This window comes from Pan paniscus, chromosome Y (genome assembly GCF_029289425.2).
Source record: "Pan paniscus chromosome Y, NHGRI_mPanPan1-v2.0_pri, whole genome shotgun sequence".
Lineage (NCBI taxonomy): Eukaryota > Metazoa > Chordata > Mammalia > Primates > Hominidae > Pan > Pan paniscus.
Genome location: NC_073273.2, coordinates 20,880,364 through 20,952,452, shown reverse-complemented (window position 1 = coordinate 20,952,452; position 72,089 = coordinate 20,880,364). Strand labels below are relative to the sequence as shown.

Sequence of the window (72,089 nt, the reverse complement as noted above, 5' to 3'; positions counted from 1 at the left end):
TTCATCTCCCTTTGGACCTGTATATGTGATTTCTGCAGTAATGCGCACTGTTATCTGACATATGGTTGCTGAAAGATACAAGCGTAAATAGAATTCTTAGTTTCAGTGAATCTTTAGGAACAGAGAAGTAAAAGTGAAAGATAATTATGGTATGAATGTAAGTAAGCAGTTTATCACAGAGGTACAATAAGGGTGAAAATAAATTTAAAAACACATGCCTCATCCAAAACATGAGGTAGTAAAAATGAAAAATTTAGGTTGGCATAAACAACAGTTTAAAAGTTATGATCATTTCTGATGACAGCAAGTAGCTCAGAAACCATGAGGAAGTCCTGCAAATCTACATGTTGGATTGGCAAGTCAGGATGGGAAGCCTGGGTCTGGAGGAGGGTGCTAAGGTCCTGGTCAGGTTGAGGTTCTCCTGGGGCTCAGCGGTGTCTCAGTGCGAGAGCTGGGAATTGGAAACGCATGCCTCACCCCAGCTACAAGGCCACATCAGCCCACCTAGATGAAATTATCCCTTGACTGTCCTCTTTCTCCCTCTTGGACAGGCAGGTGAAGGAACTCAACTATCCTGAGTACAAGTGTCAGGAAGAAGTTTGCCTTTCATCACAATGTTTACTTCCGCAATGAAGTGATCAGTAAGGAGTATTGCATTGGTATCCTCAATGAGGAGTGCCTCCCGGCATGTTAGAGGGGACAATATGCAGGAAGCTGTGCCTGGCATGAGCCTTGCTGACTCCTCTCTCTCCAGGATACAGGGCAACTGGCTCCACTGCAGTCCAGTGGTTCTAGGGTCATGCAGGTGAAGGCCCCACTTCCCCGCAGGTCACTGCCTAACTGAACTTCTTCAGCTGGTTGGCTGACTCTGACTGCCCAGTGTATGGCACGAGTGCTGAGGTGGGGCAGCTATGGGGCATCATGGCAAAGGACCTTGTTGGACATTCCTTGGCATCGGAGGAATTGGCTTTGAACCAGAACCTGACCTGTCATGACCAATTTGCCCAGTCCCCCAGATCATCAGCCAGGGCCTGTGGCTCAATATTCTGCAGCACTGCTCAAGGGAGTTAGGCCCTCAGAGAGGGAACAGAGAAGAGGCCAGGGAAGCAGCCCAGGGCCGGGGGTTGAGAGGCCTGTGGGTCCTGGAGGTAGGACACACATAGGGAAGCCAAGGCTTAAGGAGGAGACTGCAGTAAGCAAACTTAGGCCATCATGGGCTGGTGGAGAAAGGCCCATCAGGGAACTGTAGTACCCACATTTCAGGATGGGGGAACCATAATCTGCTTAATAGACATAAGTAGCTAAGGTAAATGGGTGAGAAGCCAGGATCAAGAGACAGCTGCCTCATCAGCCCTTGCTAGCTCCCTTCCTTGTCCTGAGACTTGCTACTTACTACCTGGGGTTCAGCTTGGACTCAACCAGGGCTCTCTCACCCTCCACACAGATGTCCACCTGAGGCCTCTCTAGGTCTGCATCCTCCCAGAATGACTCTCCCAGGGCTGCCAAATTCCATTTGGATGATGCCAGTCTCCTCTGACATGCTCGTTTCCCTCTGCCATCCTCATTCAGCCAGCAACTCCCTACCCCTAAAAAAGACAGGCCAAACTCAGCAACTCTTCACCCCCCAAAAAGACAGGGAATCTGGAGGACCACAGAGGGCTCACAGGGGAGGAAATGTGAAGAGACGGCAAAAAGGAAGGGGACCTTCCAAGTGCTTCCAGGAAGGCAATCTGGCTGGACATTAAGGCGCACCTCACTATTGGTGAGGACACCCAGTGTCTCTTGGCCCTGAGCATGTGCATACACACACATTGTCTAAATGGCACTGACATCAGTACTACCTAAGTGATCTTCAGATTCTATACAACCCCTGTAAAAATATCAATGACCCATTCTTAGAAAAACAATCTGAGAATCCTAAATTTGCTATGAAATGGCAGAAGATCCTGAAAACCCAGAGCAATCCAGTAAAAAGCACAAAGCTGGAGGCATCACACTGCCTAACTTCATGATATACTACAAAGCTTTACGTACCCAAATAGAATAGCACTGGCAGAAAAGGGAAGACTCGAGCTTATGAGAAACAATAGGAGCCCAGAACTAAGTCACTGCATTTGCAGCTCACAGCCTTTTCCCAAAGAAGCAAGAATACCCAGTGCAAAATCTAGTATCTTCTATAAACTAGGTTGGGGAAAACCTGAGTATCCACATAAAGGATTTTACAAGTGGATTATTTCTCACCAAACTCCAATATCAGACTTGAAATGATAAAAATACCAGGAGAAATCACAAGAAAGAAGCTCCACAGCAACCCTGTGGGCAATGATGGTCTCAAAGTGACTGCGAGAGCACAGTAAACACCATCAAAAATAGAGAACGGAATCATATCAAACTAAAGTGCTTCCACACACCACAGAAAACTAAACAGACAGGGACATCCTACAGGATGGGAGCAATGATTGGATCACCATGCATCTGCTAACTGGTGAATATTCACAATACATAAGGAACTCCCAACAAATCAATAGCATGAAAACCAATGGGCTAAGGCTGTGAATACTCATTTGTAAAACGAAGACATACAGTTGCCCAGAAGACACACTAAAAAGTCCTAATCCCTCAGGAAAATGCAAATCAAAAACAGAATGAGATTTCTTCTCATTTCAGTCAGAATGCCTATTATCCAAAAGACAAAACAAACAAACAAACAAACAAAAATGCTCATTTCCAGTGAGGATGCAGAGAAAAGGAAATCATTGCTCACTTTTGGTGAGAATGTAAATTAGTGCAGGCATTACAGGAAGCTTTATGGCTTTTATTTAAGTATAAACAGTATTCAGAAATGTACAAGTAGAACCACCCACTATATGATCCAGCAAATCAGAATTCCGGGGCACACCCACAAATACACATATCAGTATGTTGAAGCCGTGTGTGCACCCATGCAATTATTGCTGCACTCTTTACATTTATGCTATAGCCAAAATACAGAAGCAACCTGAGAGTCCCTTGATTGATGAGTGGATTAAAAAAATGGGGGCAAAAACACGTATGCACAATGGAAAAATGCACTGCCATAATAAAAAAGGAAATCCTGCCAGTTGTGACAATGTGTGTGAATATGCTGAATGTGTGCATGCCATTTTGTTAAGTGACATAAGCCATGTATCAGAAAGGCAAATAGCACATGACCTCATCCTTATATGAAATATAAAAAGCAGACCTCACAGAGGTAGTGACTCCAATGGTTGGGGTGAAGAGGGTGCACTGGGGAGATGCTGTATCAAAAATACATATTTCTAGTTAGAAAGGAGGAATAGGTTAAAAACATTTTCTTCAGCATGCTGACTATAACTAGTGATAATATATTATTTCTCTAAAAAATTCGAAGACAGTGCTTGTCACGTTTTTTCACAACAAAAATGACAAGTATGTGAGGTCATGCATATGTTGATTAGCTGAATGCATCCACTGCATAATGTATATGCCCTTTGGAACATCACCCCCGTAAGTTATAAATATGTATCTTTTCATATGCCATTTTAAAAAATTAACAATTTTTAAAATTCCTGAAGAGAATAAATGTCAATAAAGTATTTTATTATAAAGCAGTGCTTTTCTTTTCTATCAAAGTCTTTTTCATGATACAGGAAAGAATGCGACATCGTTTGGTAAGTTAAGAAAAAAATATACATGTGTACATGTATATACATATATATGAAAATCCCAGTGAAGGCCGATGATGAGTTGAAAGATAGAAATTACAGGCGCGGAGACCATAGTCCATGAATTGAAACCTTCACTGCATGTTTCAATACAAGACGTGAGGAGGAGGAATAAAAAGCAAAAAACACAAAGCGATGGCCGGGCCATGGGTCACACCTGTAATCCCAGCATTTTGAGAGGCTGAGGTGGGAGGATTGCCTGCACTCAGGAGTTCCAGACGAGCCTGGGGCAACATGGGCCCACATCCAAAAAGTAATTAATTAATTAATTAATTAATACATAGCTGAGAGGGGTGGCATGCACCTGTACTGCCAGGTGTGTGACAGTCTAAGTTGAGAGGATCACAAAGGTGTGTGGTGTCTGGGCTACAGTGGGCTGAGATCGTGGGGCTGCTCTTCAACCCAGGAGACAGAGTAAGACCCATTCTGAGGAAATGAACACAAAAAGCGTCACATTAGGTAAATTAAAACTATGTAGTGTGAGGAGAATCAAAATAAATGAAATATCATTAGACCTTATGCAATCCTAGGAAACAGCTTTCACATAATAAGAGCCCCAGATGGGGAGAATAATGAAAAAAGGTAGAGAGAACACTGTAAATAATAACACACCAAACTCCCCAAATGAGTTAAAAGACATAAATGTCAAAGAGTGCTTCTTTTGGATTCATAGCCCTTAATAACAAGTGCAAGTTTCTTTCTGAATCCCTGACATGCATTCATCTAGCCTGAACCTCTTGGTGAAGTTCTCAGACCATGATTTGTCCTTTCTATATGCTCTCATTTTGTTATTTCCTATCACTTATCTGTAGCAGGTCATAACGAATCATGATGCTTTGACATTCTTTGACACAATGAAGAACTCATGTATGAGTTAATTAAACAATAGTTTATGACATGTCATGAAGAAATTATGTATGTATAATATTTGTTAAAAAGATAAAATAACATTAAAACAGAGGGAGAAGAATATTTTATTGGTTTCATCATTGTGCTTGTGTTTACACAGCATGTATCTACGAACTACAGCTGCCTCCTGGAAAATGATCTGACACAATCACTTGAAAGTTCTCATTCTGCCTTGGAGACCACAGGAATCACCCACTTTTTCACTTTTCCACCTTTTGGATACACTGAGTGGGATGAGTGGAATCCGTGTGACTTTTGGCTTTCCTGTCATGCCCAGTATTTTTTTTTTAACAGTCATTGCTAGATCGGCCAGAAATAAACCCTTCATTATGGCTCAAAAAAAGAACTCATATCCTTCAGCTGAGAGTCTTTAAAAGAGGAATTTCATCCAGACATTAAAATGATAATCTGATGCCACTGATAACAGATTCAGAATTACAAACTGAATTTAGATAGAGAATAAAAAGACAGATGATACAGATGGAAAGCGTGTGGTGGGGAAGGAAGAAAGGAGGGGTGTAAAGGAAAGAAAGGAAAAAAAGGAAGGGACAGAGAGTGATCGATGTTCAAAGACGCAGATACAAAGTCCAGCATGGTTGTAGAGATAGACATGTAAAATTACTACAAGTGGTGTGGAAACCTGTTGGGTAGACAGAGACATAGGTGGAGTCAGAGAAAACATATAAACCCACACAGAAAAATAAACATACACAACTACAAACACACACGTGGTAGTTTAAACATGAAAAAACACCAAGACCCTGACACTAGAAATAACACAGGTGTTTCAGAGTTACTGAGGCAGAATACAAATTTGTCAGTGACCTTAGTATCTGCAGCCCATGTGCATGAATATGCAGTGGAAGAATCATTAGACAGCCTGTATAATTCAGCACGATCTCTGATAATACCAAAAGAAGGGCTCTCATGTGAAATCACTAGACTGAATTGTATGTAGGAATCGAGGAAGAAGCCCAGTCTGCTGCATTCACTCACTGGGGTGTCAATATGGCTGAGCCAGCAACCCATGGCACGCCCATCCATTGTAGACAGTTCCTGGTTTGCTGCCTGCCTTGGAAAAAGTGCTTCCCCTACCACTTTAAAACAGTCTACCTCCAAAACTAGCCCTGGCATCTATTTACAGTATTTTTCTTATCTATTTACTTCCTAGAAAAATCATTGCAAGACCCTTTCCTCAACTTTTTCCTATGCATTAAATTTGGGGCAAGACCTTTTCAGACGACCTCATTATAGGCAAGTCCCCAGACGTTTCCTAATCTGAGTTGCCCTGAGTGCACACACCAATCTGTTGCCCCATTCCACCATAGGGATACTGTACTGGACAACAGTGCCTTTGACCAGCACACAGTAAGATAAAGGGCAGCTTGCAGGGGCCAAAGGGTTCCAACTGTTTTCAGAATAATTTGCTGAGGAAACCTGTTTCTCCTGTGTTTGTGGGACATGGGGACAGTAGTCAGAGGAGGACAAGACTCCCGCTGGAGAGCCTCAGCTCTTTGCATAGGAGCAGGGGCAAAACTGGGCTATAGATTTTCAAAGCTCAACTGCTGATACCAAGCAGGAGATGTGGAATGCTTGTTGAAGGCAGTACAACAGATTCATGAACTTTGACTGTCAAACACCCTTCCCTGAAACAACACAGCTCTTCTCACAGGAGCTGTGCTGACCAGAGTCCATAGAGGACAGGAATGTTAGCACTCTATTAGTGTGTGGCCAACATGGATGCTCATGTTGGAACTGTTTTATCTGGGAACAGGGAAGAAAGTTCTGTGCCCAACAATGAAATCCTCCTCCCCCATCTATGATAGAGGCAACCCCTTATCTTGTGCATAGACACAGGTGTCCCTGGGAAGCAGCCACCCACTCGAGAATGAACACTGTATGTTTTGTCCTCCTGTGTGAGGCTTGCAACACATACTCTGCAACTATATTCTCTTTATATCATTAATCTTAGGCAAAGTATGCTGAAAAGGCCAAAGAAAATAAAAGGGCCCTGGGCTGTAGAAATAATCTGCAGTGCCCATCACTGGGGAGAATAGAGCCTCACTAGAGTGTGCAAGAGCACAAAATGCACTCATAATGTTGTTAGCTACATACATTATTGGCTCCTCACCTAACATAGAATCTTGGAGAAAAGCTTAAAACAACTAAAGATGTAAACATCAACAAGAGTGTCCATATCCTGGTCATCAAGTGACAAGAGAGTCCATGCGTGGATCCTCCAGCAATCTTATATTCCACAAATCCTCCCCCTTTTCCCTCACTTCTGTAAGTTTGAGTTTTCCCTTAGTCATCTATGCCAAAAAGCGTATTCTGAATGCCTTCCCACATGCCTCTGTCACCTTTCCCACAGTCCCTCCATACAGGTTACGTGCCCATTTCTTCTCAAGTTGATGTCTGAGAAGTCCTGAGAGGCTGATTGTCCCAGAAAAGGATTATGCATTCACCTTTAAAAGGAGAACATGTGAATTCAACACGAAATTGAACTTTAAGATTTCTATCATCCTGTGCTATCTATTGGGTATGATGATACCAAAATGAAGGATTTTGCAGGTCCCAGCAAACTGGGACCTGGAAACCTTAGTGCCTATTGACCCCTTTCCTTGAACTACCTCTGCTTCCATAGGACGAAGTAAGCCTCCAACTAAGCTGTCTTTTGCTTTTACCTCCCCAACTCTGTCCTGTAGGAAGAATCGCAACACATTCCACATCTATTCACTCTACAACTTTAGAGGCCCAGCTCCAACACAGACTGGTTATTTCCATGAAGAGAATAATGCACATGGATTGATCAATTCATTATGACACCCGAATCCAGGGGATAAATATACACACACATACACACACCCAAACAGAGAAACACACACAAACACAGAGTCACATATCTTTGAGAATGTTTATTCTTCATTCCATACAATCCAAGTTTACCCCCACTTCCTGTCTGATTTTCTGTGACTCGATCTGTTTTTCCTTTAGTTCCTGTGCATAAGACCATGCTGAATACTGACATCCTGCATACCGTAGTAACTTTTTAGGAGTTCTGCTGCTTTAGGTAAAGTGTGATGCTCCATCATACTCAACTCAACTCAACATCGGGGAGAGACTCAACTCAACATCTGGGAGTACCCTAGAGAAACACAAACGCATGTCAAAATGCATTTTCTCTGAGCCATACTTCGAAATGTTTCAATTGTAGGGCCCGCTGAGAAAAGGATATCTCTTCCCCATTTGTGATCCCTTAAACTTCCTTCTACCACGTGTTACAAACTGTTCTGTGCAATCCCTGCCCCATTCCCAGTATTCTCTGTGAGGGGAGTCAGCTAACAAGATGCACTGTACCCTAAAAGCACACAGAAATCTGATGAGGCAACAGCTTAAGGAAATCCATCAATCTAAACAGTCCTTTGTGGTTTGGGGCAAGGATGACCAGGACGCACATTCAGGGAGCCCAATCTTATGGGGTTGGTAGGATGACTGCCGGTGGGGTTGACGGCTATGGAATCAAGTGCCACAGACTGAAGTGAAGGATTTTTAGCTTTTCTTCTCAGTGATTCCGGAAATGGATGATGCTTCCCTGGGCTTAAGACTTCACAGCTATAACGTGCTTTGCAGTGCAGTCTCTAATGTGCCTTTTTCAGCCCAATGCCATGAATGTCCTGGATTCTGTCACACTCTGTCTTCCTCTCAAGGAATTTCTACATGTATGAAAGGAGGCTCAATTTATACATTTCTGAAATGAGCCTCCAGCCTCCCTAATAGGCAGGTGTGTCAACCCCCTTATCCTGGGCATCAAAAAGCTTCACTTCCAACTGAACAGCTCACCTGAAATCTCTGTTCCCTCTTCAGGTGGCTTCATCCTCTTGTAGTATTGCAGGGGATTGCGCCACAGGTCCTTACACAGGATCTGTCAGGGGAATCCATCGGGAAAGGCCTCATCAGGACTCAGAATGGTGACCCAAGCACCTGGGAACACACGGGGTCATTCCTCATGTTTCCCAGTGAGGACTTACCTCAGCAGTCCTGTTAGATCCTGCGAAGTTGTGGTCAGAGAACCAGTTGAAGAATTCAGGCTCCTGTTGTGGTGTCTGCAGTGATAGGCCTCCACTTCATAATCCGGATACCAATCAATTGGAGTGGAATGAGAAGCCTTGTATTCTACAGAGACAGGAATTTTTGCGGGAAGGGGGCTGGATCACATTGGCAATGATCCACCCACCATCTTCCTTCCACTACCCATCCTGGGAGCCACATGTCACCTGTGATGTTCACCAGATATTCCTTGGTAATCACTTTATTCTGGAAGTAAGGGTTACTCTGAAACAACAACATGATCTTGCACAGATGAACTGGATGCTTCACTTCTTCCACCTGTCAGGGCAAGGTGGAGAAAGCTTAAATACCTTTTCGGGTGAGATGCCTGCTGTTGCTTACAGGAATAAATTATTTCCCTTACCCTCCCCCGCTAAACCCTCTAGCCTCAGGCTTCCTGGCCTTACCTCCAGGTGGATCATGTAGCTCAGCATGTCTTCATCTTCGTCAGTGATCAGGGCTGACATCTGGGGGTGGTGTGCAATCTGATTTAGGTCAAAGAGACTTAACACACGATGGAAGGAAAAGCTAGGAGCAACAGGGAAGAAGGCCTAAGAGCACCCAGAGGCTGGGGTAGGGGATTTCTCAGATCTGCTTCCATGTATGACCTCCTTTCGCCTCCCCCTCCCCCTAAACTAAGGCCTCTTGCGTTCACAGAAGGTGTATAATTCTGAGGCTGACTGCACTGACATGGGGAGGCATGATGTGCGGAGAGTTGCTGGTGTCTGAGGAGTGGCAGAATCTGCTTATAGTCGAAGACGCCCAGTCGCAGATCGGACTAGCAATTGGCAGCAATCACACTCCCTTAAAAATAGCTTGATTCACTGAAAAACCTCTTCTGGTCTGAACTCGCTTCCGCTCTTCAAAAAGATGCCCCAAACGTCTGCTGCTCGGCATCACCAAGGGTTTCTCTGCCGCATGCAGGATAATAGTACCCACGCCTGCTCCGCCATTCCACAGCCACATTTGTCCGTGGCAACTCCCCTTTGTTCCCCAAAGAGTCACATCGAAGCCGAGCTGCCCATCAGTTACTTACACTTCCCCGAGGGCACCTCTCCACTAGAAAGGCCGAAGAAACACTGAGAAGGATACAACATTGGCCCAGAAGCCAGGGACGCTCTGGATGATGGCGCCTCTGTGGTCTAGGTGGGGCTTCCGCCTTCGCTCCATCTTTTCCCGCTGCCGAGAAAAGGCCTTCCTGACTTGGGCATTAACCGGCTCCAGCTCCACCTGAATGGCCAGCAGCTCCTCCAGTGCAGACTCTGGGGTCATTGGCCCAGGGCCAGACTGTGCCCGCTGGACCTCCACCTGCCCCTTCACGAGGGCCTCTTCCTGGGCCACCACCTCCACCTCCGCCATTCTGTCATCTGCCACCAGCACCGCCTCCTCCCCCAAAGCCGCCTGCTCACTCTCCACCCCGGCCGCCCGCTCCTGCACAGCTTCCACCCTGAAGGCAGTGCCCTCCTCGGCACTCGCACACACCAAGGCCTGTGCTGCCCGACCCACGCCATAGGAACCCTGTTGCAGCCTCTATGGCACCCGGTGGGTCAGCGGGCCCTCAGGGCGCATACGCCGGGTTTCCAGGAGACCCCCTAAGGGACTGCGCGCTAAGGGCCAAGGGGCCGCACCCAGGCCGACTTCCTTCCCTCGTGGCCAATCAATGGGAGGGCGGTGGGCGTTTCCCTGGGCTGCACAGCCTCTGGCGCGCCTGCATCTCCAGCCCCCTCACCCCCCGCCTTCCCTGCCCAAGCCTCCTCCGAGAAGCCCTTGGAGCTTGTGCCGGGTAGCTCAGAGTCCAGGACACGCGGGCTGCGTGGCCTTTGGAATTGTGGGCATGGCAGCCCTGTGCCCTGACATCCTCAGTGTGGCAAGCCATGAACATCTCTATGTGTCATGAACACACAAAACATCTCTCTTCGTTAGGTAGGCCAGGCAGATGGTAGGGAAGTAATACTGCGAATCCAGAGAACTCTGGTTGCTAGGGCTAGGGTGGCAGGGTTGGACTAGGGGAAGTGAGTCGGGGCGGGCATGTGGGAGGAAAGTCCCCTGCCTGTGCTGAGGTGGAATTGATCTGCTGTAGAGGCCAGAGCCCCGGCACGCACTCTCGTAGGTCGAGGCAAATACAGGCTCCGAGTACCGTGCTTCCTCCCTGAGGATGCTGTACTCCAAGGAGCATTCCAAAGGGCCTCTTGTCCTATGCCCTGGGCACACCAGAGGCCAGCCGCCAGGGTTGGCCATTGTCGGCCTGCGCACACGCTGTTGTGCACTGCCTTGACGACCCAGAGGCTCCCGCACCCGCAGCAGCGGCTGCGGTGCCTGCTGGTGGGGCTCTGCAAGCCCAGGGCCGGGGCCTCTGGTTCCCGAGCTCCTGTCCGCATTTGAGCCTACTGGAGACCAGAGCCCTTTGGCCAGTGCGGGATCTGCGGGTCCAGCGGAGCTCCTCAGGAAACCTGGGTCCACATAGGTGTGGGACTAGTTTCTCAGCAGGGCGACGCCCGTGGGTCTTTCAAGGAGCGGGTCTGTTAGAGCGCGGGCCCCCAGAGCCTATGGGGTGCAGGACATGGGCTGGGCTAGGCTGCGCAGGCCCAGGGTCTGTGGGAGCACCCAGGAGAAAACCGTGTTCAGGCTGGAGGCAATGCTGGAGAGGACGGCCGGGGTACAGAGCAAGGAGGCGGCCTTGGAAGAGGAGGCGGTGCTGAAGGTGGAAGACATCATGGCTGAGGTGGAGGTGGTGGCTGAGTAGGAGACCGACGTGGGGTGGAAGAAGGAGGGCCAGCGGGCACAGCCTGGCCCTGGCCCGAGCACACCCGGGCCGTCGATGGACTTGCTGGAGGTCCTTCACTTGGAGCTGGGTTCCGTGAATGCCTCAGGCCACAGAGCATCTCCGCCTTGTGGGCCAGAGCCATATCCTTGCAGCTGCCGATTTGGGATGGCTGGCAGCAGGGGATAGTCATTGGGCTTCAGGGGGGGATGGGGGCTGGTTGCGGGGAGGAGCCAGGTGGGAGGCGCGTGGGGTCAGCCAGGAGGCAGGGGATGGGGGACAGGGTGGGAGCCGAGGCCACGTTCCTGCAGCTGTGAGGGCAGCTTGCTTGTTGCAGCCCTGGGAGCACGTGGTAGGGAAGGGGAGCCAAGGCCAGCACTGACAAGGGAGAATCGCGGCGCCAAGCTCCCTTCCCGCACAGCACAAAGTCGAAGGACACGTTTCCCTGGGAACGTCCCAGGAGGACGGGGAATCTGTATGCCATTGCCAGCCATTGAACCACCCCTGCTCTCGGTGCCTGTTTCCAGCAGGCTCACCCCAGAAACACAAGGTGCTTCACACAAGTTCGTGGTGCATGGGGCTGCCGACCACCTAAGGGCAGGCACCAGCTCCCCACATACGCTTTCTTCCCCCTGCGGGCGCTGCACCCAAAGGTGTGTAGGCCTTGAGCCTATATAACTTCCTTTGCACCCACGCAATTCCCATGGAGAGCGCCAGGCACGACCCTGCAGTCGCTTCTAACTACAGGGCTTCCGTCAAGTGGACAGGCCCACCCCTCAGGGTGACTAGGATAAGAGGACACCACACACCCGGACATCAGCGGAGCATGTCCAGCACCCAGCATACAAAGGCTTCCTGCAGCTCATAAACTCGGAGAGGCAGCAGCCTCACACGACCCCCCGCCCCTCCCGTCCCTCAGCTGCAATCGCCTGCCCACTTTTTCTACCTCCCGTCTCTGGTCAGCCTAGGCCGTCTTGGCCGGGGTCCACCCACTGCAAAAACCAACACAGTTGTGGCGTTGCCTCCTCGCCAGACAGAGATAGAGGGCCAACAATGAAGGGTGACTGGCCAAATGTCTGGGAGATGGCCCTGCTCCACATTGTCTGTGTTCTTGCGAAATTGCAAGGCGTCACGAGGCTTGCCCACTCAATCCTCTTGAGAGTTCTTGCGCAGAGGTAGATTGTTTGGCACACGAGATGTTGGCGTGGGTCAGAAAGCATGCAGAAGTCCTGCTTTGCTACATGATGGATTTGCAGGTCAGGCTGGGGAGCCTGGGTCTGTGGGAGGAGTCCAGTGTCTGAGTCCGTTTGAGGTCCCCCCGGGGACCAGGGTTTTCTCAGTGGGAGAGCTGGGAAGGGGAAATTCATGGTTCACTACAGCTAGTAGGCCACCTCAGCCCAGCTAGTTGACATGGTCCCATTGAATCCATCCTCTTTCTCCTTGATCCGGCAGGTGGAGGAACTCAGCCATCCCGGTTACCGGTGGCAGGATGATTTCCTTTCATCCCAAACTTTGTTTCCATAGTGAAGTCATCATGAAGGAGTACTGTGTTGGCATCCTCGGTAAGGAATGCCTCCCAGCATGGTAGGGGAGCTGGAGTGTCGGAGGGTAGGACTGGCATGAACCTTCCTGACTCCTCTCCCTGCAGGCTACAGGGTGTCTCATTCCACTGCAGTCCAGCGGTTCTGGGATCATGAAGGTCAAGCCTCCAGCTGCAGGCAGTACACCTCCTACCTGAGCTTATTCAGCTGTTTGGCTGAACATGACTGCCTGGGTTTTGGTAGGATTGCTGACATGGGTTTCGCAGTGGGGCATCATGGGATAGGACCTAGCTGGTCATTCCTTGGTCTCTGGGGAATTGGCTTTAAACTGTCACCTGAACTGTCCTGGACCTACTTCTGCAGTCCCCTAGATCATCAGCCAGGCCCTATGGCTCAGTCCATTGCAGTTCTATCCCATGGAGAGAGGGTCAGCCTTAGAGGCAGAACAGAGAGGAGGCCAGGCGAGCAGCCTAGGGCTGGGAAGGGCTGGGAACTGAGAGGCCTTTTGACCTGGATCTGGGCCCCACATGGAGAACCCAAGGATCCTGGAGGAGACTGCAGTGAGCAATCTCAGGCAATCCATGGGTTGGGGGAGGTAGACCCATCAGGGACATGTAACACCCACATTTCAGGATTGGGGCACCTTAAGCCACTATGATGCATATGTGGCTAAAGTCAGCGGGTGACAAGCAGGGCTTAAGGGATAGCTGTCTCATCATCACTCACCACCTCCCTACCCTGCGGTAAGACCTGCTGCCACCTGGGGCTCATTTTGAGATCAACCAGGGCCCCCGTTTTCTCCACGAGGATGTCCACCTGAGGCCCACCTAGGTCTATGTCCTTTCACAGTGTTTCTCCCAGGCCACTCATGTTTTGTTTCCATGAACCCGGCTGCCATGACATGTGTTATCCTCTCTGCCATCCTCACTCCCACTGCCCTGCCTTACCATATAAGTTAGTCCACCTCACAGGGAATCTGGAGGACCACACTGGGCTCCAGTGTGAGGCAATGTTTTATTTTCTTCAGGTACATGTATTTTAGGGCTACCTCCCGGGCTGGGAATGTGAAGAGGTTGCCAAATGGCTGGGGACCTTCAGTGTGTGTCCAGGGAGGGAACCTGGCTCGGAATAAAGGCCCACCTGAGTAATGGTGTGGACATCCAGTGTCAGTTATCTGGATAAAGACCTGCTTTCTTACATCACCTACTATTAATATAAAAGTTAATTCCTTAGAATATTGAAAAAACAAATTTAAGTATGAAGAAATACAATTTGTTCATAATTGTATGGAAAAAACTGCCGACTGATCCATTTTCCATTACAATTCTTATGGGAGACTTGAAGGGTTTAGCAAGATTTAGGATGCATTTTTATTCTTCTACTCCTGCCAGTTTTTATGATCAATTTTGTAATACAAGGACATGGCCTCTAGAAAGTTTTTGAGGGACTTTCAGCTTCTTTTATCTTAGATAGCTGTAAATTTTGAATAGTTTTCCCCTGTGGTTCTTTTCAGTTTGCTCTTTCTACTTTATATGGGGGGGTGTTAAATTTGTTTTCTTATTTGCCCCTTGTGGAACTTTTGTTTTCAAGGAATTTTGTGTGTGTGTGTTAGATATGGGAGTTAGCCTGTGAGCACGTTTTCGAATACGGATTTTTTTTTATTTATCAATTTTTGGGGTGTATGTGTGTGTGCGTGTGTGTGTTTTCAGATGGAGTCTCACTATGTCATCCAGGCTGGAGTGAAGGGGCAAAATCTCGGCTCACTGCAACCTCTCCCTCCAGCTTCACAGGATTCCCATGCCTTAGCCTTCCGAGGAGCTGGGATTACAGGCACCTGCCACTATGTCCTGCTAATTTTTGTATTTTTAGTCAAGACTGGTTTCACCATATTTGCCAGGCTGCTCTGGTACTCCTGTGATCCGCCTGCACTGGCCTCCCAAAATGTTGGGCATCCAAGTGTGAGCCACCATGCCAGCCTCATTTGTTTGTTTATGTATTTTAATCATTGTTCTATTTTCTTCATGTAAACGTATTTTAGAATTATTGAACTAAATATATTTTATTTAGTTACTCCATACTTTAATAGGCTTTTAAAACTAATTATTCATTAACTAAATACGGTATTATGTATAGGTAAACCTTGTATAGTATTGCCATTCTGTCTTTCATAAATTATTCAAGAACTCTGATGCTGTTTTTGCCCCACATGAGGAGAAAATGCAGACAGTTATAAAAAATTCTGTTCCTGGGTAGGTATGAAAATATAATTTGAAAAAATGGTAAATTTCACAAATACAGTTTCACATTTGTATTTTGCATCATTTTGAAAATTGTAGTTGCTGACACCTGAAATTATGTATTCACTTTCATGTTAAATGTACACTTTTGAATCCATTTCAACTACGAAAACAATTGAAGGCCAAGCATTAGTTCAGGAAGTTGAACGCAGTTGTGTTGTAAAAAAAAAAAACAAAAAAACAAACAAAAAAAAAAAAAAAACAAAAAAAAAACATATTTATTGAAGTGTATTTAGAGAGATTTTAGAAGGCTTCAGTCAATATTTTTTTTCTGTTGCTCTGGTGTTTTATCATACAGGGACCAGACTGTAGCATCAGTAGCTATAGTTACTAGGCTACCAAAGACTCAGTGCTACAGGAATTATTATTGTGGAAAGTTACAGCCTGGTTGGCTGCTTGAGGAGACTAGAGGACTTAGGAGTTTCCACCCAAAGTACAAGGGCCTGGTTTAGTGGGTGGCCTTCTTTTGCTGAAGTAGATAAGATCCAGGAGAAGGGTGGATTCACTGTAGTAGCCAGGGCTTTGAGACTGGTAAAGCTTATTTGTCCCCTAGTGCCATTGCCCGATATTGGTCTGCACATAATGGCACTTCCTGGACTCGCTGACTCCTGTAAATTCAAATGTAGAATTTAGATTTAAATCCCTATTCCAAATTCTTAAACTTACATCTAATCAGTGGGTAATAAAATATGTATTCAAAAGAAAGGGAGACATCAGATAAGTATATAAGCAAATCATCCTGGTCAAATACCTTCAAAAATATTACTACAAAATATTACTAAAGATTAAACCTTAAAATAGTTCTTTTAATTGGAGAAACAGAAAAAGGTTGGAGTCGTTTTAAACCTTGAGGTGTAAAGGCATTATAATTAGATTACAGGAATTATATACAATGAATAATTTGTATAACTTATACAAAGAAGTTCAGTTTATTTTATCACGATTAACATTTTACATCCCACATTTATTAATTTTATTATCTTTCCAGTGACTGTTTTATTTTGTTTTGTTTTGTTTTCAAATTTATTTCCACTCTGTCACTCAGTCAGGAATGCAGTGGCTTGATCTCAGCTCACTGCAACCTCCGTCTCTTGGGTTCAAGGATTTAAAAAATTAGTAAAGAATTTTCCATTAGCCCCAGTTAAAATAAAATAAAGTGGAAATTGAACAACAAAATTATAACCACTATTTCTCAGCAATTCATGGATTATCATACTAGGAATTGAAATGTACTTAGAACTTAATGATACCACCAATATTAAAAATTAAGTTTGTTAGTAGCATGAAAAGTGATATTACAATAGGGGTTTACAGAAAAATATTTCTCTAATAACTTGAAAATTAATGTACTAGATATTTCAATAAAGAATTAGAAAAGAAACCACAGAATCAATTCTGAAAAACTAAAGTGTGGGAATAATGATGTAGACAAAATTAGTAAAACATACAAAGCTAAACTTTGGTTGTTGGAGAAATATAATAAATGATGCAACCGTCAGTCAAGTTGAGAAAAAAAGGCAGAAAACATATATAAAACTAAGAATTTAAAAGATACACAACCATAGATACAGCATAGATTAAGAAGCTAATAAGGAAATCTCATTAACACCTTAACTTACAAATTTGAAAACTTAGATCAAATAGACAGATTTTTATAATGTGTCCATATATATAGACATATATATAGCGTTCTATATATATTTTCATATTTATTTTTATTTTTTATATTTATATCTTACATTTATATAAGATTATATATAAGATATAAATATAAGCTATGTATATAGCTTAGTAAAATTAATACAAGAAGACATATATAATCTGAATAGTCTCGTAAATGTTCAAGGAAATAAAGGATTGTTCCTAGAGATAAAACACTAGACTCAGAATTTTTCCCCAGGCAGAGCATTTCAATATATATGAAGAATTCTATAGAATAAAAAAGGGAAAATCCTAAACTCAGTGTGTGAGGCAAGCAGAACTTTGATGCCAACAAGACATAAACTGAGTGTAGAAAAAGATGTGAAAATTAAGGCCATTCTCCCATGAAGCAAATGGTAAAATCCCAAATGTAATAAGATTTATGTGGATTCTTTGAGGGTTAGAAGGAAATTTCCTTCTGCCAGATCCTGCTACTCTCGGACAACCTACACACAGATTTATATTTTGAGATTTTCTGTAATACCCATGCAATATGGAACTGGCTTGACAATCTGTGTGATAGCCAGCCTGGGGCCATGACCTGTCAGGGACACAAATTTTTTCTGTTTGCCTCCTTGTTCTGCTCAGCTCCAAGAGAACTTTGACCAAAGTTCCTTGAGCTTGCAAATAGGAATCGGTTTACTTCTGTTTCACCCTTACTGTGAAGATACAGTCCGGTGGAATCCAGATCCACTGGGAGAGAGTCGGCTATTAAACTCTTTTCATGAGTAGTCCCTAGGCCTTGACTAGAGTCTTTCTTGAGATATGAGGCTAATAATTCCTTCTTGGTCCACCACTTTTTGATATAATTAATGCTTCTTCTATTGGGAATTTTTAATTGTTTGGGAAGTGACATGGTTTGTTGTGTCTCCATTCAAATCTCAGCTTCAATTCTATCTCCCAGAATTACCTCCTGCTGCGGGTGGAACCCAGGGGGAGGTAATTGAATCACGGGGGTTGGTCTTTCTCATGCTATTCTTGTGATAGTGAAGAAGTCTCACGAGATCTGATGGGTTTTTCAGGGGTTTCCGCTTTACGTTCTTCCTCATTCTCTCTTGGCATTGCCATGTAAGAAGTGCCTTTATTCGTATACCATGATTCTGAGGCCTCCACAGCCATGTGGAACTGTAAGCCCAATTAAACCTCTTTTTATTCCCAGTTTCAGATATGTCTTCTTCAGCAGTGTGAAAATGAACTAAGACAGGAGGTTTGGTCCAAATAACCTTGGCTTCCATGATAGAAGATAGAAGTTGGTGAAATGTTTAATCTTTTCTGTGGCAAATTTTGCAGTGGGTATTATTTTTCTAATTTTTTTTCTTGTTCTCTTCACCTTTGTTTGTCACAGGGTACTCTTGCTCTGTAGACCAGGCTGGAGTGCAGTGGCAGGATCTCAGCTCAACACATCCTCCGCCTCCCAGGTTCAGCTTCTGCAGTAGCTGGGATGACAAGCATGCATCACCACGCTCAGCTAATGTTTTGTACTTTTAGTAGAAGCCAGGCTTCACCATGTTGGCCAGGCTGCTCTCCTACTACAGATCTCAGGTGACCCGCCCAACTCAGCTTCCCAAAATCCAAAGTGCTGGGAATACAGGTGTGAGCCACCGAGCCCCGCCAACCCCAGTATTTTTTAACTAAGCCAGTGGACGAGTGGAGTTGCCTTTATATATTTTTTTCTTTTTTTCAGTAATGATCTCGCTGTGTCATCCAGGATGGAGTGCAGTAGTCTGATCTTGGCTTACTATACACTCTCTGCCACCCATGTTCAGGCGGTTCTCCTACCTCAGCCTCCCAAGTAGCTGGGACCACAGGAAAGTGCCACTAAGTCTAGCTAATTTTTGTATTTTTGGTAGAGACAGGATGTTGCCATGTTACCCATGCTGGTCTCGAACTCCTGACCTCAAGTGACCCACCAACCTCGGCCTCCCAAAATGTAGAAATTACAACAAAAGCCACGAAGCCTGGCCTGGAGTTGTGGCTTTTTGACATAAGAAATCTGTGGAGGGAAAGGCTTGGTTTGTGGGAGCACCTGAGCTCAGTTTGGCTCAAAGTTCTGGGATACCTATTATTGAGTGGCAGTGATGGTATGTTATTAATATACAATATGTTCCTGTATATAGCATATGTCTATGCTCATCAGATATTTTCAGGTAAAAAAAGATAGTCATTCCAGTAGTTTGAGCCATTATAGCAATTTCCACCAGGGGATTTCACAGTCCAATTCCAGTTGTGGGCAACAGTGATTACCATAATGGTAATTAATGAGAAGAGATTTTGAGACGTCCAGCCACGTTGACATGTCAGTGCCTTGTTTGCAGTATTATGAAGAAAGAGTGCAGTGGACTAGAAACTAAGAAAAACATTGAATTATTTTTCTTGCCTCTATAACATCAAAGGACAATTAGAGATATAGAAACTATGGAACATTCCACAGCATGGCTTGACATTTCACTGAACTTTTATCCTTTTAACCATGTACAAAGTTTGTTACCTATGCAAAGGTAGGACTGCAAAAGGAAGACAGAGGTGGAGTCAGAGGTCACAATCCACAGCAAGGTGACACACTTGTTGATCGCACCTTGAAAGCCAAATTAGAGCGAGAATTAACTTTCCGGTTGCCGTAAGAGACCAAGGAGAATGAAGCTACCAGCAGTTAACGGTATTGGATTAATTGAAATGAAGGTTGACAGATTTTTTTGGCTTTCCATCAAATTGAGTAAAGAAAAGGTAACCACTTATCTAATTTCACACATATACAATTGTGGATTAATTAAAAGATTACACAACCCATATATTATGGGTTTCTCATATACGTGTATGTGTACATGGGCAGACTCACAGTGTGCCAATATGTGTCTATATCCAAGTATACACAAATCCAGTGACCGACAGTTAACAAGATAGAAATTCTCTTCCATTTCACCACTCCCTTTCCTAGAATTCTTTCATAAATATAATTTTTCCATATATTTGAAGCCTACTCTCTGGAGGCATGTAATGCATGCGTGCAGTACAACTGTGCGATCTCACAATGTTGGTGTCAGAGAAAACAATAACACTGATGTTATAAAAGATTAATTGTGAGGAGAAAGTTATACTTCCCATTACTACAAATACACAAGTATGATTTCATCCAAAGTTGAAATCAGTCAATATAATTTGTTTTTAATGTTTTATTTAAAATACTTAATTTCAATAGGATTACTGAAGGAAATTAATGGTATTCGTAATAAATAATGTTCACGAATTCCCTTTAATTGTTGATTATTTAAAATGTAAGTAAAATACTAAATGGTACTGTATAATGTAGTTTCATGAAGCATTCTTTATGGTTTTCATAAAACTGATAGTCTCCATGGAATATTTTGAGATTGAGAAAATTCCATATATCATTTTATTGTACTTTCACTTTACTACTTGCTTGCATGTCATAACTGATGTAAATAAAACTAAGTATATTTACACATATGCAAAGCATGGATTTTTGTATATGTTTATGCTTTCTAGTGAGACAAAGTTACCAATAATTTTATGTATATAGGAAAATTTTTACAAACTATATTTACAAATTTTTACAAAGTATATTTACAAATTTCTACAAAAGAAAGTTCTTTACTTTCTTTTCTTTTGAATTTTCATATTTCAGTCTAGGTATGAAATGGAATTGGCTGTGATCATTCTTTGCTTTCACTGTTGTTTGTGAGTTTCTGATACGCTGTTAGAAATGTACAGACTTTAAAGCTTGCTTTCTTCTTCTTCATCTCCCTTTGGACATTTATATGTGATTTCTGCAGTAATGTGCAGTGCTATCTGACATACAGTTGCTGAAAGATACAAGCATATATAGAAGTCTTAGTTTCAGTGAATCTTTAGGAACAGAACAGTAACCTGAAAGATAATTATGGTATGAATGTAAGCAAGCAGTTTATCACAGAGGTACAATAAGGGTGAAAATAAATTTAAAAATACACGCCTCTTCTGAAACATAAGGTAGTCAAAATGAAAAATTTAAGTTGGCATAAAGAACACTTTAAAAGTTCTGATTCTTTCTGGTGAGAGCAAGGAGCTCAGAAACCATGAGAAAGTCCTTCAAAGCTGCATGTTGGATTTGCAGGTCAGGATGGAAAGCCTGGGTCTGGGGGAGGGTGCTAAGGTCCTGGTCAGGTTGAGGTCCTTCTGGGGCTCAGGTGTGTCTCAGTGGGAAAGCTGGGAAGGGGAAACGCATGCTTCACCCCGGCTAGAATGCCACCTCAGACCACCTAGATGAAATTGGCCCTTGACTGACCTCTTTCTCCTTCTTTCACAGGCTGGTGGAGGAAGTCACCCATCCTGAGTACAAGCGGCAGGAAGAAGTTTGCCTTTCATCACAATATGTACTTCGGCAGTGAAGTGATCACTAAGGAGTCTTGCGCTGGCCTCCTCATTGAGGAGTGACTCCTGGCATGGTAGAGGGGGTAGTACCTGGGAAGCTCGGCCTGGCATGAGCCTTCCTGACTCGTCTCCCTCCAGGATACAGGGCGACTGGCTCCACTGCAGTCCAGTGGTTCTAGCGTCATGCAGGTAAAAGCCCCAGTTTCCCACAGGTCACTGCCTAACTGAGCTTCTTCAGCTGGTTGGCTGACTGGGACTGCTCAGGGTACATCATGGCAAAGGACCTTGTTGGACATTCCTTGGCATCAGAGGAATTGGCTTTGAACCAGAACCTGACCTGTCTCGACCAATTTGCCCAGTCCCCCAGATCATCAGCCAGGGCCTGTGGCTCTATATTCTGCAGCACTACCCAGGGACTTAGGCCCTCAGAGAGGGAACAGAGAAGAGGCCAGGGAAGCAGCCCAGGGCCGGGGGTTGAGAGGCCTGTGGGTCCTGGAGGTAGGACACACATAGAGAAGCCAAGGCTCAGGGAGGAGACTGCAGTAAGGAAACTCAGGCCATCATGGGCTGGTGGACAAAGGCCCATCAGGGAACTGTAGTACCCACATTTCATGATGGGGGAACCGTAATCTGCTTAATAGGCATAAGTAGCTAAGGTCAATGGTTGAGAAGCCAGGATCAAGAGATAGCTGCCTCATCATCCCTTGCTAGCTCCTTCCCTGTCCTGAGGCATGCTACTACCTGGGGTTCAGTTTGGGCTCAACCAAGTCTCTCTCATCCTCCACACAGATGCGCACCTGAGGCTTGTCTAGGTCTGCGTCCTCCCAGAGTGGCTCTCCCAGGCCTGCTAAGTCCCGTTTGGATGACACCACGCTCCACCGACATGCTTGGTTCCCTCCGCCATCCCCATTCACCCACCAACTCCCCACCCCAAAAAAGGCAGGCCACCGCACAGGGAATCTGGAGGACCACACAGGGCTCACAGGGGAGGAAATCTGAAGAGATGGCAAAACAGAACAGGATCTTCTGTGTGTTTCCAGAAGGCAATCTGCCTGGATATTAAGGCCCACCTCAGTATTGGTGAGGACACCCAGTGTCTCTTGGCCCTGAGCATGTGCACACAAACACGCACATTGTCTAAACAGCATTGACATCACTACTACCTGAGTCATCCTCAGATTCTATACAACCCCTGTAAAAATATCAATGACACAATCTTCTTAGAAAAACAATCTGGGAATCCCAAATTTGCTATGAAATTGCAGAAGATCCTGAAAACCCAGAGCAATCCAGTAAAAAGCACAAAGCTGGAGCCACCACACTACCTAACTTCATGATATACTACTACAAAACTTTTTGTACCAAAATACAATAGCATTGGCAGAAAAGCAGAGACTAGAGCTCAGGAAAAACAATAGGAGCCCAGAACTAAGTCACCGCCTTAGTTTGCAGCTCACCGCCTTTTCCCAAAGAAGCAAGAACGCCCAATGCAAAATCAAGTATCTTCTATAAACTAGGTTGGGGAAATCTGAATAGCCACACAAAGGATTTTACAAGTGGATTATTTATCACCAAACTCCAGTGTCAGATCTGAAACGATAAAAATAGCAGAAGAGATCACAAGGAAGAAGCTCCATGGCGTCCGTGTGTGCAATGATGGTCTCAAAGTGACGGCAAGAACACAGTAAACACCATCAAAAATAGAGAATGGCATCATATCAAACTAAAGTGCTTCACCACACCATAGAAAACTCAACATACAGAAGGGGCATCCTACAGGATGGGAGCAATGATTGGATCACCATACATCTGTTAATGGGTGAATAGTCACAGTACATAAGGAACTCCCAACAACTCAATAGCATGAAAACAAATAGGCGAAGGCTGCGAAGACTCATTTGTGAAACTGAGACATACAGTTGCCCAGAAAACACACTGAAAGGTCCTCATTATCCCCAATCCATCACAAAAATGCAAATCAAAAACACAATGAGATTTCTTCCCACTTCAGTCAGAATGCATATTATCCGAAAGACAAACAAAAAAAAGAAAGAAAGAAAAAAAAGAAAACCCTAATCTCTGGTGATGATGCAGAGAAAACGAATTCCCTGCTCACTTTTGGGGAGAATGTAAATTAGTGCTGGCATTAAAGAAGCTTTATGGCCCTTATTTAAGTATAAACAGTCTTCAGAAATCTACAAGTAGAACCACCCACTATATGATCCAGCAAATCAGAATACCCGGGCACGCCCACTAGTACACAGATCAGTATGTTGAAGTGGTGCGTGCACCCATGCAATTATTGCTGCACTCATTACACTTTTGCTGTAGCCAAAATACGGAAGCAACCTGAGTGTCCCTCCATTGATAAATGGATTAAAAAATGGGGCAAAAACACATGTGCACAATGGAAATACGCGCTGCAATAATAAATCAGGAAATCCTGCCAGTTGTAAGATTGTGTGGGAATCTGCTGAATGTGTGCATGCTATTCTGTTAAGTGACATAAGCCAGGTATCAGAAAGGAAAATAGCACATGATCTCATTCTTATATGAAATCAAAAAAGCAGACTTCACAGAAGTAGTGACTCCAATGACTGCGGTGAAGAGGGTGCACTGACGAGATGCTGGATGAAGAACTCATACTTCTAGTTATAAAGGAGGAATAGGTTAAAAATATTTTCTTCAGCATGCTCACTGTAACTAGTGGTAACATATTCTTTCTCTAAAAATATTCGAATACAGTGCATGTCATGTTTTTTCACAACAAAAATGACAACTATGTGAGGTTACACATATGTTGATTGGCTGGATATATCCAATGCATAATGTATATAACCTGTTGAACATCACGCCTTAAGTGGTAAATATGTATCATTTCATATGAGATTTTTTAAACAAACATACAATTTTTAAAACACCTTAACAAAATAAATGCAAATAAAATATTGTATTATAAAGCAGTGCTTTTCTTTTCTAGCAAAGTCTTTTTCATGACACAGGAAAGAATGCAAGCCTTTTGGTAACTTGAGAAATAAATACATATGTGCACATGTATATATATAATATATATATGTATATATGTATATAAATGTGCATATATACGTATATACATGTATATATGTATATACGTATATACGTATATACATGTATATACGTATATATGTGTGTATATATGTATTTTTATATATGTGTATATATATATGAAAATCCCTATGAATGCTGATGATGAGTTGAAAGATAGAAATTCCAGGCACAGTGACTATAGTCCATGAATTGAAACCTTCAGTTCATGTTTCAATACAAGACATGAGGAGGAGGAAGAAAAAAGCAAAAATCACAAAGCCATGGCAGGGCCATGGGTTATACCTGTCATCCCAGCACTTTGGTAAGCTGAGTTGGGAGGATTGCCTGCACTCAGGAGTTCCAGATGAGCCTGGGGCAACATGGACCCACATTCAAAAAGTAAGCATTTAGTTAATTAGTACATAGCTTGGAGGGGTGGCATGCATCTGTACTGCCAGGTGTGTGAGAGTCTGAGTTGAGAGGATCACATGGGTGTGTGGTGCCTGGGCTGCAGTGGGCTGAGATCGTGGGGCTGCTGTCCAACCTAGAAGACAGAGTAAGACCCATTCTCGGAAAACAAACAAAAAACAGTCACATTAGGTAAATTACAACTATGTAGTGTGAGAAGAATCAAAATGAACGAAACATCATTAGACCCTACGCTATCTGATGAAGGAAACCAGCTTTCACATAATAACAGCCCCAGCTGGGGAGAACAATGAGAAAGGGCAGAGAGAAGACTGTAAATAATAACACGCCAAATTCCCCAAATGAGTTAAAAGACATAAAAGTACAAAGAGTGCTTCTGTTCAATTCAATGCCCTTGAATTCAGGAACCTTCCTGACTCCTCTCCCTGCATGCTACTCCGCAACTATATTCACTTTATGTTCTAAACCTTAGGCAAACTATGCTGAAGAGGCCACAGAAAATTAAAGGGCCCTGGGCTCCAGATACAATCTGCAGTGCCAATCACGAGGGAGAATATAGAGCCTCACTAGACTTTGCAAGAGCACAAAATGCACTCGTAGTGTTGTTAGCTACATATGTTATTGGCTCCTCTCCTAACACAGAATCTTGGAGAAAAGATTAAAACAACTAAAGATGTAAACATCCACAAGAGTGTCCATATCCTGGGTCATTAAGTAACAAGAGAGTCCATGGATGGATTCTCCAAAAATCTTATATTCCACTAATCCACCCCCTTTCCCCTCACTTCTGTAAGTTTGTGTTTTCCCTTAGTCATCTATGCCAAAAGCGTATCCGGAATGCCTTCCCACATGCCTCTGTCACCTTTCCCACAGTCCCTCCATACACCTTACATGCCCATTTCTTCTCACGTTGATGTTTCAGAAGTCCTGAGAGGCTGATTGACCCAGAAAAGGATTATGCATTCACCTTTAAGAGAACATGTGGATTCAACACGAAAGCGAACTTTAAGATTTCCATCATCCTGTGCTTATCTATTGTGTATGATGATACCCAAAATGAAGGATTTTGGAGGTCCCAGCAAACTGGGCCCTGGAAACCCAGTAACCCAATTCCTTGAACTATCTCTGCTTCCATAGGATGAAGTCAGCCTCCAACTAAGCTGTCTTTTGCTTTTACCTCTCCCACTCTGTCCTGTAGGAAGAATCCCAACACATCCCACACCCATTCACTCTACAACTTTAGAGGCCCAGCTCCAATGCAGACTGGTTATTTCCATGTAGAGAATAAAGCACATGGATTGATCAATTCATTATCACAACCGAATAAAGTGGATAAACATACACACACACACAAACACAAAGACACACTCACACACACACAGACACAGAGTCACACATCCTTCAGAATGTTTATTTGTCATTCCATACAATCCAAATTTACCCCCTCTTCCTGATTTTTGGTGACTCGATCTCCTTTTCCTTTAGTTCCTGTGCATAAGACCATGCTGAGTACTGCCGTCCTGCATACTGTTGTAACTTCTGCTGTATTAGGTAAAATCTGATGCTCCATCATATTCAACTCAACAACTGGGAGTCCCCTAGAGAAACACAAACTCACGTTAAAACGCATTTTCTCTGAGCCATACTTGGAAATGTTTCAATTGTGGGGCCCGCTGAGAAAAGGATATCCCTTCCCCATTTGTGATCCCTTAAACTTCCTTCTACCACGTGTTACAAACTGTTCTGCGCAATCTCTGCCCCATTCCCAGTATTGTCTGTGAGGGGAGTCAGGTAACAAGATGCACTGTACCCTAAAAGCACACAGAAGTCTGATGGGGCAACAACTTAAGGAAATCCATCAATCTAAACAGTCCTTTGTGGTTTGGGGCAAGGATGACCAGGACGCACATTCAGGGAGCCCAATCTTATGGGGTTGGTAGGATGACTGCCGGAGGGGTTCACAGCCATGGAATCAAGTGCCACAGACTGAACTGAATGATTTTCAGCTTTACTCCTCATTGATTCTGGAAATGGACGATTCTTCACTGGGCTTAAGACTCCACAGCTATGACCCGCTTTGCGTGCAGTCTCTAATGTGCCTTTTCAGCCCAATGCCATGAACGTCCTGGATTCTGTCACTCTCTGTCTTCCTCTCAAGGAATTTGTACATGTACCAAAGGAGCCTCAATTTCTACATTTCTGAAATGAGCACTCAGGCTCCCTGAATAAGCAGGTGCGTCAACCCCCTTATACTGGGCATCAAACAGCTCCAGTTCCAACTAACGGCTCACCTGACGTCTCTGTTCCCTCTTCAGGTGGCTTCATCCTCTTGTAGTATTGCAGGGGATTGCGCCACAGGTCCTTACATAGGATCTGTCAGGGGACTCAATCGGGAAAGGCCTCATCAGGGATCAGAAAGGTGACCCAAGCAGCTGGGAACACACGGGGTCATTTCTCATGTTTCCCAGTGAGGACTCACCTCAGCAATCTTGTTAGATCCTGCGAAGTTGTGGTCAGAGAACCAGTTGAAGAAGTTAAGGCTGCTGCTGTGGTGTCTGCGGCGATAGGCCTCCACTTCATAATACGGATACCACTCAATTGGAGTGGAATGAGAAGCCCTGTATTCTACAGAGACAGGAATTTTTGTGGGAAGGGGGCTGGATCACATTGGCAATGATCCACCCGCCATCTTCCTTCCACTACCCATCCTGGGAGCCACCTGTCACCTGTGATGTTCACCAGATATTCCTTGGTAATCACTTCATTCTGGAAGTAGGGGTTACTCCGAAAGAACAACATGATCTTGCAGAGATGAACAGGATGCTTCTCTTCTTCCACCTGTCAGGACAAGGTGGAGAAAGCTTAAATACGTTTTGGGTAAGGTGCTCACACTTGCTTACAGGAATGAATTATTTCCCTTACCCTCCCCCGCTAAACCCTCTAGCCTCAGTCTACCCGGCCTCACCTCCAGGCTGACCATGTAGCTCAGCATGTCTTCATCTTCGTCAGTGATCAGGGCTGACATCTGGGGGTGGTTTGCAATCTGATTTAGGTCAAAGAGACTTTATACACGATGGAAGGGAAAGCGACGAGCAACAGGGAAGAAGGCCTAAGAGCGCCCAGAGGCTGGGGTAGGGGATTTCTCAGATCTGCTTCCATGTATGATCTCCTTTCACCTCCCCCTCCCCGTAAACTAAGGCCTCCTGTGTTCACAGAGTGTGTATGATTCTGAGGCTGACTGCACTGACATGGGGAGGCGCGATTCGCAGAGACTTGCTGGTGTCTGAGGAGTGGCAGAATCTGCTTAGAGCCGAAGACGCCCAGTCCCAGATTGGACTAGCAAGGGGCAGCAATCACACTCCCTTAAAAATAGCTTGCTTCACCGAAAAACCTCTTCTGGTCTGAACTCGCTTCTGCTCTTCAAAAAGATGCCCCAAACGTCTGCTGCTCGGCATCACCAAGGGTTTCTCTGCCGCTTGCAGGACAATAGTACCCACGCCTGCTGTGGCTTTCCGCAGCCACATTTGTCCGTGACAACTCCCCTTTGTTCCCCAAAGAGTCACATCGACGCTGAGCTGCCCATCGGTCACTTACACTTCCCCGAGAGCACCTCTCCACTAGAAAGGCCGAAGAAACACTGAGAAGGATACAACATGGCCCAGAAGCCAGGGACGCTCTGGATGACGGCGCCTCTGCGGTCTAGGTGGGGCTTGCGCCTCCGCTCCATCTTTTCCCGCTGCCGAGAAAAGGCCTTCCTGGCTTGGGCATTAACCGGCTCCAGCTCCACCTGAACGGCCAGCAGCTCCTCCAGTGCAGACTCTGGGGTCATGGGCCCAGGGCCAGGCTGTGCCCGCTGGGCCTCCTCCTGCCGCTCCACGAGGCCCTCCTCCTCCGCCACCACCTCCACCTCCGTCATTATGTCATCCAACAGCAGCACCGCCTCCTCCCCCAAAGCCGCCTGCTCACTCTCCACCCCGGCCGCCCCCTCCTGTACAGCCTCCATCCTGAAGGCGGTGCCCTCCTCGGCACTCGCACGCACCAAGGCCTGTGCTGCCCAACCCACGCCACAGGAACCCTGCCGCAGCCTCTATGGTACCCGGTAGCTCAGCGACCCCTCAGGGCGCATCCGCTGGGCTTCCAGGCGCCCCCTAAGGGACTGCGCGCGAAAGGCCGAGAGGCGGCACCCAGGCCGACTTCCTCCCGTCGTGGCCAATCAATGGGAGGGCGGTGGGCGTCTCCCTGGGCGGCACAGCCACTGGCGGGCCTGCATCTCCAGCCCCCCACCCCCCGCCTTCCCTGCCAAAGCCTCCACCGAGAAGCCCTCGGAGCTTGGGCGGGGTAGCTAGGCATCCAGGTACACGCGGACTGCGTGGCCTTTGGAATTGTGGGCATGGCAGCCCTGTGCCCTGACATCCTCAGGGTGGCAAGCCATGAACATCTCTATGTGTCACGAACACAGGAAACATCTCTCTTCGTTAGGCAGGCCAGGTAGATGGTACGGAAGTAATACCGCAGATCCAGGGAACTCTCTCTGGTTGCTGGGGCTAGGGCGGCAGGAGAGTCCTGGGGGAAGTGATCGGGGCGGGCACGTGGGAGGAAAGTCGCCTGCCTGTGCTGAGGTGGAATTGATCTGCTGTAGAGGCCAGAGCCCCGGCACACACTATCACAGGTCGAGGCAAATAGAGGCTCCGAGTACCATGCTTTCTCCCTGAGGATGCTGTACTCCAAGGAGCATTCCAAAGGCCCTCTTGTCCTATGCCCTGGGCACACCAGAGGCCAGCCGCCAGGGTTGGCCATTGTCGGCCTGCGCGCACGCTGTTGTGCACTGCCTTGACGACCCAGAGGCTCCCGCACCCGCAGCAGCGGCTGCGGTGCCTGTTGGTGGGGCTCTGCAAGCCCAGGGCCGGGGCCTCTGGCTCCCGAGCTCCTGTGCGCAGTTGAGCCTGCTGGGGACCGGAGCCCTTTGGCCAGTGCGGGATCTGCGGGTCCAGCGGAGCTCCTCAGGAAACCTGGGTCCACATAGGTGTGGGACTAGGTTCTCAGCAGGGCGACGCCCGTGGGTCTTTCAGGGAGCGGGTCTGCTGGGGAGCAGGCCCCCAGAGCCTACGGGTGCGGGGCATGGGCTGGGCTGGGCTGCGCAGGCCCGGGGTCTGTGGGAGCACCCAGGAGAAAACCGTGTTCAGGCTGGAGGCAATGCTGGAGAGGACGGCCGGAGTACAGAGCAAGGAGGCAGCCTTGGAAGAGGAGGCGGTGCTGAAGGTGGAAGACATCATGGCTGAGGTGGAGGTGGTGGTTGAGGTGGAGCCCGACGTGGGGTGGCAGAAGGAGTGCCAGCGGGCACAGCCTGGCCCTGGACCGAGCACACCGGGGCCGTCAATGGACTCGCTGGAGGTCCTTCACTTGGAGCTGGGCTCCGTGAATGCCCCAGGCCACAGAGCATCTCCGCCTTGTGGGCCAGAGCCATATCCTTGCGGCTGCCGATTGGGGATGGCTGGCAGCAGGGGATAGTCATCGGGCTTCGGGGGGTATGGGGGCTGTTTGGGGGGAGGAGCCAGGTGGGAGGCACGTGGGGTCAGCCAGGAGGCAGGGGATGGGGGACAGGGTGGGAGCCGAGGCCACGTTCCTGCAGCTGTGAGGGCAGCTTGCTTGTTGCAGCCCTGGGAGCACGTGGTAGGGAAGGGGAGCCAAGGCCAGCACTGACAAGGGAGAATCGCGGCGCCAAGGTCCCTTTGCGCACAGCCCAAATTCGAAGGACACGTTTCCCTCGGAACGTGCCTGGAGGACGGGGAATCTGTATGCCATTACCAGCCATTGAACCACCCCTGCTCTCGGTGCCTGTTTCCAGCAGGCTCACCCCAGAAACACAAGGTCCTTAAGACGGGTTCGCTGCGCATGGGGCTGCCGACCACCTCACGGCAGCAACCAGCTCCGCAGATACGCATTCTTCCAACTGCAGGTGCTGCACTCAAAGGGGTGTTGGCCCTGAGCCTATATAACTTCCTTTGGACCCACGCAATTCCCTTGGAGAGCGCCAGGCACGACCCTGCTGTCGCTTCTAAGTACAAGGCTTCCCTCAAGTGGACATGCCCACCCCTCAGGGAGACTAGGTTAAGAGGACACCACACACCCGGACATCAGCCCAGCATGTCCAGCACTCAGCACACAAAAGCCTCCTGCATCTCAGAAACCCAGAGAAGCAGCCGCCTCACACCACCCCCCGCCCCTCCCGTCCCTCAGCTGCAACCACCTGCCCACTTTTTCTGCCTCCCGTCTCTGGTCAGCCCAGGCCTTCTTGGCCGGGGTCCACCCACTCCAAAAACCACCACAGTTGTGGCGTTGCCTCCTCGCCAGACAGAGATAGAGGGCCAACAATGAAGGGTGACTGGCCAAATGTCTGGGAGATGGCGCTGTTCCACATTGTCTGTGTTCTTGCGAAATTGCAAGGCGTCACGAGGCTTGCCCACCCAACTCTCTGGAGAGTTCTTGCGCAGAGGTAGATTGTTTGGCACAGGAGATGTTGGCGTGGTTCAGATAGCATGCGGAAGTCCTGCTTTGCTACATGATGGATTTGCAGGTCAGGCTGGGGAGCCTGGGTCTGTGGGAGGAGTCCAGTGTCTGAGTCTGTTTGAGGTCCCCCTGGGGACCAGGGTTGTCTCAGTGGGAGAGCTGGGAAGGGAAACTCATGGTTCACTACAGCTAGTAGGCCATCTCAGCCCAGCTAGTTGACATGGTCCCATTGAATCCATCCTCTTTCTCCTTGATCCGGCTGGTGGAGGAACTCAACCATCCCGGTTACCGGTGGCAGGATGATTTCCTTTCATCCCAACCTTTATTTCCACTGTGAAATCATCATGAAGGAGCACTTTGTTGGCATCCTCAGTAAGGAATGCCTCCCAGCATGGTAGGGGAGCTGGTGTGTGGGAGGCTGGGACTGGCATGAACCTTCCTGACTCCTCTCCCTGCAGGCTACAGGGTGTCTCATTCCACTGCAGTCCAGCGGTTCTGGGATCACGAAGGTCAAGCCTCCAGCTGCAGGCAGTACACCTCCTACCTGAGCTTATTCAGCTGTTTGGCTGAACATGACTGCCCGGGTTTTGGCAGGATTGCTGAGGTGGGCTTCGCGGTGAGGCATCATGGGAAAGGACCTAGCTGGTCATTCCTTGGTCTCTGGGGAATTGGCTTTAAACTGTCACCTGAACTGTCCTGGACCCACTTCTGCAGTCCCCTAGATCATCAGCCAGGGCCTGTGGCTCAATCTATTGCAGTTCTATCCCATGGAGAGAGGGTCAGCCTTAGAGGCGGAACAGAGAGGGGGCCAGGCGAGCAGCCTAGGGCTGGGAAGGACTGGGAACTGAGAGGCCGTTTGACCTGGATCTGGGCCCCACATGGAGAACCCAAGGATCCTGGAGGAGACTGCAGTGGGCAATCCCAGGCAATCCATGGGTTGGGGGAGAGAGACCCATCAGGGACATGTAACACCCACATTTCAGGATTGGGGCACCTTAAGCCACTATGATGCATATATGGCTAAAGTCAGCGGGTGACAAGCAGGGCTAAAGGGATAGCTGTCTCATCATCACTCGCCAGCTCCCTGCCCTGCGGTAAGACCTGCTGCCACCTGGGGCTCATTTTGAGATCAACCAGAGCCCCCGTTTTCTCCAGAAGGATGTCCACCTGAGGCCCACCTAGGTCTATGTCCTTTCACAGTGTTTCTCCCAGGCCACTCATGTTTTGTTTCCATGAACCCGGCTGCCGTGACATGTGTTATCCTCTCTGCCATCCTCACTCCCACTGCCCTGCCTTCCCACATATGTTTGTCCACCTCCCACGGAATCTGGAGGACCACACTGGGCTCCAGTGTGACGCAACGTTTTATTTTCTTCACGTACATGTATTTTAGGGCTACCTCCCAGGCTGGGAATGTGAAGAGATTGCCAAATGGCTGGGGACCTTCAGTGTGTGTCCAGGGAGGGAACCTCGCTGGGAATAAAGGCCCACCTGAGTAATGGTGTGGACATCCAGTGCCAGTTGTCTTGATAAAGACCTGCTTTCTTACATCACCTACTATTAACATAAAAGTTAATTCCTTAGAATATTGAAAAAACAAATTTAAATATGAAGAAATATAATTAGTTCATAACTGTATGGAAAACACTGCCGACTGATCCATTTTCCATTACAATTCTTATGGGAGACTTGATGTTTTTAGCAAGTTTTAAGATGCATTTTTATTCTTCTACTCCTGCCAGTTTTTATGATCATTTTTGTAATACAAGGACATGGCCTCTGGAAAGTTTTGAGGGACTTTCAGCTTCTTTTAGGGTAGATAGTTGTAAATTTTGAATTGTTTCCCCCTGCAGTTCTTTTGAGGTTACTCTTTGTACTTTCTATGGGGGGTGTTAAATTTGTTTTCTTGTTTCGCCCTTGTGGAACTTTCGTTTTCAAGGAATTGTGTGTGTGTGTGTGTGTGTGGGTGTGGGTGTGTGTGTGGGTGTGTGTGTTAGATATGGGAGTTAGCTTGTCAGCATGTTTTCGAATACGGATTTTTTTTTATTTATCAATTTTTGGGATGTATGTGTGTGTGTGTGTGTGTGTGTGTGTGTTTTCAGTTGGAGTCTCACTGTGTCATCTAGGCTGCAGTGAAGGGGCAAACTCTCAGAAGACTGCAACCTCTCCCTCCAACTTCAAAGGATTCCCGTGCCGGCTGGTGCTGTTTTTCCCCCACATGAGGAGAACATGCAGACAGTTATAAAAAATTCTGTGCCTGGGCAGGTATGAAAATAAAATTTCAATGAATGGTAAATTTCACAAATACAGTTTCACATTTGTATTTTGCATCATTTTGAAAATTTTAATTGCTGACATATGAAATTCTCTATTGACTTTCATGTTAAATGTACACATTTGAATGAATTTCCACAATGAAAACTAGCGAAGGCCAAGTGTTAGTTCAGGAAGTTGAAAGCAGTCGTTCTGTAAAATAAAAACATATTTATTGAAGATATATTTAGAGAGATTTTAGAAGGCTTCAGTCAATATTTTTGTTTCTGTTGCTCTGGTGTTTTATCATACAGGGACAAGACTGTAGCATCAGTAGCTATAGTTACAAGGCTAGCAAAGACTCAGTGCTATAGAAATTATTATTGTGGAAATTGGCAGCTTGGCTGTCTGTTTGAGGAGACTAGAGGACTTAGGAGTTTCCACCCAAAGTACAAGGGCCTGGTTTAGTGGGTGGCCTTGTTTTGCTGAAGTAGATAAGATCCAGCAGAAGGGTGGATTCACTGTAGTAGCCAGGGTTTTGAGACTGGTAAAGCTTATTTGTCCCCTAGTGCCATTCCCAGATATTGGTCTGTGCATAAAGGCACTTCCTGGACTCGCTGACTCCTGTAAATTCAAATGTAGAACTTAGATTTAAATCCCTATTCCAACTTCTTAAACTTAGATCTAATAGGTGGGTAATAAAATATGATTCAGAAGAAAGGGAGAAGTCAGATAGCTATATAAGCAAATCATCCTGGTCAAATATCTTCAAAAATATTACTACAAAAAATTACTGAAAATTCAACCTTAAAAAAGTTATTATAATTGGAGAAACAGAAAAAGGTTGGAGTCATTTTAAACCCTGAGGTGTAAAGGTACTGTTATTAGATTCCAGGAATTATATACAATGAATAATTTGTTGGAAGAGCAGCATACTATCTCTTGAGTATGGCTAGAGATTCATAAGCCATGTAAGAAAACTCAGAGATTGAGAAGAAAATGTTTTCAGGGATTTTGTTCTGTTATGAAAGACTTTTAAAATGGATTCCTACTGATCAATGATTCACTTATATTTATCATTGAGGCATATGCTGTGTACCCTTTTATATAGAGATGAAGTTATAGTTTCTATCATGTAGATACAAAAACATGTGACTCTGTACCACATTTGCATCAGAGCCTTTGGCGTGATTAATGAAGCAAACAGTGGAACTGTCTATGTCAGGTTACAGGTGGGCACAGCTGGAAGCTTCTGTCACTTGCACTTTAACATTTCTGCATTCTCATCTGTCTCTCCTGGAAAGAAAATGGACTGTAACTATCCTAAGGGACATATGTTACATGAAGACACTAAGTATTCAGATAAGACCATGAGTTGTCTTATCAATGTCTTGTCATTACATTTATATGTATAACTTATACAAAAAATCCAGTTTATTTTATCACAATTACATATTACATCCCACATTTATGTATTTTATTATATTTCCAGTGCCTGTTTTGTTTTGTTTTATTTTGTTTTGAAATCTCGTTCCACTCTGTCACTCAGTCTGGAATGCAGTGGCCTGATCTCAGCTCACTGCAACCTCTGTCTCTTCGGTTGAAGGATTTTAAAAACTAGTAAAGAATTTTCAATTGAGTTAGCAGAAGTAAAAATAAAATTAAGTGGAAATAGAACAACAAAATTATAAACACTATTTCTCAGCAATGCATAGATTATCATACTAGGAATTGAAATGTACTTAGAACTTAATGATACCGCCAATATTAAAGATTAAATTTGTGAGTAGCAAGAAAAGTGATATTACAATAGGAGTTTACAGAAAAAGATTTCTCTAATAACTTGAAAATTAATGTACTAGATATTTCAATAAAGAATGAGAAAAGAAACAACAGAATCAATTCTGAAAAACTAAAGTGTGGGAATAATGATGTAGACAAAATTAGTAAAACATACAAAGCTAACCTTTGGTTGTTGGAGAAATATAATAAATGATGCAACCGTCAGTCAAGTTTAGAAAAAAAGGCAGAAAACATTGATAAAACTAAGAATTTAAAAGGTACACAACCATAGATACAGCATAGATTAAGAAGCTAATAAGGAAATATCCTTAACACCTTAACCTACAAATTTCAAAACTGAAATCAAATTGACAGATATTTATAATCTGTCTATATATATATAGACATATATATAGCTCTCTATATATATTTTCATATTTATATATAATTTTTATATTTGTATCTTACATTTATACATATATAAATATAAGCTATGTATATAGCTTCATAAAATTGATACAAGAAGACATATATAATCTGAATAGTCTCGTAAATGTTCAAGGAAATAAAGGATTGTTCCTAGAGATAAAACACTAGGCTCGGACTTTTTCCCCAGGCAGAGCATTTCAATATACATGAAGAATTCTATAGAATAAAAAAGGGAAAATCCTAAACTCATTGTGTGAGGCAAGCAGAACTTTGATGCCAACAAGACATAAACTGAGTGTAGAAAAAGATATGAAAATTAAGGCCATTCTCATTCATGAAGCAAATGGTAAAATCCCATATGTAACAAGATTTCTGTGGATTCTTTGAGGGTTAGAAGGAAATTTCCTTCTGCCAGATCCTGCTACTCTGGGACAACCCACACACAAATTTCTGTTTTGAGATTTTCTGTAATACCCATGCAATATGGAACAGGCTTGACAATCTGTGTGATAGCCAGCCTGTGGCCATGACTTCTCAGGGACACAAATTTCTTCTGTTTGCCTCCTTGTTCTGCTCAGCTCCAAGAGAACTTTGACCAAAGTTCCTTGAGCTTGGAAATAGGAATGGGTTTGCTTCTGTTTCACCCTCACTGTGAAGATACAGTCCGGTGGAATCCAGATCCACTGCGAGAGAGTCGGCTATTATACTCTTTTCATGAGTAGTCCCTAGGCCTTGACTAGAGTCTTTCTTGAGATATGAGGCTAATAGTTCCTTCTTGGTCCACCACTTTTTGATATAATTAATGCTTCTTCTATTGGGAATTTTTAATTGTTTGGGAAGTGACATGGTTTGGTGTGTCTCCATTCAAATCTCAGCTTCAATTCTATCTCCCAGAATTCTCTCGTGTTGTGGGTGGGACCCGGGGGGGGGGGTAATTGAATCACGGGGGTTGGTCTTTCTCATGCTATTCTTGTGACAGTGAAGAAGTCTCACGAGATCTGATGGGTTTTTCAGGGGTTTCCGCTTTAAGTTCTTCCTCATTCTCTCTAGGCATTGCCATGTAAGAAGTGCCTTTATTCGTATACCATGATTCTGAGGCTTCCACAGCCATGTGGAACTGGAAGTCCAATTAAACCTCCTTTTATTCCCAGTTTCAGGTATGTCTTCTTCAGCAGCATGGAAATGAACTAAGACAGGAGGTTTGGTCCAAATAACCTTGGCTTCCATGATAGAAGATAGAAGTTGGTGAAATGTTTAATCTTTTCTGTGGCAAACTTTTGCAGTGGGTATTATTTTTCTAATTTTTTTTCTTGTTCTCTTCACCTTTGTTTGTCACAGGGTACTCTCGCTCTGTAGACCAGGAGGGAGTGCAGTGGCAGGATCTCAGCTCAACACATCCTCCGCCTCCCAGGCTCAGCCTCTGCAGTAGCTGGGATGACAAGCATGCATCACCACGCTCAGGTAATGTTTTGTATTTTTAGTAGAAGCCAGGCTTCACCATGTTGGCCAGGCTGCTCTCCTACTACAGATCTCAGGTGACCCGCCCGACTCAGCTTCCCAAAATCCAAAGTGCTGGGAATACAGGTGTGAGCCACCGAGCCCAGCCAACTCCAGTATTTTTTACCTAAGCCAGTGGATGAGCGGAGTTGCCTTTATTTTTTTTCTTTTTTCAGTCATGATCTCGCTGTGACATCCAGGATGGAATGCAGTAGTCTGATCTTGGCTTACTATACAATCTCTGCCACCCATATTCAGGCGGTTCTCCTACCTCAGCCTCCCAAGTAGCTGGGACCACAGGAAAGTGCCACTAGGTCTGGCTAATTTTTGTATTTTTGGTAGAGACAGGTTTTTGCCATGTTGCCCATGCTGGTCTCGAACTCCTGACCTCAAGTGACCCACCAACCTCAGCCTCCCAAAATGTAGAAATTACAACAAGAGCCACGAAGCCTGGCCTGGAATTGTGGCTTTTTGACATAAGAAATCTGTGGAGGGAAAAGCTTGGTTTGTGGGAGCACCTGAGCTCAGTTTGGCTCAAAGTTCTGGGATACCTATTATTGAGTGGCAGTGATGGTATGTTGTTAATGTACAATATGTTCCTGTATATAGCATATGTCTATGCTCATCAGATATTTTCAGGTAAAAAAAGATAGTCATTCCAGTAGTTTGAGCCATTATAGCAATTTCCACCAGGGGATTTCACAGTCCAATTCCAGTTGTGGGCAACAGTGATTAACATAATGGTAATTAATGAGAAGAGATTTTGAGACGTCCAGCCACGCTGACATGTCAGTGCCTTGTTTGCAGTATTATGAAGAAAGAGTGCAGTGGACTAGATACTAAGAAAAACATTGAATTATTTTTCTTGCCTCTATAACATCAAAGGACAATTAGAGATATAGAAGCTATGGAACATTCCACAGCATGGCTTGACATTTCACTGAACTTTTATCCTTTTAACCATGTACAAAGTTTGTTACCTATGCAAAGGTAGGACTGCAAAAGGAAGACAGAGGTGGAGTCAGAGGTCACAATCCACAGCAAGGTGACATTCTTGTTGATCGCAGCTTGAAATCAAAATTAGAGCGAGAATTAACTTTCCGGTTGCCGTAAGAGAGCAAGGAGAATGAAGCTACCAGCAGTTAACGGTATTGGATTAATTGAAATGAAGGTTGACAGATTGTTTTGGCTTTCCATCAAATTGAGTAAAGAAAAGGTAACCACTTATCTAATTTCACACATATACAATTGTGGATTAATTAAAAGATTACACAACCCATATATTATGGGTTTCTCATATAAGTGTATATGTACATGGGCAGACTCACAGTGTGCCAATATGTGTCTATATCCAAGTATATACAAATCCAGTGACCAACAGTTAACAAGATAGAAATTCTCTCCCATTTCACCATTCCCTTTCCTAGAATTTTTTCATAAATATAATTTTTCATATATTTGAAGCCTACTCTCTGGAGGCATGTAAAGCATGCATGCAGTAAACCTGTGCGATCTCACAATGGTGGTGTCAGAGAAAACAGTAACACCGATGTTATAAAAGATTAATTGTGAGGAGAAAGTTATACTTCCCATTAGTACAAATACACAAGAATGATTTCATCCAAAGCTGAAATCAGTCAATATCATTTGTTTTTAATGTTTTATTTAAAATACTTAATTTCAATAGGATTACTAAAGGAAATTAACGGTATTCGTAATAAATAATGTTCATGTATTCCCTTTAATTGTTGATTATTTAAAATGTAAGTAAAATACTAAATGGCACTGTATAATGTAGTTTCATGAAGCATTCTTTGTGGTTTTCATAAAATTGATAGTCTCCATGGAATATTTTGAGACTGAGAAAATTCCATATATCATTTTATTGTACTTTCACTTTACTACTTGCTTGCATGTCATAACTGATGGAAATAAAACTATGTATATTTACACATATGCAAAGCATGGATTTTTGTTTATGTTTATGTGTTCTAGTGAGACAAAGTTACCAATAATTTTTTCTATATAGGAAAATTTTTACAAACCCAAAGTTCTAATCTGTCTTTTCTTTGAAGTTTCATATTTCAGTCTAGGTATGTAATGGAATTGGCTGGGATCATTCTTTGATTTCACTGTTATTTGTGAGTTTCTGATATGCTTTTAGGAATGTATAGAGTTTCAAGCTTGCTTTCTTCTTCTTCATCTACCTTTGGACCTGTATATGCGATGTCTGCAGTAATGTGCAGTGCTATCTGACATACGGCTGCTGAAAGATACAAGCATATATACAATTCTTTGTTTCAGTGAATCTTTAGGAACAGACAAGTAACCTGAGACATAATTATGGTATGAATGTAAGCAAGCAGTTTATCATAGAGGTACAATAAGGGTGAAAATAAATGTAAAAATACATGCCTCATCCAAAACATGAGGTAGTCCAAATGAAAAATGTAAGTTGGCGTAAAGAACACTTTAAAAGTTCTGATTCTTTCTGGTGAGAGCAAGGAGCTCAGAAACCATGAGAAAGTCCTTCAAAGCTGCATGTTGGATTTGCAGGTCAGGATGGAAAGCCTGGGTCTGGGGGAGGGTGCTACGGTCCTGGTCTGGTTGAGGTCCTTCTGGGGCTCAGGTGTGTCTCAGCGGGAAAGCTGGGAAGGGGAAACGCATGCTTCACCCCGGCTAGAATGCCACCTCAGCCCACCTAGATGAAATTGCCCCTTCACAGCCCTGTTTCTCCTTCTTGGACAGGCAGGTGGAGGAACTCGGCCACCCTGAATACAAGTGGTAGGAAGAAGTTTGCCTTTCATCACAACATTTACTTCGGAAACAAAGTGATGACTAAGGAGTATTGCATTGGCATCCTCCATGAGGAGTAGAGGGGGTAGTACCTCGGAAGCTGGGCCTGGCGTGAGCCTTCCTGACTCGTCTCCCTCCAGGATACAGGGCGACTGGCTCCACTGCAGTCCAGTGGTTCCAGGGTCATGCAAGTGAAAGCCCGAGTTTCCCGCAGGTCACTGCCTGAGCTTCTTCAGCTGGTTGTCTGACTGTGACGGCCCAGGTTATGGCACGATTGCTGAGGTGGGGCAGCTATGGGGCATCATCGCAAAGGACCTTCTTCGACATTCCTTGGCATCGGAGGAATTGGCTTTGAACCAGAACCTGACCTGTCACGGCCAATTTGCCCAGTCCACCAGATCATCAGCCAGGGCCTGTGGCTCTATATTCTGCAGCACTACCCAAGGGAGTTAGGCCCTCAGAGAGGGAACAGAGAAGAGGCTAGGGAAGCAGCCCAGGGCTGGGGGTTGAGAGGCCTGTGGGTCCTGGAGGTAGGACACACATAGAGAAGCCAAGGCTCAGGGAGGAGACTGCAGTAAGGAAACTCAGGCCATCATGGGCTGGTGGAGAAATGCCCATCAGGGAACTGTGGTACCCACATTTCACGATGGGGGAACCGTAATCTGCTTAATAGGCATAAGCAGCTAAGGTCAATGGGTGGGAAGCCAGGATCAAGGGATAGCTGCCTCATCATCCCTTGCTAGCTACTTCCCTGTCCTGAGGCTTGCTTCTACCTGGGGTTCAGTTTGGGCTCAACCAGGGATCTCTCACCCTCCACACAGATGCCCACCTGAGGCCTGTCTAGGTCTGCGTCCTCCCAGAATGACTCTCCCAGGCCTGCTAAGTACCGTTTGGATGACACCACGCTCCACTGACATGCTTGCTTCCCTCCGCCATCCTCATTCACCCACCAACTCCCCACCCCAAAAAAGGCAGGCCACCGCACAGGGAATCTGGAGGACCACACAGGGCTCACAGGGGAGGAAATGTGAAGAGACGGCAAAACAGAACAGGACATTCTGTGTGTTTCCAGAAGGCAATCTGCCTGGATATTAAGGCCCACCTCAGTATTGGTGAGGACACCCAGTGTCTCTTGGCCCTGAGCATGTGCACACAAACACGCACATTGTCTAAACGGCATTGACATCACTACTACCTGAGGCATCCTCAGATTCTATACAACCCCTGTAAAAATATCAATGACACAATCTTCTTAGAAAAACAATCTGGGAATCCCAAATTTGCTATGAAATGGCAGAAGATCCTGAAAACCCAGAGCAATCCAGTAAAAAGCACAAAGCTGGAGCCACCACACTACCTAACTTCATGATATACTACTACAAAACTTTTTGTACCAAAATACAATAGCACTGGCAGAAAAGCAGAGACTAGAGCTCAGGAAAAACAACAGGAGCCCAGAACTAAGTCACTGCATTTGCATCTCACCGCCTTTACCCAAAGAAGCAAGAACGCCCAATGCAAAATCAAGTATCTTCTATAAACTAGGTTGGGGAAATGTGAATAGCCACACAAAGGATTTTACAAGTGGATTATTTATCACCAAACTCCAGTGTCAGATCTGAAACGATAAAAATAGCAGAAGAGATCACAAGGAAGAAGCTCCATGGCGTCCGTGTGTGCAATGATGGTCTCAAAGTGACTGCCAGAACACAGTAAACACCATCAAAAACAGAGAATGGAATCATAGCAAACTAAAGTGCTTCACCACACCATAGAAAACTCAACATACAGAAGGGACATCCTACAGGATGGGAGCAATGATTGAATAGTCACAGTACAGAAGGAACTCCCAACAACTCAATAGCATGAAAACAAATGGGCGAAGGCTGCGAAGACTCATTTGTGAAACTGAGACATACAGTTGCCCAGAAGACACACTAAAAGGTCCTCAGTATCCCCAATCCATCACGAAAATGCAAATCAAAAACACAATGAGATTTCTTCTCACTTCAGTCAGAATGCATATTATCCGAAAGTCAAACAAAAAAGAAAGAAAAGAAAACCCTAATCTCTGGTGAGGATGCAGAGAAAACGAATTCCCTGCTCACTTTTGGGGAGAATGTAAATTAGTGCTGGCATTAAAGAAGCTTTATGGCTCTTATTTAAGTATAAACAGTCTTCAGAAATCTACAAGTAGAACCACCCACTATATGATCCAGCAAATCAGAATACCCGGGCACGCCCACTAGTACACAGATCAGTATGTTGAAGTGGTGCGTGCACCCATGCAATTATTGCTGCACTCATTACGTTTTTGCTGTAGCCAAAATACGGAAGCAATCTGAGTGTCCCTCCATTGATAAATGGATTAAAAAATGCAGCAAAAACACGTATGCGCAATGGAAATATGTTGAATATGGGAATCTGTTGAATGTGTGCATGCCATTCTGTTAAGTGACATAAGCCAGGTATCAGAAAGGAAAATAGCACGTGATCTCATTCTTATATGAAATCAAAAAAGCGGACTTCAGAGAAGTAAGACTCCAAAGACTGCGGTGAAGAGGGTGCACTGACGAGATGCTGGATGAAGAACTCATACTTCTAGTTATAAAGGAGGAATAGGTTAAAAATATTTTCTTCAGCATGCTCACTATAACTAGTGGTAACATATTCTTTCTCTAAAAATATTTGAATACAGTGCATGCCATGTTTGTTCACCACAAAAATGACAACTATGTGAGGACACACATATGTTGATTGGCTGGATGTATCCAATGCAGAATGTATATGACCTGTTGAACATCACGCCTTAAGTGGTAAATATGTATCATTTCATATGACATTTTTTAATTAAACCTACAATTTTTAAAATGCCTTAACAAAATAAATGCAAATAAAATATTGTATTATAAAGCAGTGCTTTTCTTTTCTAGCAAAGTCTTTTTCATGACACAGGAAAGAATGCAAGCCTTTTGGTAACTTGAGAAATAAATACATTTGTGTACATGTATATATATAATATATACATGTATATACGTATATAAATGTGCATATATACGTATATACATGTATATACGTATATATGTGCGTATATATGTATTTTTATATATGTGTATATATATATGAAAATCCCTATGAATGCTGATGATGAGTTGAAAGATAGAAATTCCAGGCACAGAGACTATAGTCCATGAATTGAAACCTTCAGTGCATGTTTCAAAACAAGACGTGAGGAGGAGGAAGAAAAAAGTAAAAAACACAAAGCCATGGCAGGTCCATGGGTTACACCTGTCATCCCAGCACTTTGGTAAGCTGAGGTGGGAGGATTGCCTGCACTCAGGAGTTCCAGATGAGCCTGGGGCAACATGGACCCACATTCAAAAAGTAAGTATTTAGTTAATTGATACATAGCTTGGAGGGGTGGCATGCATCTGTACTGCCAGGTGTGTGAGAGTCTGAGTTGAGAGGATCACATGGGTGTGTGGTGCCTGGGCTGCAGTGGGCTGAGATCGTGGGGCTGCTGTCCAACCTAGAAGACAGAGTAAGACCCATTCTCGGAAAACAAACAAAAAACAGTCACATTAGGTAAATTAAAACTATGTAGTGTGAGGAGAATCAAAATAAACGAAACATCATCAGAGCCTATGCGATCTGATGAAGGAAACCAGCTTTCACATAATAACAGCCCCAGCTGGGGAGAACAATGAGAAAGGGCAGAGAGAACACTGTAAATAATAACACGCCAAATTCCCCAAATGAGTTAAAAGACATAAAAGTACAAAGAGTGCTTCTTTTCAATTCAATGCCCTTGAATTCAGAATTAGAAAGTAAACCCAGATAGAGAATAGAAAGACAGACGATACAGATGGAGAGCGTGTGTTGGGGAAGTAAGGGAAGGATGAAAGGAGGGGTGTAGAGGAAGGAAAGGAAAAAAGGAAGGGAGAGAGACTGATAGATGTTCAAAGACACAGATACAAAGTCTACAATGGTTGTAGAGATAGGCATGTGCAAATTGCCGCAGGGAGTGTGGAAAAATATCGGAACCACGGAGACCTAGGTGGAGTCAGAGAAAATATACAAACTCGCACAGAGAAATAAACATACACAACCACAAACACACACGTGGTAGTTTAAACATGAAAAGACACCAAGTCCCTGTCGGTACAAATCACAGATGTGCTTCCGAGTTACTGAGGCACAATGCAAATTTGTCAGTGCCCTTAGCATCTGTGGCCCACGTGCACGGATATTCAGTGGAAGAAGTGTTACACAGCCTTTATAATTCAGCACGATCTGTGATAATACCAGAAGAAGGGATCTCATGTGAAATCACTAGACTGAATTGCACGTAGGATTCAAGGAAGAAGCCCAGTCTGCTGCATTCACTCGGTGGGGTGGCAATATGGCTGAGCCACCAACCCATGGCACGCCCATCCATTGTAGACAGTTCCTGGTTTGCTGCCTGCCTTGGAAAAAGCTCCTCCCCTACCACCACTTTAAAACAGGCTAGCTCCAAAACTAGTCCTGGCATCCATTTACGGTCATTTTCTTATCTATTTACCTCCTAGAAAAATCATTGCAAGACCCTTTCCTCAACATTTTCCTATGCATTAAATTTGGGGAAACGCATTTTAAGACGACCTCGTTATAGGCAAGTCCCCAGACGTTTCCTAATCTGAGTTGCGCAGAGTGCACACACCAATCTGTTGCCCCATTGCCACTATACGGATACCGTACTGGACCACAGTGTCTTTGACATGCACACAGTAGGATAGAGGGCAGCTTGAGGGGGCCAAAGAGTTCCGACTGTTTTCAGAATAATTTGCTTAGAAAACGTGTTTCTCCTGTGTTTGTGGGTCAGGGGGACGGTAGTCAGGGAGGACAAGACTCCCGCTCCACAGCTTCAGCTGTCTGCATAGGAGCAGGGACAAAACCGGGCGATAGATTTTCAAAGCTCAACTGCTTTGATACCGAGCAGAAGGGGTAGAAAGCATACTGAAGGCCCCACAACAGATTCAGGAACTTTGACTGTCAAACCCTCTTCCCTGAAACAACATAGCTCTTCTCACAGAAGCTGTGCTGACCAGAGTCTATACGGGACAGGAATGTTAGCACTCTATTAGCGTGTGGTCAACATGGATGCTCATGTTGGAACTCTTTCATCTGGGAACAGGAAAGAAAGTTCTGCCTCCGACACTGAAATCCTCCTGCCCCATCCTTGACAGAGGCAACCCCTTGTCTTGTGCATAGACACAGGTGTTCCTGGGAAGCAGCCTCCCACTCGCGAATGAAAGCTGTATGTTTTGTCCTCCTGTGTGAGGCTTGCAACACATACTCTACAACTATATTCGCTTTACATTCTAAACCTTAGGCAAAGTATGCTGAAGAGGCCACAGAAAATTAAAGGGCCCTGGGCTCCAGAAACAATCTGCAGTGCCAATCACGAGGGAGAATATAGAGACTCACTAGACTTTGCAAGAGCACAAAATGCAATCGTAGTGTTGTTAGCTACATACGTTATGGGCTCCTCACCTAACATAGAATCTTGGAGAAAAGCTTAACCCAACTAAAGATGTAAACATCCACAAGAGTGTCCATATCCAGGGTCATCAAGTGACAAGAGAGTCCCTGGATGGATTCTCCAACAATCTTACATTCCACTAATCCACGCCCTTTCCCCTCACTTCTGTAAGTTTGTCTTTTCCCGTAGTCATCTATGCCAAAAGTGTATCCTGAATGCCTTCCCACATGCCTCTGTCACCTTTCCCACAGTCCCTCCATACACCTTACATGCCCATTTCTTCTCACGTTGATGTTTCAGAAGTCCTGAGAGGCTGATTGTCCCAGAAAAGGATTATGCATTCACCTTTAAAAGAACATGTGGATTCAACACGAAAGCCAACTTTAAGATTTCCATCATCCTGTGCTTATCTATTGTGTATGATGATACTCAAAATGAAGGATTTTGGAGGTCCCAGCAAACTGGGACCTGGAAACCCAGTAACCCCATTCCTTGAACTATCTCTGCTTCCATAGGATGAAGTCAGCCTCCAACTAAGCTGTCTTTTGCTTTTACCTCCCCCACTCTGTCCTGTAGGAAGAATCCCAACACATCCCACACCCATTCACTCTACAACTTTAGAGGCCCAGCTCCAACGCAGACTGGTAATTTCCATGAAGAGAATAAAGCACGTGGATGGATCAATTCATTAGCACACCCGAATAAAGTGGATAAACATACACACACACACAAACACAAAGACACACTCACACACACACACAGACACAGAGTCACACATCCTTGAGAATGTTTATTTTTCATTCCATACAATCCAAATTTACCCCCTCTTCCTGATTTCTGGTGACTCGACCTCTTTTTCCTTTAGTTCCTGTGCATAAGACCATGCTGAGTACTGCCGTCCTGCATACTGTTGTAACTTTTTAGGAGTTCTGCTGTATTAGGTAAAATCTGATGCTCCATCATATTCAACTCAACAACTGGGAGTCCCCTAGAGAAACACAAACTCACGTTAAAACGCATTTTCTCTGAGCCATACTTGGAAATGTTTCAATTGTGGGGCCCGCTGAGAAAAGGATATCCCTTCCCCATTTGTGATCCCTTAAACTTCCTCCTACCACGTGTTACAAACTGTTCTGCGCAATCCCGGCCCCATTCCCAGTATTGTCTGTGAGGGGAGTCGGCTAACAAGATGCACTGTACCCTAAAAGCACACAGAAGTCTGATGGGGCAACAGCTTAAGGAAATCCATCAATCTAAACAGTCCTTTGTGGTTTGGGGCAAGGATGATCAGGACGCACATTCAGGGAGCCCAATCTTATGGGGTTGGTAGGATGACTGCCGGAGGGGTTCACAGCCATGGAATCAAGTGCCACAGACTGAACTGAATGATTTTCAGCTTTACTCCTCATTGATTCTGGAAATGGACGATTCTTCACTGGGCTTAAGACTCCACAGCTATCACCTGCTTTGCGTGAAGTCTCTAATGTGCCTTTTCAGCCCAATGCCATGAACGTCCTGGATTCTGTCACTCTCTGTCTTCCTCTCAAGGAATTTCTACATGTACCAAAGGAGCCTCAATTTCTACATTTCTGAAATGAGCACCCAGGCTCCCTGAATAGGCAGGTGCATCAACCCCCTTATACTAGGCATCAAACAGCTCCAGTCCCAACTAACGGCTCACCTGACGTCTCTGTTCCCTCTTCGGGTGGCTTCATCCTCTTGTAGTATTGCAGGGGATTGCGCCACAGGTCCTTACATAGGATCTGTCAGGGGACTCAATCGGGAAAGGCCTCATCAGGGCTCAGAAAGGTGACCCAAGCAGCTGGGAACACACGGGGTCATTTCTCATGTTTCCCAGTGAGGACTCACCTCAGCAATCTTGTTAGATCCTGCGAAGTTGTGGTCAGAGAACCAGTTGAAGAAGTTAAGGCTGCTGCTGTGGTGTCTGCGGCGATAGGCCTCCACTTCATAATACGGATACCACTCAATTGGAGTGGAATGAGAAGCCCTGTATTCTACAGAGACAGGAGTTTTTGTGGGAAGGGGGCTGGATCACGTCGGCAATGATCCACCCGCCATCTTCCTTCCACTACCCATCCTGGGAGCCACCTGTCACCTGTGATGTTCACCAGATATTCCTTGGTAATCACTTCATTCTGGAAGTAGGGGTTACTCCGAAAGAACAACATGATCTTGCAGAGATGAACAGGATGCTTCTCTTCTTCCACCTGTCAGGACAAGGTGGAGAAAGCTTAAATACGTTTTCGGGTGAGGTGCTCACTCTTGCTTACAGGAATGAATTATTTCCCTTACCCTCCCCCGCTAAACCCTCTCGCCTCAGTCTTCCTGGCCTCACCTCCAGGCTGACCATGTAGCTCAGCATGTCTTCATCTTCGTCAGTGATCAGGGCTGACATCTGGGGGTGGTTTGCAATCTGATTTAGGTCAAAGAGACTTTATACACGATGGAAGGGAAAGCGACGAGCAACAGGGAAGAAGGCCTAAGAGCACCCAGAGGCTGGGGTAGGGGATTTCTCAGATCTGCTTCCATGTATGATCTCCTTTCACCTCCCCCTCCCCGTAAACTAAGGCCTCCTGTGTTCACAGAGGGTGTATGATTCTGAGGCTGACTGCACTGACATGGGGAGGCGCGATTTGCAGAGACTTGCTGGTGTCTGAGGAGTGGCAGAATCTGCTTAGAGCCGAAGACGCCCAGTCCCAGATCGGACTAGCGAGGGGCAGCAATCACACTCCCTTAAAAATAGCTTGCTTCACCGAAAAACCTCTTCTGGTCTGAACTCGCTTCTGCTCTTCAAAAAGATGCCCCAAACGTCTGCTGCTCGGCATCACCAAGGGTTTCTCTGCCGCTTGCAGGACAATAGTACCCACGCCTGCTGTGGCTTTCCGCAGCCACATTTGTCCGTGGCAACTCCCCTTTGTTCCCCAAAGAGTCACATCGACGCCGAGCTGCCCATCGGTCACTTACACTTCCCCGAGAGCACCTCTCCACTAGAAAGGCCGAAGAAACACTGAGAAGGATACAACATTGGCCCAGAAGCCAGGGACGCTCTGGATGACGGCGCCTCTGCGGTCTAGGTGGGGCTTGCGCCTCCGCTCCATCTTTTCCCGCTGCCGAGAAAAGGCCTTCCTGGCTTGGGCATTAACCGGCTCCAGCTCCACCTGAACGGCCAGCAGCTCCTCCAGTGCAGACTCTGGGGTCATGGGCCCAGGGCCAGGCTGTGCCCGCTGGGCCTCCTCCTGCCGCTCCACGAGGCCCTCCTCCTCCGCCACCACCTCCACCTCCGCCATTATGTCATCCAACGGCAGCACCGCCTCCTCCCCCAAAGCCGCCTGCTCACTCTCCACCCCGGCCGCCCCCTCCTGTACAGCCTCCATCCTGAAGGCGGTGCCCTCCTCGGCACTCGCACGCACCAAGGCCTGTGCTGCCCGACCCACGCCACAGGAACCCTGCCGCAGCCTCTATGGCACCCGGTAGCTCAGCGAGCCCTCAGGGCGCATGCGCCGGGCTTCCAGGCGCCCCCTAAGGGACTGCGCGCGAAGGGCCGAGGGGCCGCACCCAGGCCGACTTCCTCCCGTCGTGGCCAATCAATGGGAGGGCGGTGGGCGTCTCCCTGGGCGGCACAGCCACTGGCGGGCCTGCATCTCCAGCCCCCCACCCCCCGCCTTCCCTGCCCAAGCCTCCTCCGAGAAGCCCTTGGAGCTTGTGCCGGGTAGCTAGGCATCCAGGCACACGCGGGCTGCGTGGCCTTTGGAATTGTGGGCATGGCAGCCCTGTGCCCTGACATCCTCAGGGTGGCAAGCCATGAACATCTCTATGTGTCACGAACACAGGAAACGTCTCTCTTCGTTAGGCAGGCCAGGTAGATGGTACGGAAGTAATACTGCAGATCCAGAGAAAACTCTCTGGTTCCTGGGGCTAGGGCGGCAGGGGTGTCCTGGGGGAAGTGATCGGGGCGGGCACGTGGGAGGAAAGTCGCCTGCCTTATAAAAGATTAATTGTGAGGAGAAAGTTATGCTTCCCATTACTACAAATACACAAGTATGATTTCATCCAAAGCTGAAAGCAGTCAATATAATTTGTTTTTAATGTTTTATTTAAAATCCTTAATTTCAACAGGATTACTCAAGAAAAATAACGTTATTCGTATTAAATAATGTTGATGTATTCCCTTTAATTGTTGATTATTTCAAATGTACGTAAAATAGTAAATGGCACTGTACAATGTAGTTTCATGAAGCATTCTTTATAGTTTTCATAAAATTGACAGTCTCCATGGAATATTTTAAGACTGAGGAAGTTCCATATATCATTTTATTGTACTTTCACTTTATTACTTCTTGCATGTCATAACTGATGGATATAAAACTATGTATATTTACAAACATGAAAAACATGGATTTTTGTTTACGTTTTCTAGTGAGACAAAGTTACCAATACTTATATCTATTTAGGAAAATTTTTACAAACCCAAAGTTCTAATCTGTCTTTTCTTTGAAGTTTCATATTTCAGTCTAGGTATGTAATGGAATTGGCTGGGATCATTCTTTGATTTCACTGTTATTTGTGAGTTTCTGATATGCTTTTAGGAATGTATAGAGTTTCAAGCTTGCTTTCTTCTTCTTCATCTACCTTTGGACCTGTATATGCGATGTCTGCAGTAATGTGCAGTGCTATCTGACATACGGCTGCTGAAAGATACAAGCATATATACAATTCTTTGTTTCAGTGAATCTTTAGGAACAGACAAGTAACCTGAGACATAATTATGGTATGAATGTAAGCAAGCAGTTTATCATAGAGGTACAATAAGGGTGAAAATAAATGTAAAAATACATGCCTCATCCAAAACATGAGGTAGTCCAAATGAAAAATGTAAGTTGGCGTAAAGAACACTTTAAAAGTTCTGATTCTTTCTGGTGAGAGCAAGGAGCTCAGAAACCATGAGAAAGTCCTTCAAAGCTGCATGTTGGATTTGCAGGTCAGGATGGAAAGCCTGGGTCTGGGGGAGGGTGCTACGGTCCTGGTCTGGTTGAGGTCCTTCTGGGGCTCAGGTGTGTCTCAGCGGGAAAGCTGGGAAGGGGAAACGCATGCTTCACCCCGGCTAGAATGCCACCTCAGCCCACCTAGATGAAATTGCCCCTTCACAGCCCTGTTTCTCCTTCTTGGACAGGCAGGTGGAGGAACTCGGCCACCCTGAATACAAGTGGTAGGAAGAAGTTTGCCTTTCATCACAACATTTACTTCGGAAACAAAGTGATGACTAAGGAGTATTGCATTGGCATCCTCCATGAGGAGTAGAGGGGGTAGTACCTCGGAAGCTGGGCCTGGCGTGAGCCTTCCTGACTCGTCTCCCTCCAGGATACAGGGCGACTGGCTCCACTGCAGTCCAGTGGTTCCAGGGTCATGCAAGTGAAAGCCCGAGTTTCCCGCAGGTCACTGCCTGAGCTTCTTCAGCTGGTTGTCTGACTGTGACGGCCCAGGTTATGGCACGATTGCTGAGGTGGGGCAGCTATGGGGCATCATCGCAAAGGACCTTCTTCGACATTCCTTGGCATCGGAGGAATTGGCTTTGAACCAGAACCTGACCTGTCACGGCCAATTTGCCCAGTCCACCAGATCATCAGCCAGGGCCTGTGGCTCTATATTCTGCAGCACTACCCAAGGGAGTTAGGCCCTCAGAGAGGGAACAGAGAAGAGGCTAGGGAAGCAGCCCAGGGCTGGGGGTTGAGAGGCCTGTGGGTCCTGGAGGTAGGACACACATAGAGAAGCCAAGGCTCAGGGAGGAGACTGCAGTAAGGAAACTCAGGCCATCATGGGCTGGTGGAGAAATGCCCATCAGGGAACTGTGGTACCCACATTTCACGATGGGGGAACCGTAATCTGCTTAATAGGCATAAGCAGCTAAGGTCAATGGGTGGGAAGCCAGGATCAAGGGATAGCTGCCTCATCATCCCTTGCTAGCTACTTCCCTGTCCTGAGGCTTGCTTCTACCTGGGGTTCAGTTTGGGCTCAACCAGGGATCTCTCACCCTCCACACAGATGCCCACCTGAGGCCTGTCTAGGTCTGCGTCCTCCCAGAATGACTCTCCCAGGCCTGCTAAGTACCGTTTGGATGACACCACGCTCCACTGACATGCTTGCTTCCCTCCGCCATCCTCATTCACCCACCAACTCCCCACCCCAAAAAAGGCAGGCCACCGCACAGGGAATCTGGAGGACCACACAGGGCTCACAGGGGAGGAAATGTGAAGAGACGGCAAAACAGAACAGGACATTCTGTGTGTTTCCAGAAGGCAATCTGCCTGGATATTAAGGCCCACCTCAGTATTGGTGAGGACACCCAGTGTCTCTTGGCCCTGAGCATGTGCACACAAACACGCACATTGTCTAAACGGCATTGACATCACTACTACCTGAGGCATCCTCAGATTCTATACAACCCCTGTAAAAATATCAATGACACAATCTTCTTAGAAAAACAATCTGGGAATCCCAAATTTGCTATGAAATGGCAGAAGATCCTGAAAACCCAGAGCAATCCAGTAAAAAGCACAAAGCTGGAGCCACCACACTACCTAACTTCATGATATACTACTACAAAACTTTTTGTACCAAAATACAATAGCACTGGCAGAAAAGCAGAGACTAGAGCTCAGGAAAAACAACAGGAGCCCAGAACTAAGTCACTGCATTTGCATCTCACCGCCTTTACCCAAAGAAGCAAGAACGCCCAATGCAAAATCAAGTATCTTCTATAAACTAGGTTGGGGAAATGTGAATAGCCACACAAAGGATTTTACAAGTGGATTATTTATCACCAAACTCCAGTGTCAGATCTGAAACGATAAAAATAGCAGAAGAGATCACAAGGAAGAAGCTCCATGGCGTCCGTGTGTGCAATGATGGTCTCAAAGTGACTGCCAGAACACAGTAAACACCATCAAAAACAGAGAATGGAATCATAGCAAACTAAAGTGCTTCACCACACCATAGAAAACTCAACATACAGAAGGGACATCCTACAGGATGGGAGCAATGATTGAATAGTCACAGTACAGAAGGAACTCCCAACAACTCAATAGCATGAAAACAAATGGGCGAAGGCTGCGAAGACTCATTTGTGAAACTGAGACATACAGTTGCCCAGAAGACACACTAAAAGGTCCTCAGTATCCCCAATCCATCACGAAAATGCAAATCAAAAACACAATGAGATTTCTTCTCACTTCAGTCAGAATGCATATTATCCGAAAGTCAAACAAAAAAGAAAGAAAAGAAAACCCTAATCTCTGGTGAGGATGCAGAGAAAACGAATTCCCTGCTCACTTTTGGGGAGAATGTAAATTAGTGCTGGCATTAAAGAAGCTTTATGGCTCTTATTTAAGTATAAACAGTCTTCAGAAATCTACAAGTAGAACCACCCACTATATGATCCAGCAAATCAGAATACCCGGGCACGCCCACTAGTACACAGATCAGTATGTTGAAGTGGTGCGTGCACCCATGCAATTATTGCTGCACTCATTACGTTTTTGCTGTAGCCAAAATACGGAAGCAATCTGAGTGTCCCTCCATTGATAAATGGATTAAAAAATGCAGCAAAAACACGTATGCGCAATGGAAATATGTTGAATATGGGAATCTGTTGAATGTGTGCATGCCATTCTGTTAAGTGACATAAGCCAGGTATCAGAAAGGAAAATAGCACGTGATCTCATTCTTATATGAAATCAAAAAAGCGGACTTCAGAGAAGTAAGACTCCAAAGACTGCGGTGAAGAGGGTGCACTGACGAGATGCTGGATGAAGAACTCATACTTCTAGTTATAAAGGAGGAATAGGTTAAAAATATTTTCTTCAGCATGCTCACTATAACTAGTGGTAACATATTCTTTCTCTAAAAATATTTGAATACAGTGCATGCCATGTTTGTTCACCACAAAAATGACAACTATGTGAGGACACACATATGTTGATTGGCTGGATGTATCCAATGCAGAATGTATATGACCTGTTGAACATCACGCCTTAAGTGGTAAATATGTATCATTTCATATGACATTTTTTAATTAAACCTACAATTTTTAAAATGCCTTAACAAAATAAATGCAAATAAAATATTGTATTATAAAGCAGTGCTTTTCTTTTCTAGCAAAGTCTTTTTCATGACACAGGAAAGAATGCAAGCCTTTTGGTAACTTGAGAAATAAATACATTTGTGTACATGTATATATATAATATATACATGTATATACGTATATAAATGTGCATATATACGTATATACATGTATATACGTATATATGTGCGTATATATGTATTTTTATATATGTGTATATATATATGAAAATCCCTATGAATGCTGATGATGAGTTGAAAGATAGAAATTCCAGGCACAGAGACTATAGTCCATGAATTGAAACCTTCAGTGCATGTTTCAAAACAAGACGTGAGGAGGAGGAAGAAAAAAGTAAAAAACACAAAGCCATGGCAGGTCCATGGGTTACACCTGTCATCCCAGCACTTTGGTAAGCTGAGGTGGGAGGATTGCCTGCACTCAGGAGTTCCAGATGAGCCTGGGGCAACATGGACCCACATTCAAAAAGTAAGTATTTAGTTAATTGATACATAGCTTGGAGGGGTGGCATGCATCTGTACTGCCAGGTGTGTGAGAGTCTGAGTTGAGAGGATCACATGGGTGTGTGGTGCCTGGGCTGCAGTGGGCTGAGATCGTGGGGCTGCTGTCCAACCTAGAAGACAGAGTAAGACCCATTCTCGGAAAACAAACAAAAAACAGTCACATTAGGTAAATTAAAACTATGTAGTGTGAGGAGAATCAAAATAAACGAAACATCATCAGAGCCTATGCGATCTGATGAAGGAAACCAGCTTTCACATAATAACAGCCCCAGCTGGGGAGAACAATGAGAAAGGGCAGAGAGAACACTGTAAATAATAACACGCCAAATTCCCCAAATGAGTTAAAAGACATAAAAGTACAAAGAGTGCTTCTTTTCAATTCAATGCCCTTGAATTCAGAATTAGAAAGTAAACCCAGATAGAGAATAGAAAGACAGACGATACAGATGGAGAGCGTGTGTTGGGGAAGTAAGGGAAGGATGAAAGGAGGGGTGTAGAGGAAGGAAAGGAAAAAAGGAAGGGAGAGAGACTGATAGATGTTCAAAGACACAGATACAAAGTCTACAATGGTTGTAGAGATAGGCATGTGCAAATTGCCGCAGGGAGTGTGGAAAAATATCGGAACCACGGAGACCTAGGTGGAGTCAGAGAAAATATACAAACTCGCACAGAGAAATAAACATACACAACCACAAACACACACGTGGTAGTTTAAACATGAAAAGACACCAAGTCCCTGTCGGTACAAATCACAGATGTGCTTCCGAGTTACTGAGGCACAATGCAAATTTGTCAGTGCCCTTAGCATCTGTGGCCCACGTGCACGGATATTCAGTGGAAGAAGTGTTACACAGCCTTTATAATTCAGCACGATCTGTGATAATACCAGAAGAAGGGATCTCATGTGAAATCACTAGACTGAATTGCACGTAGGATTCAAGGAAGAAGCCCAGTCTGCTGCATTCACTCGGTGGGGTGGCAATATGGCTGAGCCACCAACCCATGGCACGCCCATCCATTGTAGACAGTTCCTGGTTTGCTGCCTGCCTTGGAAAAAGCTCCTCCCCTACCACCACTTTAAAACAGGCTAGCTCCAAAACTAGTCCTGGCATCCATTTACGGTCATTTTCTTATCTATTTACCTCCTAGAAAAATCATTGCAAGACCCTTTCCTCAACATTTTCCTATGCATTAAATTTGGGGAAACGCATTTTAAGACGACCTCGTTATAGGCAAGTCCCCAGACGTTTCCTAATCTGAGTTGCGCAGAGTGCACACACCAATCTGTTGCCCCATTGCCACTATACGGATACCGTACTGGACCACAGTGTCTTTGACATGCACACAGTAGGATAGAGGGCAGCTTGAGGGGGCCAAAGAGTTCCGACTGTTTTCAGAATAATTTGCTTAGAAAACGTGTTTCTCCTGTGTTTGTGGGTCAGGGGGACGGTAGTCAGGGAGGACAAGACTCCCGCTCCACAGCTTCAGCTGTCTGCATAGGAGCAGGGACAAAACCGGGCGATAGATTTTCAAAGCTCAACTGCTTTGATACCGAGCAGAAGGGGTAGAAAGCATACTGAAGGCCCCACAACAGATTCAGGAACTTTGACTGTCAAACCCTCTTCCCTGAAACAACATAGCTCTTCTCACAGAAGCTGTGCTGACCAGAGTCTATACGGGACAGGAATGTTAGCACTCTATTAGCGTGTGGTCAACATGGATGCTCATGTTGGAACTCTTTCATCTGGGAACAGGAAAGAAAGTTCTGCCTCCGACACTGAAATCCTCCTGCCCCATCCTTGACAGAGGCAACCCCTTGTCTTGTGCATAGACACAGGTGTTCCTGGGAAGCAGCCTCCCACTCGCGAATGAAAGCTGTATGTTTTGTCCTCCTGTGTGAGGCTTGCAACACATACTCTACAACTATATTCGCTTTACATTCTAAACCTTAGGCAAAGTATGCTGAAGAGGCCACAGAAAATTAAAGGGCCCTGGGCTCCAGAAACAATCTGCAGTGCCAATCACGAGGGAGAATATAGAGACTCACTAGACTTTGCAAGAGCACAAAATGCAATCGTAGTGTTGTTAGCTACATACGTTATGGGCTCCTCACCTAACATAGAATCTTGGAGAAAAGCTTAACCCAACTAAAGATGTAAACATCCACAAGAGTGTCCATATCCAGGGTCATCAAGTGACAAGAGAGTCCCTGGATGGATTCTCCAACAATCTTACATTCCACTAATCCACGCCCTTTCCCCTCACTTCTGTAAGTTTGTCTTTTCCCGTAGTCATCTATGCCAAAAGTGTATCCTGAATGCCTTCCCACATGCCTCTGTCACCTTTCCCACAGTCCCTCCATACACCTTACATGCCCATTTCTTCTCACGTTGATGTTTCAGAAGTCCTGAGAGGCTGATTGTCCCAGAAAAGGATTATGCATTCACCTTTAAAAGAACATGTGGATTCAACACGAAAGCCAACTTTAAGATTTCCATCATCCTGTGCTTATCTATTGTGTATGATGATACTCAAAATGAAGGATTTTGGAGGTCCCAGCAAACTGGGACCTGGAAACCCAGTAACCCCATTCCTTGAACTATCTCTGCTTCCATAGGATGAAGTCAGCCTCCAACTAAGCTGTCTTTTGCTTTTACCTCCCCCACTCTGTCCTGTAGGAAGAATCCCAACACATCCCACACCCATTCACTCTACAACTTTAGAGGCCCAGCTCCAACGCAGACTGGTAATTTCCATGAAGAGAATAAAGCACGTGGATGGATCAATTCATTAGCACACCCGAATAAAGTGGATAAACATACACACACACACAAACACAAAGACACACTCACACACACACACAGACACAGAGTCACACATCCTTGAGAATGTTTATTTTTCATTCCATACAATCCAAATTTACCCCCTCTTCCTGATTTCTGGTGACTCGACCTCTTTTTCCTTTAGTTCCTGTGCATAAGACCATGCTGAGTACTGCCGTCCTGCATACTGTTGTAACTTTTTAGGAGTTCTGCTGTATTAGGTAAAATCTGATGCTCCATCATATTCAACTCAACAACTGGGAGTCCCCTAGAGAAACACAAACTCACGTTAAAACGCATTTTCTCTGAGCCATACTTGGAAATGTTTCAATTGTGGGGCCCGCTGAGAAAAGGATATCCCTTCCCCATTTGTGATCCCTTAAACTTCCTCCTACCACGTGTTACAAACTGTTCTGCGCAATCCCTGCCCCATTCCCAGTATTGTCTGTGAGGGGAGTCAGCTAACAAGATGCACTGTACCCTAAAAGCACACAGAAGTCTGATGGGGCAACAGCTTAAGGAAATCCATCAATCTAAACAGTCCTTTGTGGTTTGGGGCAAGGATGATCAGGACGCACATTCAGGGAGCCCAATCTTATGGGGTTGGTAGGATGACTGCCGGAGGGGTTCACAGCCATGGAATCAAGTGCCACAGACTGAACTGAATGATTTTCAGCTTTACTCCTCATTGATTCTGGAAATGGACGATTCTTCACTGGGCTTAAGACTCCACAGCTATCACCTGCTTTGCGTGAAGTCTCTAATGTGCCTTTTCAGCCCAATGCCATGAACGTCCTGGATTCTGTCACTCTCTGTCTTCCTCTCAAGGAATTTCTACATGTACCAAAGGAGCCTCAATTTCTACATTTCTGAAATGAGCACCCAGGCTCCCTGAATAGGCAGGTGCATCAACCCCCTTATACTAGGCATCAAACAGCTCCAGTCCCAACTAACGGCTCACCTGACGTCTCTGTTCCCTCTTCAGGTGGCTTCATCCTCTTGTAGTATTGCAGGGGATTGCGCCACAGGTCCTTACATAGGATCTGTCAGGGGACTCAATCGGGAAAGGCCTCATCAGGGCTCAGAAAGGTGACCCAAGCAGCTGGGAACACACGGGGTCATTTCTCATGTTTCCCAGTGAGGACTCACCTCAGCAATCTTGTTAGATCCTGCGAAGTTGTGGTCAGAGAACCAGTTGAAGAAGTTAAGGCTGCTGCTGTGGTGTCTGCGGCGATAGGCCTCCACTTCATAATACGGATACCACTCAATTGGAGTGGAACGAGAAGCCCTGTATTCTACAGAGACAGGAGTTTTTGTGGGAAGGGGGCTGGATCACGTCGGCAATGATCCACCCGCCATCTTCCTTCCACTACCCATCCTGGGAGCCACCTGTCACCTGTGATGTTCACCAGATATTCCTTGGTAATCACTTCATTCTGGAAGTAGGGGTTACTCCGAAAGAACAACATGATCTTGCAGAGATGAACAGGATGCTTCTCTTCTTCCACCTGTCAGGACAAGGTGGAGAAAGCTTAAATACGTTTTCGGGTGAGGTGCTCACTCTTGCTTACAGGAATGAATTATTTCCCTTACCCTCCCCCGCTAAACCCTCTCGCCTCAGTCTTCCTGGCCTCACCTCCAGGCTGACCATGTAGCTCAGCATGTCTTCATCTTCGTCAGTGATCAGGGCTGACATCTGGGGGTGGTTTGCAATCTGATTTAGGTCAAAGAGACTTTATACACGATGGAAGGGAAAGCGACGAGCAACAGGGAAGAAGGCCTAAGAGCACCCAGAGGCTGGGGTAGGGGATTTCTCAGATCTGCTTCCATGTATGATCTCCTTTCACCTCCCCCTCCCCGTAAACTAAGGCCTCCTGTGTTCACAGAGGGTGTATGATTCTGAGGCTGACTGCACTGACATGGGGAGGCGCGATTTGCAGAGACTTGCTGGTGTCTGAGGAGTGGCAGAATCTGCTTAGAGCCGAAGACGCCCAGTCCCAGATCGGACTAGCGAGGGGCAGCAATCACACTCCCTTAAAAATAGCTTGCTTCACCGAAAAACCTCTTCTGGTCTGAACTCGCTTCTGCTCTTCAAAAAGATGCCCCAAACGTCTGCTGCTCGGCATCACCAAGGGTTTCTCTGCCGCTTGCAGGACAATAGTACCCACGCCTGCTGTGGCTTTCCGCAGCCACATTTGTCCGTGGCAACTCCCCTTTGTTCCCCAAAGAGTCACATCGACGCCGAGCTGCCCATCGGTCACTTACACTTCCCCGAGAGCACCTCTCCACTAGAAAGGCCGAAGAAACACTGAGAAGGATACAACATTGGCCCAGAAGCCAGGGACGCTCTGGATGACGGCGCCTCTGCGGTCTAGGTGGGGCTTGCGCCTCCGCTCCATCTTTTCCCGCTGCCGAGAAAAGGCCTTCCTGGCTTGGGCATTAACCGGCTCCAGCTCCACCTGAACGGCCAGCAGCTCCTCCAGTGCAGACTCTGGGGTCATGGGCCCAGGGCCAGGCTGTGCCCGCTGGGCCTCCTCCTGCCGCTCCACGAGGCCCTCCTCCTCCGCCACCACCTCCACCTCCGCCATTATGTCATCCAACGGCAGCACCGCCTCCTCCCACAAAGCCGCCTGCTCACTCTCCACCCCGGCCGCCCCCTCCTGTACAGCCTCCATCCTGAAGGCGGTGCCCTCCTCGGCACTCGCACGCACCAAGGCCTGTGCTGCCCGACCCACGCCACAGGAACCCTGCCGCAGCCTCTATGGCACCCGGTAGCTCAGCGAGCCCTCAGGGCGCATGCGCCGGGCTTCCAGGCGCCCCCTAAGGGACTGCGCGCGAAGGGCCGAGGGGCCGCACCCAGGCCGACTTCCTCCCGTCGTGGCCAATCAATGGGAGGGCGGTGGGCGTCTCCCTGGGCGGCACAGCCACTGGCGGGCCTGCATCTCCAGCCCCCCACCCCCCGCCTTCCCTGCCCAAGCCTCCTCCGAGAAGCCCTTGGAGCTTGTGCCGGGTAGCTAGGCATCCAGGCACACGCGGGCTGCGTGGCCTTTGGAATTGTGGGCATGGCAGCCCTGTGCCCTGACATCCTCAGGGTGGCAAGCCATGAACATCTCTATGTGTCACGAACACAGGAAACGTCTCTCTTCGTTAGGCAGGCCAGGTAGATGGTACGGAAGTAATACTGCAGATCCAGAGAAAACTCTCTGGTTCCTGGGGCTAGGGCGGCAGGGGTGTCCTGGGGGAAGTGATCGGGGCGGGCACGTGGGAGGAAAGTCGCCTGCCTTATAAAAGATTAATTGTGAGGAGAAAGTTATGCTTCCCATTACTACAAATACACAAGTATGATTTCATCCAAAGCTGAAAGCAGTCAATATAATTTGTTTTTAATGTTTTATTTAAAATCCTTAATTTCAACAGGATTACTCAAGAAAAATAACGTTATTCGTATTAAATAATGTTGATGTATTCCCTTTAATTGTTGATTATTTCAAATGTACGTAAAATAGTAAATGGCACTGTACAATGTAGTTTCATGAAGCATTCTTTATAGTTTTCATAAAATTGACAGTCTCCATGGAATATTTTAAGACTGAGGAAGTTCCATATATCATTTTATTGTACTTTCACTTTATTACTTCTTGCATGTCATAACTGATGGATATAAAACTATGTATATTTACAAACATGAAAAACATGGATTTTTGTTTACGTTTTCTAGTGAGACAAAGTTACCAATACTTATATCTATTTAGGAAAATTTTTACAAACCCAAAGTTCTAATCTGTCTTTTCTTTGAAGTTTCATATTTCAGTCTAGGTATGTAATGGAATTGGCTGGGATCATTCTTTGATTTCACTGTTATTTGTGAGTTTCTGATATGCTTTTAGGAATGTATAGAGTTTCAAGCTTGCTTTCTTCTTCTTCATCTACCTTTGGACCTGTATATGCGATGTCTGCAGTAATGTGCAGTGCTATCTGACATACGGCTGCTGAAAGATACAAGCATATATACAATTCTTTGTTTCAGTGAATCTTTAGGAACAGACAAGTAACCTGAGACATAATTATGGTATGAATGTAAGCAAGCAGTTTATCATAGAGGTACAATAAGGGTGAAAATAAATGTAAAAATACATGCCTCATCCAAAACATGAGGTAGTCCAAATGAAAAATGTAAGTTGGCGTAAAGAACACTTTAAAAGTTCTGATTCTTTCTGGTGAGAGCAAGGAGCTCAGAAACCATGAGAAAGTCCTTCAAAGCTGCATGTTGGATTTGCAGGTCAGGATGGAAAGCCTGGGTCTGGGGGAGGGTGCTACGGTCCTGGTCTGGTTGAGGTCCTTCTGGGGCTCAGGTGTGTCTCAGCGGGAAAGCTGGGAAGGGGAAACGCATGCTTCACCCCGGCTAGAATGCCACCTCAGCCCACCTAGATGAAATTGCCCCTTCACAGCCCTGTTTCTCCTTCTTGGACAGGCAGGTGGAGGAACTCGGCCACCCTGAATACAAGTGGTAGGAAGAAGTTTGCCTTTCATCACAACATTTACTTCGGAAACAAAGTGATGACTAAGGAGTATTGCATTGGCATCCTCCATGAGGAGTAGAGGGGGTAGTACCTCGGAAGCTGGGCCTGGCGTGAGCCTTCCTGACTCGTCTCCCTCCAGGATACAGGGCGACTGGCTCCACTGCAGTCCAGTGGTTCCAGGGTCATGCAAGTGAAAGCCCGAGTTTCCCGCAGGTCACTGCCTGAGCTTCTTCAGCTGGTTGTCTGACTGTGACGGCCCAGGTTATGGCACGATTGCTGAGGTGGGGCAGCTATGGGGCATCATCGCAAAGGACCTTCTTCGACATTCCTTGGCATCGGAGGAATTGGCTTTGAACCAGAACCTGACCTGTCACGGCCAATTTGCCCAGTCCACCAGATCATCAGCCAGGGCCTGTGGCTCTATATTCTGCAGCACTACCCAAGGGAGTTAGGCCCTCAGAGAGGGAACAGAGAAGAGGCTAGGGAAGCAGCCCAGGGCTGGGGGTTGAGAGGCCTGTGGGTCCTGGAGGTAGGACACACATAGAGAAGCCAAGGCTCAGGGAGGAGACTGCAGTAAGGAAACTCAGGCCATCATGGGCTGGTGGAGAAATGCCCATCAGGGAACTGTGGTACCCACATTTCACGATGGGGGAACCGTAATCTGCTTAATAGGCATAAGCAGCTAAGGTCAATGGGTGGGAAGCCAGGATCAAGGGATAGCTGCCTCATCATCCCTTGCTAGCTACTTCCCTGTCCTGAGGCTTGCTTCTACCTGGGGTTCAGTTTGGGCTCAACCAGGGATCTCTCACCCTCCACACAGATGCCCACCTGAGGCCTGTCTAGGTCTGCGTCCTCCCAGAATGACTCTCCCAGGCCTGCTAAGTACCGTTTGGATGACACCACGCTCCACTGACATGCTTGCTTCCCTCCGCCATCCTCATTCACCCACCAACTCCCCACCCCAAAAAAGGCAGGCCACCGCACGGGGAATCTGGAGGACCACACAGGGCTCACAGGGGAGGAAATGTGAAGAGACGGCAAAACAGAACAGGACATTCTGTGTGTTTCCAGAGGCAATCTGCCTGGATATTAAGGCCCACCTCAGTATTGGTGAGGACACCCAGTGTCTCTTGGCCCTGAGCATGTGCACACAAACACGCACATTGTCTAAACGGCATTGACATCACTACTACCTGAGGCATCCTCAGATTCTATACAACCCCTGTAAAAATATCAATGATACAATCTTCTTAGAAAAACAATCTGGGAATCCCAAATTTGCTATGAAATGGCAGAAGATCCTGAAAACCCAGAGCAATCCAGTAAAAAGCACAAAGCTGGAGCCACCACACTACCTAACTTCATGATATACTACTACAAAACTTTTTGTACCAAAATACAATAGCACTGGCAGAAAAGCAGAGACTAGAGCTCAGGAAAAACAACAGGAGCCCAGAACTAAGTCACTGCATTTGCATCTCACCGCCTTTACCCAAAGAAGCAAGAACGCCCAATGCAAAATCAAGTATCTTCTATAAACTAGGTTGGGGAAATGTGAATAGCCACACAAAGGATTTTACAAGTGGATTATTTATCACCAAACTCCAGTGTCAGATCTGAAACGATAAAAATAGCAGAAGAGATCACAAGGAAGAAGCTCCATGGCGTCCGTGTGTGCAATGATGGTCTCAAAGTGACTGCCAGAACACAGTAAACACCATCAAAAACAGAGAATGGAATCATAGCAAACTAAAGTGCTTCACCACACCATAGAAAACTCAACATACAGAAGGGACATCCTACAGGATGGGAGCAATGATTGAATAGTCACAGTACAGAAGGAACTCCCAACAACTCAATAGCATGAAAACAAATGGGCGAAGGCTGCGAAGACTCATTTGTGAAACTGAGACATACAGTTGCCCAGAAGACACACTAAAAGGTCCTCAGTATCCCCAATCCATCACGAAAATGCAAATCAAAAACACAATGAGATTTCTTCTCACTTCAGTCAGAATGCATATTATCCGAAAGTCAAACAAAAAAGAAAGAAAAGAAAACCCTAATCTCTGGTGAGGATGCAGAGAAAACGAATTCCCTGCTCACTTTTGGGGAGAATGTAAATTAGTGCTGGCATTAAAGAAGCTTTATGGCTCTTATTTAAGTATAAACAGTCTTCAGAAATCTACAAGTAGAACCACCCACTATATGATCCAGCAAATCAGAATACCCGGGCACGCCCACTAGTACACAGATCAGTATGTTGAAGTGGTGCGTGCACCCATGCAATTATTGCTGCACTCATTACGTTTTTGCTGTAGCCAAAATACGGAAGCAATCTGAGTGTCCCTCCATTGATAAATGGATTAAAAAATGCAGCAAAAACACGTATGCGCAATGGAAATATGTTGAATATGGGAATCTGTTGAATGTGTGCATGCCATTCTGTTAAGTGACATAAGCCAGGTATCAGAAAGGAAAATAGCACGTGATCTCATTCTTATATGAAATCAAAAAAGCGGACTTCAGAGAAGTAAGACTCCAAAGACTGCGGTGAAGAGGGTGCACTGACGAGATGCTGGATGAAGAACTCATACTTCTAGTTATAAAGGAGGAATAGGTTAAAAATATTTTCTTCAGCATGCTCACTATAACTAGTGGTAACATATTCTTTCTCTAAAAATATTTGAATACAGTGCATGCCATGTTTGTTCACCACAAAAATGACAACTATGTGAGGACACACATATGTTGATTGGCTGGATGTATCCAATGCAGAATGTATATGACCTGTTGAACATCACGCCTTAAGTGGTAAATATGTATCATTTCATATGACATTTTTTAATTAAACCTACAATTTTTAAAATGCCTTAACAAAATAAATGCAAATAAAATATTGTATTATAAAGCAGTGCTTTTCTTTTCTAGCAAAGTCTTTTTCATGACACAGGAAAGAATGCAAGCCTTTTGGTAACTTGAGAAATAAATACATTTGTGTACATGTATATATATAATATATACATGTATATACGTATATAAATGTGCATATATACGTATATACATGTATATACGTATATATGTGCGTATATATGTATTTTTATATATGTGTATATATATATGAAAATCCCTATGAATGCTGATGATGAGTTGAAAGATAGAAATTCCAGGCACAGAGACTATAGTCCATGAATTGAAACCTTCAGTGCATGTTTCAAAACAAGACGTGAGGAGGAGGAAGAAAAAAGTAAAAAACACAAAGCCATGGCAGGTCCATGGGTTACACCTGTCATCCCAGCACTTTGGTAAGCTGAGGTGGGAGGATTGCCTGCACTCAGGAGTTCCAGATGAGCCTGGGGCAACATGGACCCACATTCAAAAAGTAAGTATTTAGTTAATTGATACATAGCTTGGAGGGGTGGCATGCATCTGTACTGCCAGGTGTGTGAGAGTCTGAGTTGAGAGGATCACATGGGTGTGTGGTGCCTGGGCTGCAGTGGGCTGAGATCGTGGGGCTGCTGTCCAACCTAGAAGACAGAGTAAGACCCATTCTCGGAAAACAAACAAAAAAACAGTCACATTAGGTAAATTAAAACTATGTAGTGTGAGGAGAATCAAAATAAACGAAACATCATCAGAGCCTATGCGATCTGATGAAGGAAACCAGCTTTCACATAATAACAGCCCCAGCTGGGGAGAACAATGAGAAAGGGCAGAGAGAACACTGTAAATAATAACACGCCAAATTCCCCAAATGAGTTAAAAGACATAAAAGTACAAAGAGTGCTTCTTTTCAATTCAATGCCCTTGAATTCAGAATTAGAAAGTAAACCCAGATAGAGAATAGAAAGACAGACGATACAGATGGAGAGCGTGTGTTGGGGAAGTAAGGGAAGGATGAAAGGAGGGGTGTAGAGGAAGGAAAGGAAAAAAGGAAGGGAGAGAGACTGATAGATGTTCAAAGACACAGATACAAAGTCTACAATGGTTGTAGAGATAGGCATGTGCAAATTGCCGCAGGGAGTGTGGAAAAATATCGGAACCACGGAGACCTAGGTGGAGTCAGAGAAAATATACAAACTCGCACAGAGAAATAAACATACACAACCACAAACACACACGTGGTAGTTTAAACATGAAAAGACACCAAGTCCCTGTCGGTACAAATCACAGATGTGCTTCCGAGTTACTGAGGCACAATGCAAATTTGTCAGTGCCCTTAGCATCTGTGGCCCACGTGCACGGATATTCAGTGGAAGAAGTGTTACACAGCCTTTATAATTCAGCACGATCTGTGATAATACCAGAAGAAGGGATCTCATGTGAAATCACTAGACTGAATTGCACGTAGGATTCAAGGAAGAAGCCCAGTCTGCTGCATTCACTCGGTGGGGTGGCAATATGGCTGAGCCACCAACCCATGGCACGCCCATCCATTGTAGACAGTTCCTGGTTTGCTGCCTGCCTTGGAAAAAGCTCCTCCCCTACCACCACTTTAAAACAGGCTAGCTCCAAAACTAGTCCTGGCATCCATTTACGGTCATTTTCTTATCTATTTACCTCCTAGAAAAATCATTGCAAGACCCTTTCCTCAACATTTTCCTATGCATTAAATTTGGGGAAACGCATTTTAAGACGACCTCGTTATAGGCAAGTCCCCAGACGTTTCCTAATCTGAGTTGCGCAGAGTGCACACACCAATCTGTTGCCCCATTGCCACTATACGGATACCGTACTGGACCACAGTGTCTTTGACATGCACACAGTAGGATAGAGGGCAGCTTGAGGGGGCCAAAGAGTTCCGACTGTTTTCAGAATAATTTGCTTAGAAAACGTGTTTCTCCTGTGTTTGTGGGTCAGGGGGACGGTAGTCAGGGAGGACAAGACTCCCACTCCACAGCTTCAGCTGTCTGCATAGGAGCAGGGACAAAACCGGGCGATAGATTTTCAAAGCTCAACTGCTTTGATACCGAGCAGAAGGGGTAGAAAGCATACTGAAGGCCCCACAACAGATTCAGGAACTTTGACTGTCAAACCCTCTTCCCTGAAACAACATAGCTCTTCTCACAGAAGCTGTGCTGACCAGAGTCTATACGGGACAGGAATGTTAGCACTCTATTAGCGTGTGGTCAACATGGATGCTCATGTTGGAACTCTTTTCATCTGGGAACAGGAAAGAAAGTTCTGCCTCCAACACTGAAATCCTCCTGCCCCATCCTTGACAGAGGCAACCCCTTGTCTTGTGCATAGACACAGGTGTTCCTGGGAAGCAGCCTCCCACTCGCGAATGAAAGCTGTATGTTTTGTCCTCCTGTGTGAGGCTTGCAACACATACTCTACAACTATATTCGCTTTACATTCTAAACCTTAGGCAAAGTATGCTGAAGAGGCCACAGAAAATTAAAGGGCCCTGGGCTCCAGAAACAATCTGCAGTGCCAATCACGAGGGAGAATATAGAGACTCACTAGACTTTGCAAGAGCACAAAATGCAATCGTAGTGTTGTTAGCTACATACGTTATGGGCTCCTCACCTAACATAGAATCTTGGAGAAAAGCTTAACCCAACTAAAGATGTAAACATCCACAAGAGTGTCCATATCCAGGGTCATCAAGTGACAAGAGAGTCCCTGGATGGATTCTCCAACAATCTTACATTCCACTAATCCACGCCCTTTCCCCTCACTTCTGTAAGTTTGTCTTTTCCCGTAGTCATCTATGCCAAAAGTGTATCCTGAATGCCTTCCCACATGCCTCTGTCACCTTTCCCACAGTCCCTCCATACACCTTACATGCCCATTTCTTCTCACGTTGATGTTTCAGAAGTCCTGAGAGGCTGATTGTCCCAGAAAAGGATTATGCATTCACCTTTAAAAGAACATGTGGATTCAACACGAAAGCCAACTTTAAGATTTCCATCATCCTGTGCTTATCTATTGTGTATGATGATACTCAAAATGAAGGATTTTGGAGGTCCCAGCAAACTGGGACCTGGAAACCCAGTAACCCCATTCCTTGAACTATCTCTGCTTCCATAGGATGAAGTCAGCCTCCAACTAAGCTGTCTTTTGCTTTTACCTCCCCCACTCTGTCCTGTAGGAAGAATCCCAACACATCCCACACCCATTCACTCTACAACTTTAGAGGCCCAGCTCCAACGCAGACTGGTAATTTCCATGAAGAGAATAAAGCACGTGGATGGATCAATTCATTAGCACACCCGAATAAAGTGGATAAACATACACACACACACAAACACAAAGACACACTCACACACACACACAGACACAGAGTCACACATCCTTGAGAATGTTTATTTTTCATTCCATACAATCCAAATTTACCCCCTCTTCCTGATTTCTGGTGACTCGACCTCTTTTTCCTTTAGTTCCTGTGCATAAGACCATGCTGAGTACTGCCGTCCTGCATACTGTTGTAACTTTTTAGGAGTTCTGCTGTATTAGGTAAAATCTGATGCTCCATCATATTCAACTCAACAACTGGGAGTCCCCTAGAGAAACACAAACTCACGTTAAAACGCATTTTCTCTGAGCCATACTTGGAAATGTTTCAATTGTGGGGCCCGCTGAGAAAAGGATATCCCTTCCCCATTTGTGATCCCTTAAACTTCCTCCTACCACGTGTTACAAACTGTTCTGCGCAATCCCTGCCCCATTCCCAGTATTGTCTGTGAGGGGAGTCAGCTAACAAGATGCACTGTACCCTAAAAGCACACAGAAGTCTGATGGGGCAACAGCTTAAGGAAATCCATCAATCTAAACAGTCCTTTGTGGTTTGGGGCAAGGATGATCAGGACGCACATTCAGGGAGCCCAATCTTATGGGGTTGGTAGGATGACTGCCGGAGGGGTTCACAGCCATGGAATCAAGTGCCACAGACTGAACTGAATGATTTTCAGCTTTACTCCTCATTGATTCTGGAAATGGACGATTCTTCACTGGGCTTAAGACTCCACAGCTATCACCTGCTTTGCGTGAAGTCTCTAATGTGCCTTTTCAGCCCAATGCCATGAACGTCCTGGATTCTGTCACTCTCTGTCTTCCTCTCAAGGAATTTCTACATGTACCAAAGGAGCCTCAATTTCTACATTTCTGAAATGAGCACCCAGGCTCCCTGAATAGGCAGGTGCATCAACCCCCTTATACTAGGCATCAAACAGCTCCAGTCCCAACTAACGGCTCACCTGACGTCTCTGTTCCCTCTTCAGGTGGCTTCATCCTCTTGTAGTATTGCAGGGGATTGCGCCACAGGTCCTTACATAGGATCTGTCAGGGGACTCAATCGGGAAAGGCCTCATCAGGGCTCAGAAAGGTGACCCAAGCAGCTGGGAACACACGGGGTCATTTCTCATGTTTCCCAGTGAGGACTCACCTCAGCAATCTTGTTAGATCCTGCGAAGTTGTGGTCAGAGAACCAGTTGAAGAAGTTAAGGCTGCTGCTGTGGTGTCTGCGGCGATAGGCCTCCACTTCATAATACGGATACCACTCAATTGGAGTGGAACGAGAAGCCCTGTATTCTACAGAGACAGGAGTTTTTGTGGGAAGGGGGCTGGATCACGTCGGCAATGATCCACCCGCCATCTTCCTTCCACTACCCATCCTGGGAGCCACCTGTCACCTGTGATGTTCACCAGATATTCCTTGGTAATCACTTCATTCTGGAAGTAGGGGTTACTCCGAAAGAACAACATGATCTTGCAGAGATGAACAGGATGCTTCTCTTCTTCCACCTGTCAGGACAAGGTGGAGAAAGCTTAAATACGTTTTCGGGTGAGGTGCTCACTCTTGCTTACAGGAATGAATTATTTCCCTTACCCTCCCCCGCTAAACCCTCTCGCCTCAGTCTTCCTGGCCTCACCTCCAGGCTGACCATGTAGCTCAGCATGTCTTCATCTTCGTCAGTGATCAGGGCTGACATCTGGGGGTGGTTTGCAATCTGATTTAGGTCAAAGAGACTTTATACACGATGGAAGGGAAAGCGACGAGCAACAGGGAAGAAGGCCTAAGAGCACCCAGAGGCTGGGGTAGGGGATTTCTCAGATCTGCTTCCATGTATGATCTCCTTTCACCTCCCCCTCCCCGTAAACTAAGGCCTCCTGTGTTCACAGAGGGTGTATGATTCTGAGGCTGACTGCACTGACATGGGGAGGCGCGATTTGCAGAGACTTGCTGGTGTCTGAGGAGTGGCAGAATCTGCTTAGAGCCGAAGACGCCCAGTCCCAGATCGGACTAGCGAGGGGCAGCAATCACACTCCCTTAAAAATAGCTTGCTTCACCGAAAAACCTCTTCTGGTCTGAACTCGCTTCTGCTCTTCAAAAAGATGCCCCAAACGTCTGCTGCTCGGCATCACCAAGGGTTTCTCTGCCGCTTGCAGGACAATAGTACCCACGCCTGCTGTGGCTTTCCGCAGCCACATTTGTCCGTGGCAACTCCCCTTTGTTCCCCAAAGAGTCACATCGACGCCGAGCTGCCCATCGGTCACTTACACTTCCCCGAGAGCACCTCTCCACTAGAAAGGCCGAAGAAACACTGAGAAGGATACAACATTGGCCCAGAAGCCAGGGACGCTCTGGATGACGGCGCCTCTGCGGTCTAGGTGGGGCTTGCGCCTCCGCTCCATCTTTTCCCGCTGCCGAGAAAAGGCCTTCCTGGCTTGGGCATTAACCGGCTCCAGCTCCACCTGAACGGCCAGCAGCTCCTCCAGTGCAGACTCTGGGGTCATGGGCCCAGGGCCAGGCTGTGCCCGCTGGGCCTCCTCCTGCCGCTCCACGAGGCCCTCCTCCTCCGCCACCACCTCCACCTCCGCCATTATGTCATCCAACAGCAGCACCGCCTCCTCCCCCAAAGCCGCCTGCTCACTCTCCACCCCGGCCGCCCCCTCCTGTACAGCCTCCATCCTGAAGGCGGTGCCCTCCTCGGCACTCGCACGCACCAAGGCCTGTGCTGCCCGACCCACGCCACAGGAACCCTGCCGCAGCCTCTATGGCACCCGGTAGCTCAGCGAGCCCTCAGGGCGCATGCGCCGGGCTTCCAGGCGCCCCCTAAGGGACTGCGCGCGAAGGGCCGAGGGGCCGCACCCAGGCCGACTTCCTCCCGTCGTGGCCAATCAATGGGAGGGCGGTGGGCGTCTCCCTGGGCGGCACAGCCACTGGCGGGCCTGCATCTCCAGCCCCCCACCCCCCGCCTTCCCTGCCCAAGCCTCCTCCGAGAAGCCCTTGGAGCTTGTGCCGGGTAGCTAGGCATCCAGGCACACGCGGGCTGCGTGGCCTTTGGAATTGTGGGCATGGCAGCCCTGTGCCCTGACATCCTCAGGGTGGCAAGCCATGAACATCTCTATGTGTCACGAACACAGGAAACGTCTCTCTTCGTTAGGCAGGCCAGGTAGATGGTACGGAAGTAATACTGCAGATCCAGAGAAAACTCTCTGGTTCCTGGGGCTAGGGCGGCAGGGGTGTCCTGGGGGAAGTGATCGGGGCGGGCACGTGGGAGGAAAGTCGCCTGCCTTATAAAAGATTAATTGTGAGGAGAAAGTTATGCTTCCCATTACTACAAATACACAAGTATGATTTCATCCAAAGCTGAAAGCAGTCAATATAATTTGTTTTTAATGTTTTATTTAAAATCCTTAATTCCAACAGGATTACTCAAGAAAAATAACGTTATTCGTATTAAATAATGTTGATGTATTCCCTTTAATTGTTGATTATTTCAAATGTACGTAAAATAGTAAATGGCACTGTACAATGTAGTTTCATGAAGCATTCTTTATAGTTTTCATAAAATTGACAGTCTCCATGGAATATTTTAAGACTGAGGAAGTTCCATATATCATTTTATTGTACTTTCACTTTATTACTTCTTGCATGTCATAACTGATGGATATAAAACTATGTATATTTACAAACATGAAAAACATGGATTTTTGTTTACGTTTTCTAGTGAGACAAAGTTACCAATACTTATATCTATTTAGGAAAATTTTTACAAACCCAAAGTTCTAATCTGTCTTTTCTTTGAAGTTTCATATTTCAGTCTAGGTATGTAATGGAATTGGCTGGGATCATTCTTTGATTTCACTGTTATTTGTGAGTTTCTGATATGCTTTTAGGAATGTATAGAGTTTCAAGCTTGCTTTCTTCTTCTTCATCTACCTTTGGACCTGTATATGCGATGTCTGCAGTAATGTGCAGTGCTATCTGACATACGGCTGCTGAAAGATACAAGCATATATACAATTCTTTGTTTCAGTGAATCTTTAGGAACAGACAAGTAACCTGAGACATAATTATGGTATGAATGTAAGCAAGCAGTTTATCATAGAGGTACAATAAGGGTGAAAATAAATGTAAAAATACATGCCTCATCCAAAACATGAGGTAG

At 45.7% G+C, this 72,089-nt stretch overlaps 1 protein-coding gene and 3 pseudogenes across 1 annotated transcript; all 4 read right to left on the bottom strand.

The window, feature by feature from the left end:
- Positions 1 to 26,479: 26,479 nt before the first annotated feature.
- Positions 26,480 to 29,030, bottom strand: LOC129395762 (testis-specific Y-encoded protein 2-like; annotated as a pseudogene).
- Positions 29,031 to 46,654: 17,624 nt separating this feature from the next.
- On the bottom strand, positions 46,655 to 49,207 carry LOC129395763 (testis-specific Y-encoded protein 3-like; annotated as a pseudogene).
- An 8,207-nt stretch (positions 49,208 to 57,414) lies between these two features.
- LOC129395765 (testis-specific Y-encoded protein 3-like) lies at positions 57,415 to 59,967 on the bottom strand (annotated as a pseudogene).
- Positions 59,968 to 67,984: 8,017 nt separating this feature from the next.
- On the bottom strand, positions 67,985 to 70,728 carry LOC129395764 (testis-specific Y-encoded protein 3-like). The gene is made up of 6 exons (XM_055107204.2): positions 70,252 to 70,728; positions 69,567 to 69,644; positions 69,327 to 69,438; positions 69,080 to 69,225; positions 68,892 to 68,973; positions 67,985 to 68,198 (listed from the first exon to the last, which is right to left on the bottom strand). Exons 1-6 carry the CDS (start codon positions 70,603 to 70,605, stop codon positions 68,176 to 68,178), a joined length of 795 nt encoding a protein of 264 aa, XP_054963179.1. The 5' UTR covers positions 70,606 to 70,728; the 3' UTR covers positions 67,985 to 68,175.
- Between the last annotated feature and the right edge of the window lie 1,361 nt (positions 70,729 to 72,089).

Coding starts and splice junctions, on each gene's coding strand:
- LOC129395764 (XM_055107204.2), bottom strand. CDS start 70,605: ATGGAGGCTGTACAGGAGGGGGCGGCCGGGGTGGAGAGTGAGCAGGCG. Junction 69,439..69,566: donor GCTACATGGTCAGCCTGGAG/GTGAGGCCAGGA, acceptor TTGTCCTGACAG/GTGGAAGAAGAGAAGCATCC. Junction 68,974..69,079: donor GATCTAACAAGATTGCTGAG/GTGAGTCCTCAC, acceptor GTCCCCTGACAG/ATCCTATGTAAGGACCTGTG.